This window comes from Humulus lupulus, chromosome 4 (assembly GCF_963169125.1).
Source record: "Humulus lupulus chromosome 4, drHumLupu1.1, whole genome shotgun sequence".
Taxonomy (NCBI): Eukaryota; Viridiplantae; Streptophyta; class Magnoliopsida; order Rosales; family Cannabaceae; genus Humulus; species Humulus lupulus.
This window is the reverse complement of record NC_084796.1, coordinates 218,859,155-218,931,243: the sequence shown is the minus strand read 5'-3', so window position 1 is coordinate 218,931,243 and position 72,089 is coordinate 218,859,155. Positions and strand designations below refer to the sequence as shown.

The following is a 72,089-nucleotide window of genomic DNA, read 5'->3' as shown; positions in this document are numbered from 1 at the left end:
TACTAATATACTACAAAAACACATAAAGAAATATATAAAATATTACAAAAATATATACAAATTTAAACGGGGCCCCGTCGGGGCAGGGAATGCTATCCCCATCCCCGCCCCATTCCCCATTTAGACGAGGATTCCCCGCCCCATTAGGGGCAGATCCCTGCGGGGCCCCGTCCCCATAGGGAAAATGTGCATCCCTAGCCATAATCACATGTGCTGCTATGCATTTACAATGCAATAAATGTCCATATATATAGCACTCAGCATGCCTCATCAATAACCATGCATTTTTTCTTAGGCATTAATATACAGTTATGTCATAATTGAAGTTGCACAATTTATTATTGAATTAATGCAATTTTTGAAATTGTGTGTTTGGAAATAAAAGAAATTGATTTTAATCAATTATTTCATTTAAGTGAGGTAGGGTTTTGATTAACAAATTTGATTGTTGTTCTCTATGTGTCCACCCACATCTTGAGGTGTAGAGAACGTCTTTCTAAAACGTCCCAAACTCAAATGTGTAATACACAATCTACACATTAATTGGTAATATTTGGGAGTTACAAAATTTGTAACTCCAAAATATTTCACAATTGGGCACACACATGTGCCCAATTTTGTAACTCACAATAATATGTTACAAGCTATGACAAATCAGATTTATGTGATAAATCACATTTTAGTCACATTATTTAATTTAACATTATATTATTTAAAATGATATGACATTCCCCCACTTAGATTAAATAATGACATTTTGTAACACTTATTTAATCAACCAAACATTATATTAAATTATTATATTTAAATGGGAATCCTTTCTGACAGTGAGAGAGATTTTTTATAACGAAAAAATTAGAATCGATAATAACGATTAATAAATAGTAAAATATGTTTATAAATTACAGTGAAATACAATTATATAGTTATGTACATTAATACAACCATCATTTTGTGATTCAACTATGCCTTACCATATAAAATGGGAGTAAAAATGGTGTTTATTGACTGGATTAGGGACAATTCGGGTGATTCAATATTTAATTATGTTTCTAAAGTGATCATTCACATTTTATTGTGTACTCATCCATAGGTGTACATCTATCAAACAAAAAAATCAGAAAAAAGGAAGAAAAAAGTTTAAATAATAAGCCATCAAAACTAGCTGTATTGCTGACTATTTATTGCTACTTCCTATACTGGTTCATTTCAAACTGTGAAGATTTCAGCTGTAGCCTACTGTCTAGGTTTCTTGAAAATTTTCAAATCAAAATCATGTAGTGTATATTCTTTAATTGACTGATTTAAGATATGGAAAAGAAAGAAGAGAGTTTTTGAAAGAGTGTATTGTCATTTATTGCAACATATCATTAGTAAGCAATATCAACTTGGAGCCGTGATTATCAACATGTCATATGTACAGCTAATATCGTAACACGTGGTCCACATCCTCCACAAGCCAGGACCCACGCAAAGCCACTTATTTGGCATATCACTATATTTGAACATTTAAACGACCAAATATAATGCATATAATTTTTTTTTCATTAAGAGAGCCAGTTTATATAATGCATATAAAATAAACTTGAGGTTATACCACCAATTGACATATGAACATGTTACCCTATTATTATACGTAAATGCTCCAAGTTTAATTTTATTATTACATTAACAAGGAGGATTAAAAGCGAATGACATTTTGGGAACAAAGTGAAGGCTAATGAAAAACTAGTACGCAGGACAGGTGAAGCATTAAAGACGGTTCATAACTCCATTCTTTCAGCGTTCAAGAGTTGTTATATAGAATCATAAAAACCAAACTAATAAACAACTTCAGTTTAAACACCTCCAGAAGCAACCATAGACATCTTGTTTGGTTTTTGGTTTTCAAGTCTAGAGTAATGGCGAGTAGTGAGGAGAATGACTCAAATAATGGAAAGAAAATGATGCAACTAGAAGTAGAGATACATTCTGGGACCAACTCGTCCCATGATTCTGTTGGTTTTTATTGATCAAATCAGAGATTATACGTAGCGGAACAACAATCAAATTGTTAGATTAATCCCATAAGATTTCTAAATCTACTTCTTCACATGCATATATATATATTGAATCAAGGACATGAATAGAAAAATTACCTCAGGTCCTTCCTTGCTGCTATCTTTTCGTATGGCTAAATCCTCGAGATCTCACACCAAGATCTTCCAAAATGTTCTCAGGCACACAAAGAACGAGTGTGGGCTCACTATACAAATAATAGGCAATAAACTATTTATCAGATGTTCTCAACACATGAGATCTGATAAAGTTTTGGACCTAGGTTTTGTTTGAAGAACGATGACTTTTGTTTATGTCACTGTTCTCTTTCTCTGAGAGAGATTTCTAGATATTTTTCTATCCCTTAAAAGTTACGTTCTGTCAAAAACTGATATCCTATATATTAAAATATTTGTTATTTTAAACAAATTCAAAATAACTGATTAGTTATCAGATTTTTGTTTAAATAATAATATTTTAATCATATTAAAATATCTCATTATTTATTTAATATTTAGATAACTAAAATTGTGGAATCAAGAGACTGAGTACACTCTCTTATGCGTGTAGCACAGTGCCTGTGCACTGTGCCACATGTGTACCACATGCCTGTGATGGCATGTGATTTTTCCCAATTTTTATTATTATTTAAATACCAAAAATCCCAAAAATTAATTAATTCAAAATTAATTATTTTTTTGTTAAATCAAATAATTAATTAATTACACATAATTAAGCAATAATTATGTTTGATACATAGAAAAATATTTTACTTATCACATAAGTCCTTTTTGCCCATTTTTGTATTTACCTTTGTTAGTGTTTGTTTGAGCCATTTCGGGGACCATGGACCTATAACATTAAACTCCAATAAATTGAAACTAAATAATTAAACTCTTTAATTATAATAGTTAATTTATTAATTCTGATATTACTCCACTATAAATTCAGAATTGCACTCTTTATGTTATAGATATACTTTTACAGAAATATTTTTCTTAAGTCGTCCATTGATATAACCATCTTACAATAGTTCAACCCTCTAATTAATTAGTTCATAAATTAGAATGGAAGAATTACCATTTAACCTTTCTAATTTGCTTCTTATTCCATAAGTACCATTAATTCACTAGTGAATAATTAATCTATAATCTGATTATAGATTTGAGCTCAAAATCATTCAGTTCCAGAATTAACCCTTAAGGGAATTAATATACGATCATTTAGGAAAGATTAGATTCCGTATTGTTGATACATGTTCCCAGCCATCCATGATATTAAATCTCCAAAACAAAAGTCATTAGCCTCATTCTTTGAAGAGACCTTAACGAATGAATCAAAAGATTTAATAAACATGAACAGGAGTTCATGAACATTCAGGATTTAGGTTGATCTATAAATGATCATCAGTTATGATATGAATTACAAGTCTTTATTATTAAATGATTTTTGGATAAAGACTTTAATTCATATCGGTCCATGTCATATATAATCATATTATATAAAGCACATTTACCGAGATGTCTTTCCACATCAATAATCTGAATCTAGATTATTTGTATCATTATGATACTCAGTAAACCGTACTTACAACTCCAATTAAAGAATTCCATAACTTTAATTTGTTGTTGTTGACTATTTTTATTCATTCATGTGATCTTAAGTCTCTCGTACTAATACAAGATCACACCCTCAATAATGAATATGGAATTTTTCTGATATTTACAAAATTATTCAAACAATAATTTAACAATCTAAATATGACAATAATAATAAACCATTATATTTATTTATTCACAGAAAAAACAAATGTCTTTACATGCTTTTAGGACACACTCCTAACAATCTCCCACTTGTACTTAAAGCAAGTGAGGCATTTGTCTCATTCCCATATTACGTACATGACCCTCGAATTGCTTTGCTGGAAGCATCTTCGTGAACGGGTCTACCAGGTTGTGTTCTGATGCAATTTTCAGAATGGTCACATCTCCTCTATGTACGATTTCTCTGACAAGTGGTATTTGCGCTCTATATGCTTTCCCCTCTTGTGGCTTCTTGGTTCTTTAGCATTGGCCACTACTCCACTGTTGTCACAGTAAAGAACAAGTGGTTTCTCCACTTCTGGAATTACTTCCAAATCTGTGTAGAACTTTTTCAGCCAAACTGCTTCCTTAGCTGCTTCACAAGCTGCTATGTATTCAGCTTCCATGGTTGAATCAGCTATACTGGATTGCTTAATGCTTCTCCAGACAACTGCTCCACCACCAAGAGTGAATACTGACCCAGAAGTAGACTTTCTACTATCCTTGTCAGATTGAAAATCTGAGTTAGTGTATCCAGTAGGTTTGAGGTCACTACCCGAATATACTAGCATATAGTCTCTCGTTCTCCTGAGATACTTGAGAATATGTTTCACCGCAATCCAGTGTTCCAAACCTGGATTTGATTGATAACGACAGACAATCCCTACTGCATAACATATGTCAGGTCTAGTACATAACATTGCATACATTAGGCTCCCTACAGCTGATGATAGGGATACTTTCTCATATCCTCTTGCTCTTGTGGTGTCTTTGGACACTGATCTTTGCAAAGAGTAATTCCATGTCTGGTTGGCAATTGACCCTTTTTGGAATTCTCCATAGAGAATCTTTCAAGCACTTTATCAATATAATTTGCTTGTGAAAGTGCTAGGAGCTTGTTCTTTCTATCTCTTAGAATTTTAATGCCTAGAACATAGCTCGCTTCTCCCAAATCTTTCATTTGGAATTTGTCAGCCAACCATTTCTTTACATTTGATAATGTCTCTACATCATTCCCAATGAGTAGGATATCATCAACGTAAAGAACTAAGAAAACCACAATTTTTCCTTTGATGTATTTATAAACACATGCTTCGTCAACATTTTGTTCGAAACCATATGTTTTAATAGTTTCATCAAATGTTAAGTTCCAAGATCTTGATGCTTGTTTCAATCCATATATGGATTTCAACAATTTGCATACCTTTTGATCTTGATCCTTCTTTATAAACCCTTCTGGTTGTTCCATATAAATGGTTTCATCAAGGTGGCCATTCAAAAAAGTTGTCTTGACGTCCATTTGCCATATCTCATAATTATAGATGACAGCTATGGATAAGAGTATGCGAATGGACTTAAGCATGGCCACAGGAGAAAATGTTTCTTCATAGTCCACACCCTCTCTTTGTGTGTAGCCTTTGGCCACAAGCCTTGCTTTATAGGTTTCTACCTTTCCATCTGCACCCCTTTTCTTCTTGTAGATCCATTTGCATCAAATGACATTAACATTGTCAGGTAGATCTACAAGTTCCCAGACTGAATTGGAATACATTGATTCCATTTCTTGATTCATGGAATCTTGCCACTTATCAACATCAGGGTCTTCCATTGCTTCTTTAAAAGTCAATGGATCGTCCTTTTCAGTATCTGATACAAGAACGTGTGCCTCATGTTCGTAACGAATAGGTTGTCTCACAATCCTCCCACTACGACGTTGCACTGGTTTTTCCTTTTCAGGAAATGTGGTTTCTTTGGTTGTTTTATCATTAACTGATGAAGAAAATGGAGATGAAATTTTATCTGTCATTAGTTCCTCTAAAACTACTTTGCTCCGAGGTTTAAAATCATTCATATAGTCGTGTTCTAAAAAGGTTGCATTTGTCGAAACAAATACCTTTTGATCACTTTGGCTATAGAAATATCCACCTCTTGTTTCTGGAGCATAGCCCACGAATATACACACTTCAGACCTAGAATCAAGTTTTCCAGATTTAGGTCTTAGCACATGAGCAGGACAACCCCAAATACGGAAATGTCGTAAACTAGGTTTATTTCCATTCCATAGTTCCAGAGGTGTCTTTTTCACAGCTTTGGACGGAACTACATTCAAAATGTAGTTAGACATTTGAAGTGCATATCCTCAAAACGATAAGGGAAGTGAAGAGTAGCTTAACATAGACCTGACCATGTCCAACAGAGTCCGGTTTCTTCTCTCTGAAACTCTGTTTTGTTGTGGCATTCCAGGTGCTGTGAGTTGGGATAGAATTCCATGCTCCAACAAGAAATCTTTGAATTCAGAATTCAAATATTTACCACCACGATCAGATCGGAGTGTTTTTAAAGATTTACCTAATTGCTTCTCAGCTAAAGCTTTGAAGTCTTTAAACCTATCAAAAGTTTCTGACTTCTTAAGCATTAGGTACACATGACCGTATCTAGAATAGTCGTCAGTAAATGTGACAAAATATTCATAACCACCTCGAGCTTGAATGTTAATTGGACCACATACATCACTATGCATTAGCTCTAGTGGTTCTTTGGCTCTAGTTCCCTTCGAAGTGAAAGGTCGTTTAGTCAATTTTCCTTCTAAACAGGATTCACAAACCGGTAGGGTTCCAACTGTTAGTTCCCTTAGAGGTCCATTTTTAGTTAACCGATTTATCCTATCTAAACTGATATGACCTAATCTTAAGTGCCATAGATACGTGTCATTTTCTTTAGAAACCTTTTGTCTTTTGTTACTTTGCGGAACAACTACTTTAAACAATTCATAATTATTGAGCGATTTTTCTATTGGATTAAGCATGTACAGTCCGTCCTTTTGTTTTGCATGACAAATATTGTTCCCATTCCTTGAAATAAAATCATATTATTATTAAAAGAAATGTTAAAATTTTGTTCATGTAACAAAGGTAAAGAAATAATGTTTCTAGTAATTTCAGGAATAAATGGCACATTATTCAAAACTAGAAAATTGTTCTTCAAAATTTAAACGGACTGTTCCACATGCTTTAGCTGAAACAAGCGCTCCACTTCCCACTCTCATAGTCATCTCTCCTTGCTCCAACTGCTTTGCGGACTCAAGCATCTGCAAACAAGAACAAACATGGTTAGTGGAACTAGAATCAACTATCCATGATAATTTATCTTGTTCCACCATACAAGCTTTGCGTACAAGTAAATCTGATTTACCTTTCTTTTTCTCTTTTAGCTCGGCGAGATACTTTGGACAGTTTCTCTTCCAATGACCATCGACATTACAATGGAAACACTTTCCTTTGGGTGCCTTTTGTTTGGGGTCATTGTTCTTTTTGTTCTCGGGCGCCTTGGATGACTTCTTTGCCTTTTTCGGATTGTCCTTTTTAGGTTTGCTGTCATTGTTATTGCCTTTTCTTTTCTTCTTTGAAGAAGATGGTTTTGCTTCAGCCTGACTTGAGATAATCTTATTCAAAGACTCAAAAGTTTGTAATTCATTCAGCAATTGTGTCATGTTAAAATCTAATTTGTTCATGACATAATTTGTTGTGAATGCAGAAAAGGCAGGAGTTAAAGACTCAAGTATAATGCTTACTTGTGTCATTTCATCCATGACTGCTCCATGCGTCTTAGCTTCATGAAGTACACTGATCATGTTCAAAACATGCTCACGCACAGATTGACCTTTCTTCATCTTAGCATTCATGTAGGTTCTAGTAGCCTCATGACGACTTTGATCAGATGGGCGCCCAAACATTTCCTTAAGAGATTCTAGTATCTCAAAAGCAGTTTCTATGGATTCATGCTTTGTTCGTAAGACATCACTCATGCTTACAAGCATATAGCACTTGGCTTTGTTATTGGATTGAATCCATGCATCAAATTTGTCCCGAACATGTTTCGGGGCATTGGCGCCAGGTTCTTCACGACATTCCTCATTTAGGACAAACTTGTGGTTTTCACTAACCAACAACAGATCATATTTGATTTCCATTTTATGAAGTTATCACCAGTTAATTTTTCTTGTGCAATCAAAGCAGTGATGGGATTTCCAGAGATAGACATATTCTGAATAAAATAAAAAATACAAATATATTATTATTATATTTAGAAAAATAAATATCAAAGTTTTCAGAAATTAAATGTGATGCATGAGCACAATTAAAACACATAAAATAAAGATTAATTTCCACAATAAAATTTTCTAACAATTAAAGTGCCGCCTTAGGGTCGATCAAATTAATTTTAGAGAACTTATAAGACATTCTTATCTTTATTGTTTAATACTTAAAATAACTCTTTATTTTCTCTTTTAAACATTAAAGTACCGTTTAGTTTGGTCAAATTATGATTATCCACTGCACGAGCTTAATCATGACTTTGTGAGTGTAACCCATTATTTCGGAGTTCATGACTTAACTTAGGACATGCCGCCTTAGGGTCGGTCAATCCTAAATTACATCATTAGTTCCTATCTATGTAAGAAATACAACCTTGCTATTGATATGTCCAGACACCTTCCTTAGGGGGACGAAAACAAAGCCGTCTTGAGGTGCTATTCATATCTCACGGTATTATATTAATAATGGAGACCATGGGTTATGTTTGAGATATCAACCCTCTCCCACTCACTATTTTGAAATAAGTGTTTTTAACCTAATTAATTCCAAATTAATTACAATTTATTTAAACTTTATGAACATAATTAAAATTGGAAAGAAAGCGAGTTTCTAGGTACATATCCAATTTTAAATTACCAATCATGTTCATCTAAACTTTACTAAAAAAAAATACTTTTTAAAATAAAGTTGGTTTAAAGAAATTAAGTCATAAAGACTTAAAATTTGGTGTGATATTTTACCAAGTTTTCAAAATAAAAGTAAGTAATTTACACGCAACTGATTTCTCAAAACAATTCATATAAACATATAGGACAATCTTAATAATCATGTTTCTACTAATGAGATGCATGATTATGACTATGTGGGTTTTCATGTATGGCATACAATGCATGAACATGTTATCAATCACATTAACCACATGAAAATAATTATTTAAATAAATAAACAATAAATGTTGAACCGAGTGCTTTTTGGTATTTCTAATTTTACGATCTCTTTATAAAATTGAAATAAATAAAATAAAACTGCCTTGATCTCCATCAGGCTTCTTTACTTTACTGTCGGTAGGATATGTAACATTGTTGGTCCAGAATAATAATAAGAAAATAATTTTCAAATTATTTTGATTAATTAAAACAAACTTTTAAATAATCATTATTTTTATTTTTTCTTTTAATTAAAACCATTTTTAATTAAAACTTAAATGAATTTAAATTAAAATATGTTATTTTGAAAAAATAAATTTTAAATAAGATATTAAAAATTTTTGTTAAGATAACAAAAATATCTCATAATTTAAATATCAAATTTCAAAAAATAGGATATTTAAACATTTTAAAATTTAAAAAAAATAACAGATTAATTTCAGAAAAAATAAAAAAAATTCTAGACCAGTTAGGCGGGGACACGTGGCGTCAAACGGGGCTGTGGGGGCTGCACTGTATGGAATCGTACGGATCCGTACGGACGTCCGTACGGCGTCCGTACGACGTCTCGACAGCGGCTCGGAGGTCGGCCTCGAAGGATCGGTGGCTGAAATTTGAATGTCGGGCTCCGTTCTGACTTTTGTGTGATCGGAATTACAATTTTATGGTATAAAAAACTAAATAAAATTACATAAATCCTATGCCCTTTAATGGCTTACACAATGATCTAATCATAAACAAATCCTAACTCAAAAACACCATACAATTAACGATTCAACATTCCCACGCATTCAATCACATTAATCCATTCATTCATTCATCAAAATAAATAAATGCATAAAATTAAACCCACACAGATTCAATACATATATATGTGAAGATGGCTCTGATACCATTTGTTGGTTTTTATTGATCAAATCAAAGATTATACGTAGCGGAACAACAATCAAATTGTTAGATTAATCCCATAAGATTTCTAAATCTACTTCTTCACATGCATATATATATATTGAATCAAGGACATGAATAGAAAAATTACCTCAGGTCCTTCCTTGCTGCTATCTTTTCGTATGGCTAAATCCTCGAGATCTCACACCAAGATCTTCCAAAATGTTCTCAGGCACACAAAGAACGAGTGTGGGCTCACTATACAAATAATAGGCAATAAACTATTTATCAGATGTTCTCAACACATGAGATCTGATAAAGTTTTGGACCTAGGTTTTGTTTGAAGAACGATGACTTTTGTTTATGTCACTGTTCTCTTTCTCTGAGAGAGATTTCTAGATATTTTTCTATCCCTTAAAAGTTACGTTCTGTCAAAAACTGATATCCTATATATTAAAATATTTGTTATTTTAAACAAATTCAAAATAACTGATTAGTTATCAGATTTTTGTTTAAATAATAATATTTTAATCATATTAAAATATCTCATTATTTATTTAATATTTAGATAACTAAAATTGTGGAATCAAGAGACTGAGTACACTCTCTTATGCAAGTAGCATAATGCCTGTGCACTGTGCCACATGTGTACCTCATGCATGTGATGGCATGTGATTTTTCCCAATTTTTATTATTATTTAAATACCAAAAATCCCAAAAATAAATTAATTCAAAATTAATTATATTTTTGTTAAATCAAATAATTAATTAATTACACATAATTAAGCAATAATTATGTTTGATACATAGAAAAATATTTTACTTATCACATAAGTCATTTTTGCCCATTTTTGTATTTACCTTTGTCAGTGTTTGTTTGAGCCATTTCGGGGACCATGGACCTATAACATTAAACTCCAATAAATTGAAACTAAATAATTAAACTCTTTAATTATAATAGTTAATTTATTAATTCTGATATTACTCCACTATAAATTCAGAATTACACTCTTTATGTTATAGATATACTTTTACAGAAATCTTTTTCTTAAGTCGTCCATTGATATAACCATCTTACAATAGTTCAACCCTCTAATTAATTAGTTCATAAATTAGAATGGAAGAATTACCATTTAACCTTTCTAATTTACTTCTTATTCCTTAAGTACCATTAATTCACTAGTGAATAATTAATCTATAATCTAATTATAGATTTGAGCTCAAAATCATTCAGTTCCATAATTAATCCTTAAGGGAACTAATATACGATCATTTAGGAAAGATTAGATTCCATATTGTTGATACATGTTCCCAGCCATCCATGATATTAAATCTCCAAAACAAAAGTCATTAGTCTCATTCTTTGAAGAGACATTAACGAATGAATCAAAAGATTTAATAAACATGAACAGGAGTTCATGAACACTCAGGATTTAGGTTGATCTATAAATGATCATCAGTTATGATATGAATTACAAGTTTTTATTATTAAATGGTTTTTGGATAAAGACTTTAATTCATATCGGTCCATGTCATATATAATCATATTATATAAAGCACATTTACCGAGATGTCTTTTCACATCAATAATCTGAATCTAGATTATTTGTATCATTATGATACTCAGTAAACTGTACTTACAACTCCAATTAAAGAATTCCATAACTTTAATTTGTTGTTGTTGACTATTTTTATTCATTCATGTGATCTTAATTCTCTCGTACTAATACAAGATCACACCCTCAATAATGAATATGAAATTTTTTTGATATTTACAAAATTATTCAAACAATAATTTAACAATCTAAATATGACAATAATAATAAACCATTGTGTTTATTTATTCACAGAAAAAACAAATGTCTTTACATGCTTTTAGGACACACTCCTAACAGATTCGGGCAACAACAAAATGAAAGTCTGCCTTGCGATTTAGGGTCCATACTCTCAACAACCAGACATGGATGCCATAGTCGAAACTAGTGAAAGGGTTCAGAATCTAGAGGAATATACAAGGAACACTGAAGAAGTCCTGGATGAGCTTCAGGAGGCCATCGCTGATCTCACCATCCGAATGTACAGCATTGATGCAGATGGAGTAAACAGAGCAGACGTAGAACAGATGGGTGAGGTGGCCGAGCTAATAGTGGTTGATCTTGTGAAACTCAATGCGCGTGTATTAGGCAACAAACTATGACTTGGTTGAAAGTAGGACTAACTTTTGAGTGGTTTATAATCAGTTAGGTGATCATACTCTCCATCCGTGGAATATATATTTACACTGTGTTTTAATGGAACAAATCTCTTAGTAGTAGATTTAATTTTGGGTAATGTTCATTTGTTTAGTAAATGTCTATTACATACTCATATGTCATGCATATTGTGAAAGTTATGGGAGTTATATTTGTCTATGTACTGTGTAATGAAAGAATGGTTTCTAATTTGGTCATGTGTACACAAAACCTTGCATTCCAAGAAACTAGGCGTAGCACATAATTAATCATGGAACAACCCAGTTAGGTTATTAAAAGGGCATTATTTATTGTTATCTCCAAAATATATGTGGAAGCATTAATGCTTTAAAAATATGGTGCTTTGATATATGCTATTGAATGGCCTTTTCAGGTTTCAGTTTGTACAACCATGTTGATTCGAAAACAATACATGTCATAAACATTTTATAGACTTTTCCCGTTCTTTTTTTTTTATAGGAAAATTAAACTCATTTATGAAATCTAGTGCAAAGGTGAGATCGGTATGTCATTTTTAAGCCGTTAAAGTAATACTAAAATATTCCAGGATTTTGCATTACTCAGTTAAGTTAATGAGTAACGGGGGTTAGTCCAAAATTTTATTTTGAAAAAAAAAACAACAAGAAAAAGTGAGGGGGAAGGATTTTGTAACAGTGCTTCTAGATTATTCAGTTTGGCAAATCAATAAAATTGTAGTTTCATACGTGTAGTTGTTGCGCCTATGTCAATCCATAAATCTAGCATTTGAATTGGAAGCCTAAGAAAAGGATGCTTGTCCAATAAGTTTGACTAACTCCCTACTTAGGCCTATAGCGTACAATGCGTATGAAAAGCCATGATTTAAGCTGACATGAACACCAAAACACACTATAGGCTCTCAGTAAAATTGTAGAGGTGTCTAGGGTAGGCAAGTACACGTAACAAGGTCCCTTGATTTATTAAATTTATTTTTTTTAGGTTAACACTACATAGAACCAAACACTGCGTTACCCAAACCCCCTGGTCTTGCTCCTCACCAAAGTAAAACATCATACAATACGAGTTAAGACAAAAGTAGAAATGTGAACTACTCTTGCAAATTTGATTCTCACTCAAAACATCCAACATGGCGATGTCATCTGATGAGTCCATAGACTCATGCAATAGGGAGTTCCAAAACATTGCAGAGCTTGAAGGACTATGTCGATCCCGGGTTAGAGTGCTGCCTAAATACCCTTTAAAATACATTAATGGGTTGATAGAAGAGCTTGATGAGGGTAACTATGAGATCTTCCATCTTAAAGTGGAAAACCGAAAAAGGGATGAAGAACTAGCCATTCTACACAAGGGTTATGGTGAGATTCAGAATGCCTTAAGAGAAGTTCAAAGACAAAGAGATGTTTTAGCATCTCATTTGACAGCCAAAGAGGAGCAATGTCAAGCCTTGTTCGAACGCTTCCAACAAGGACTGGGGGAGCTGAAGATGGAAGTTGTAAATAGCTACAGTGACTTCCTCGACCTCCGTATTGGACAACTTCTCCCGACTGCGGCGAAGGAGGAAGATTACAGTGGCGGGTGCGTTGACTAGAATTGTCTGTCTGGCTTCTTAATGTATGCTTTAATTTTATTTTTATTGGGTCCATTTATTGAGACTGTCTACTAATTTGCTTTTTAAGAAAATTTGTGATGTTTATTATCAACTTGTTAGGTTATTAATTTATGATTTTGTGTAATTTACTTATAGGAAGTTAAGTGTCTACTATTTTGGATGAGTATGCTTGTTGGGGATTTTACTCTTATTGTTCATTTTGGAAGAAAGTTGTAAGTTAGGATTTTTATCCTTCATCTCGAAAGGTTCCTGGCGTTGATCGTAATCAAAATATTATATAAAAGAATTTATACTCGTCATGTAGATATTAGGGAATGCTTCATTTAACAATCGTAGAATGCACTTGCTGAACATATGACATAAATAAATAGTAGTCTTAATAGTTTTCTTGTTTTGTTACAAAATCAAGTATCTACCAATTCTGTAAATTGATCATTCGTACAACAAAATAATTTTTTTAACCAACAAACATCTACCAATTCTGTATATAATTTCTCCTTGTAAGTTATAATTTAATCGATTGATCCAAGTACATATGACATGAAGTAATATCTTATATTACCGAATCTAAATATGCCTAATATTATTGCTTTTGAAAGAGTAATATGTTATTATTAATTTAATAATTTATTGGACTTGCCGTCTCTTCTAAGAAATTAGTATTTGTCTAAAGCATGGTTAATGTATAATGAAGGAAAATTTACTCTGATTGAAGTGGATTCAAACAAAGTATAGACTATTTCAACTTAAAAAATTAAAAAAAATCCATTTAATCCACCATATAGTACGTCGGTTCAAATATATCAATAAGGGATGTAACCTGCACATAAAATTGAATGTGGCTATTTATGGTGTGTTTTTATAACATCTTAAAAATTATAAGATTCCTTTAATTGAATCTCATTTGAATATAGAAGTTGCTGGTGTTAAGAATGATAAGAAGTTTTTTTAATCCAATATTTAACACATTTTTGATACTTGACCCCTACTGGGATACCTTCCCTAATACAAAATTTATTATTTGATCTTATTGGTAGTAACATTATATTTGGTCTTGTTACATAAGAGGATTCATTTATGTCTTAAAAAAATAATTTAAAAACCACATGTCATTTCAGCAATAATTGTAATTGGAAATACAACTGCTTGAGTGCTCCTATGAGAGGACTTGTTATGGTTTCCAAAGGCTCTGAATCGACAGTTGATGTAAAGAAGGCTTTTCACCTACACATACACTATCCTCTAGTTTTTCTATTAGTTGTACCTCCTTCCACATTTGTTTTCTCCACCCTGGTTTTGAAACCTCTAGTTTTAGTTTCTCAGAACAAATGGCTAAAAAAAAAGCACGAAGTATAAGGTTTGAGATAGCCGATTTGCGGGACCAAGTAACTGTTGGGATTCTGTAGACAGTTCTTCCTCATACTCTAGGGAATATGAACGACCCCTGAAAAATGAAACTGGTTCTGGGATGCTTCCGTCGAAGCGGTGTGGTCGAGGGAATAGGTCCTCGTCTGTGAAGATGGTTACCAACCCTGGTAAGAAGGTTAGGGTAGAAGTTTCAAGTGAATTCGAGGATTCCCAAGTTAAATATCAACATTTGGAGAATAAAAAGCGCAAGACGAATGAAACCCATGAGCATCGAAAGCAAAAGGGAGGTATGTTTAGTATGTATAAAGTCTGATCACTAATATATAATAAACTGTTTTACATATATAATTTCATTATAAATTTAGTAATTTTAAATAAATGATTAAGAAATGTGTTTGATAAATATCGTGTTCGCCAAGACCATCACCTCGACATTGACATATCTTATAAATTGATATCTTCCGACATTCTGTAAAAAAAAGTTTAATGCATTTACCATAGAGATTTTAGGAAGACCAAATTTCCTTGTAAAAAATTTACAAATACATTTTATACCCTGATAACATGATCTAATTGGTTCTTTGGACAGGCAAACCCTTGCAACACAGTGGGTCTTACTGTCCATATGGTTGCAACACTTTAAGTAATGCATCCTATTCCTATTCATCTGTACAACATTCAGAGCCGATGCTAATCATTGGGCGCCAACTGTTTCAACAATACACCATGTCAAGACTGGATGAAATTTCAGAAAAGCAAATGCACTTTAACGACAAACTCGGTGGCCTATGTGATCAGATGGCCACCTTCTTTGGCACTGCTACTCCAATTGACGGTGCTCCTCCCCAACGTCGTTCTACAAGAATCAACAAGGGTAATCCAAATTAATTTGATGTAGTTAGGACTAGTACTTTAAACAACATTGCCTAATGTTTTGTGAATCATGGTTTTTAAGGGTCATGGTGCTTGATTACTTTTGATGGTCTATGTTAGTGGAGAATGCACTCAACCTTGACATCTTTAATTGTATTTTGGCACGGAGGTGATGCCTTTTGCTTATGTTTTGTAAACAGGAACCTCAGTTAATCTACATCTTATAACTACCGAATGGTCCTACTTTATTGCAATGGAAATAACCTATATGTTACTCCTCTATGTGAACTTGCGAGAGACGACTGTCTGAAGAATTATTATTTAGGCGTGATGGTTATACTTTGTTCTATATTCATTATTTCAGTACTATCTTTGTTAACAAAGTCCTTAAATTCTAATCAGATAATTAAGAGATTGGCGGAAACTATATTTTAAATATATTCATATACTGATTTGTTAGTAAGAAAAAACATTTGCCTAATAAGGAATTCAAATTTTCAATGTTGCATCACAATAGTAGTATGATATAAAATCATGCTAATACATTATGCAGCTTAAAACAAAAAATAAGAAAACCTTTTATTTCCTTACATAATCCAGGCCTAAGTTTTTTAACTGTAAAAAATAACTATGAGGTAAATAATAACTACAAGTATAATATACCAAATTATTCTTTGTTAACCCTATCTATATGAGATTATGCAAAATTAATAGGTACACTATTAAAATTTCCATTTGAAAACTTAAAAAGTGGACTAAGCTTTATTATCATAACATCCTATTTCGGGCCATAAGTTTACTAGGATTTGGAACTACCATATTGTTTACTAGGATTGATTTACAACTAACCAATGAAAATATTTTTCTTTTGCAAATGTGTTAACTCTCAAATACTAACACTATTGTAGAATTCAATTGTATATTGAATGAGTAGCAAGGGTAGAAAAATTAACAACCACAATCTTTGCCTCCTAAATATTCTCCACCCCGGCATAACTTAGTCTTCTTTTCTTGTACTTATTTAACCTTTACCAATATCTGATTCGTTTTTTCTTAGTTGAAAATTTCTCACAAGGTGCCAGTGTGACGGGAGAGCGGCACTCCTGTCTGACACCACCAATGCGTCCTTCCTTCTTTAATTGTTCCTTATGATGTTGAGTGGCCTTTTTAAAAATAATTGATCTTCGGAGGTTATTATCTACATTCAACAACTCCAATGACACTTTCAGGCGTTTCGAATGTTGATTAAACTACGAAACACAATAAGAAAGAAAACAACATCATCATAAATTCATCTTCACCATGAACCACATTTATACAACAAGTTGAAATGGAAAACCGACCTCGTCACACATATTTATTCCTTCAGAAATATTTCTCATGTACTTTATCAAAAAAACACCACAATCACTCTTACTCATCAATTGGGGTAAAGTAGGACCAGGAACTACACCAAATATGGAAAAACTCCATCCGGGTGGAAAAAGATGAGCAATTTGAGATGAAAACACATCATCCAACACTCCTAACTATATATATAAAAAATATTAATATTCAAAACTCTAATAAATTTAATGAATGATTTAATATTTGAAAAAACATACCAGTTGACGGACTAAATCCTGCTTGTTGATATGTTGTGAAAAAATGTCAGAAGAATCCCATATTACAGCAAACTTTTTAATTAAATTAACTACAACTAAATCCAATGATTGTTCAACACGTCCATCACAGGAACAACTACCTAAACATTTACAAAAAATAACCATTAGCAACAATAGTACATATAGTTTTATTCAAAATAGTAACCAAACTATAACTAACTTATTCAAATCGAGTGAAAATATAATAGCAACATCATCTCAATTAAAATTCATCATCTATGTAACCCTATCCTACCTCTTCAATACGCAATAACAAGTCTTTACAAGATTTTTCTCCACCTTCGCACCAATCAACAGCCATTGAGCAAAAATAACTATGCATGTACTACAAATCATAAATATGGTTAGTGGAATTGGTAAAAACACATCCAACACACTAACAACAACACCCACCCACCCCCTCTCATCGCCAATCCAAAACACACGCACAAAATAAGACAAATAAAAAACTATTTACTTATACCTGTGCAGGAAAAAAACTAGGCAGAAACAAAACTCCCCCACATTTCTTTGACTGTATTTTTTTCATATTGATAAACAATAACATACCAGAATAAGCATCAATTATCTAAGACAAAAAAAAAAACAACAATCAGTAATTCAATTAATTTTCATATAAAAAATAGATAACACAATCAGAATAACTAATAACAGAGCAAACCTTTCGATCAATATGACAATCTGGTCTCAAACTTTGGAAATGTACCCTTTCCACAACACAATGTTGAGTCTTCACTAACAACTCTCTACCAAAAATAGTTATACGTCACAAACAGTATAAGAAAAATACACAACAAAATATAATGTTAACGAATAGATGTGTCCATATTTATACCACATACCTTCCTGTAAGCTCAGGATCAAACGTGTAATATGCCAATCTAAAATCTTCTTCACTCAAGCAACAACTTAATTCAAATGCACCAACCTTCAAACATCCACTACCATTATACAACGCAATCATGTTGCAAAAATTTGACTCCAATAAACTTGGCACAACATCTCTACTCTCCTTCACCCTATCAACTCTCTCCACTTTGTCACTTTGTTCATTTGCTTCATCACCCTCGAAATCAACTGCAACAAAATCAACATTGCTACTAGAGGCAAAGTTAAAACTCCTTAATTTGCATTTGTATTGGTCCCTAACACTTCCAATCTCAGACTCCAAAATCATAGGATCAAATTCCCTAATTTCACTACAATCAAAATAAGACTTACATACTTCTACATCTCCAAAGCAATAGTTTAGAATAGTACAATCATTTTTTTTTCCTTCCACTACAACCTTTCTACTGGGACCTTCTTTCATGCAAGGCCAGTAAACATAGTCTTCATTACGTTCCTTCAACATATTGGGCTCTAATTATAAGTAAAATTTCTCTATTCTTTCAATCTTGGAACAGACATGAGATAATCTGTAGACAACATTAGCTATATCGAATACACCTACCATCGCTATCAGCGTAATCTATACAAAAAATATTAAATTATTATTGAATTTGGTAAGTACAATAAACTAACAAAATTTTAAGAAACTAAACATTTTGTAAAAATTACTGACACACCCTTGAAGATCCTAATCCCCTATTTCTATCAATCCACTCTATCAATTTATTAGTTTCACACTCAGACCAGCACCAAATTGGACATAAGCTTCTGTTTACAAATGATTCATTACAACGCACATGATGAAGGTAGAATACCTACACATTGTGAAAACATAATAATTAAAATCATCTAAAATAAATTAAAATGTTGGCATACAAATTATAAAGGTTATCTACACAACAAATTTTTTACCTGCAGAAATTATATGCAACCACAAACATATTTTGAACTCTTTCTTTTCAATGTAGTCAAACCCATCATAAGATACTTAAAAGACATTGAAGCCCAATTAATTCTTCTAACACTAGCTAAGTCCTTTAGCGCTAATATTGGACCCTCATACTCTCGACTCACATAAATGGTAGTGTTAGGCATCAAGAAAACACTCATAACAAAAAGCAAAAACTGGTGGACAAACTCCATATCAGTTTTCTTGTTACATTTTAACTTCTCTTCCAAACAACTTATCAATATTCGCTCCCCAATACAATTATTAGATTTCGAATCCATTAGGTGTTCTCCACCATCAGAAATACCAATAATATATGAAAATAAATGGCTGGTCATTCCATACACTTTTCTATTAACTCTTAATCAACCATCGCCTACATTGAAACTATCCACCAACCACTGAATAAATTTTCGTTTCAAACTACATTTCCTTAAACCTGATAAGCAACCAAATCCAATTTCCTTAATTAAACTTTTCTGCTCACTGCTAAGCTGACTGATGACACACACAAGTCTAATCAGAGAGCATCGACTGCTGATAAACGGTGCCTCATTAACTTCAACACTTGATTATGTGGATGCTCAATATTCCACGCCCTTAAAAGATCAAAGACACGCGCTAAGGTCCCATAAAGGCCTAAGTGAGTGTTAGAGCCACCGCCTCGCTCGACCGCACCCAGGCTCGAGGCCGTGTCCATGCCGCCTCGTCCACATGAGGCCGTGTCCCTGCCGCCTCGTCCATGCGAGGCCATGCCCGAGGCCCAGCCGCAAGGCCGTGTCCCTGCCGCCTCACCCACACGAGGCCATGCTGCCTCGGTCGTGCGAGGCCCTCGTCATGGCCCAGCCGCGAGGCCGTGCCACCCTCTCGGCATCTCGTGAAGGCCTCTCCCAAAGAGCAACGCGTGTGAGACAACCTCGCCCCAATGGATCTCGTCCCAAGGCCCCGCGTGCATAATGACAGTGGTCGAGGTGGCCCACAAGAGACAAAAAAAGTATGAACAAGGTACCTCAAAAGGGGTACGTACATGCCTGTTAGGATCAGGGGACGGGCTTGACACCTGTGCCCGACAAGTAGTGGCGGTTGGGAATGGTATGAAGAATGGCTACACCACCACCACGTCTCTGACACCCGTACAAAGCGAGTGGTGGAGTCATGACCGGGTACAAAAGCTGAGGTGCTCCCATGGATTATGACTGTGTACCAGAGCCGACACCACTACACCTGATACCACTCCCCTGATAGTGTACTTGTGCACAGATTGGTCCCCTGGACCACAATGTATCAGGGGCCATTAGAGCCCACTATAAAATGGACTCCACTTCCATTTGGGAGGAGGTGGGAAAATTTACTGTAGCAAGTGCACCATAGTGAATGAAAAATTGATTTCACCATTGTTCTTCTGCAATTGTTCTTAGAGTTGATACTTAAATTTCTAAGGCTTTTCTATTGATAATCTTTATCTTGCAATTCTTTCCAACTTAACTTAGTTGACGAGTTCTCACCGTCAACAGTTTGGCGCCGTCTGTGGGAACTTAAGTTCCAAGCTACTGTTCTACCATTACTTCCAGCAAGAAGAAATGCCAAGACGTTCAAAGCGACTCAGGGAGCCATGAGAGGTGGAGGTCCATCTTAACGGAGTCCAGCTGAAGGCCTCCATGAAGGATCCCCCTCCACCCAGAGATGTGGAGCCCCCAAGGGACCCTGAGATTCACGAGGGTGATAAAGAGGCCTCGTCACCGGCCGTCCCGCCCAGAGGGAGTCCTCCAAGGGCACCACCGGGGAATGCCAACGAATTCCCGCTCCCTAAACCGCCACAAGTACCGAACTCCGGTCGGCAAGACCCGGGCCCCTCGACGCGTAGACATGATATGCATCCCCGGGTCCATTCCGTGAGCTCGAGTTCAAAATCTCGATTCTATGAAGAGGAAATACGTGAGCTCCACCGTAAGAACCAACGGTTGGAGACCACCCTGGAGAACATGCAAGAGGTGTTGAATGGTCTATTGCAGGGTAAGTCGAGCGTGGCTTTGCCCAAGAGAAAGGCCAGGAGGGGGTGGAGACCACTGTACCGGTAGATGATGGGAGGACCCGACACTCTACCAGTAACACCCCCGAGCGAAGCAACGCGAACATCCTGAACCACCGAAGCAGGCCCAGAAACCAGAACCAAGGACCAACGCTGCCCCTCGCAACGAGGATGAGGTCACCTCTAAGAGAGCACCCTCGGACTTACGGGAGGAGCTCAATAAAAAGAGGGCGGGTAAAGGGACCACACCCCCTATGGCGCCTTGAGAGGGCAAGGGAAAGGCGAATCTTAACCCGTCCGCTTTGAGGGACTCTCTAAGCAAGAGGAGGCAGGATCTGGACACAGAAATGAGAGGCCTGCGAAGCAAGATCGTTACCGCCTCTGGCAGTCAAGCTTTTGAGGAAGAGTTCGACCAAGAGTCACCGCCATCCGGCTCCCTGCCAACTTTAAGGAACCCAAAATGACCCCCTAAGAAGGAAGCACGGATCCAAAGTACCACCTGGACGCGTTTAACGACCTGATGAAACTGAGAGGAATTGGCAGTGGAGCCAGATGCCATTGCTTCGCCGTCACATTGAAAGGACCCGCATACAAATGGTTCAAAAGATTAAGACTGGGGTCCATCAGGTCCTGGCAGCAGTTTTCTGATGAATTCCTCCAACAACACCACGCCGTGCAGGACTACACGATGCCAGGCACCAGCCTGGCCAACATGAAGCAAGGAGAAAATGAGAGCTTGAAGAGCTACATTCACAGGTTCAATATGGAGGTCGCGAAAGTGGGGAGCCTAACCCGCCGAGAGTTAAAAATGGCCATTACAGCCGGAGTGCGCCCAGGAAGCAAGTTGTGGGACAACATGTTGAAGAGGGAGGTCACCGACTTAGATGACTTCTATGAGAGGGTGCAGAAGTACATTCGTGTGGAGGATGGCCACACAAACCTAAAGGCAGGAAAGGAGGAGCCCAACGTGAAGCCCCCAGCTAACGACGGGTCGAATGTAACAAAGAAGAAAAGGGCGTATGATGGGTCGAGAGATGATCAGCAGAGTAAGACCAAACGGGGGAATGATCATAGGCAAGCGGCTTACACTTACTATATGAACCTCACTGATACCAGGGAGCATATTTATATCACCAACAAAGATCGAGTTCCCTTCAAAAAGCCCCCACCAATGAGAAAGGACCGGTCCAAAAGGGATCCCAGTAGATACTGCCAGTACCACAAGGATATCGGTCACACCACGGCGGAGTGTATCCATTTGAAGGAAGAAATTGAGGAGCTCATCCGCAGGGGGCACCTAGGCCGTTATGTCAGGAGAGAAAGGCCAAAGCCGGAGGACGAGCCTGCGATACCCCAGACACAAGGGCGAGCCCCAGAAATACAGGGAGAGGTCCGAACCATTTTTGGAGGTCCAGGATTTGGGGGGGGGGGACTCTCGGAAGGGGCGAGATAGATATGCAAGAGAGGCCCGGTGAAGTCCACCACCCTGCGTCATGAGCTTGGAACAACGACCCCCTAAAAGCTTCAAGGGGGAAAATGACTCGATCACATTCACTGAGGAGGATGGGCGGGGGTGCATTTTCCCCACAACGATCCGCTGGTGTTGACAGTTCAGTTGGAAAATATGCGTGTGCATCGAGTCCTAGTGGACAATGGGAGCTCGGTGGACATCCTATATCGCCCTGCCCTAGAAAAGATGGGACTGAGCATTCGTCATCTAAAGCCCTGCCAATCTTCCCTATACGGATTCACGGGGAACTCGGTGCAACCACTAGGGATGATCGAATTGGCACTCACCATGGGGGAGCAACCCCGACAGACTACAGTCATGCCAAACTTTGTCGTAGTAGATTGCGCGTCGGCTTTCAATGAGGTATTGGGGAGACCATCCCTAAGAGAATTGAAAGCCATAACTTCTATATATCACCTGATTGTCAAGTTCCCAACTCCAGGAGGGGTCGCTAGTATGAAAGGAGAACAGAGAGAAGCAAGGGAGTGCTATAACACCTCACTCCACGCGCCTGTGAAATCGCGGGAACCAATGGCCATGGTGATACATGAGGCGTTGCGTGTGCCCGCAGGGAGCCCGCAGGAGTTAGACCCTCGAGTCGTGGAAGAATCAAGAGCGGAATCAGTGGAGGAAGTAGAGGAGGTTACAGTGATGGAAGAACAGTTGAGAAGACTGAAGATAGGGAGAAGCCTGCAAAATGACGTGAAGGAGGAGTTGATAAGGTTTTTGAAGGATAATCTAGACGTATTCGCATGGAGTCATGAGGATATGGTGGGTATAGATCCCAGTGTAATGTGCCACCATCTGAATATCTCCCCAGAAGTGAGGCCCGTTAGGCAGAAGAGGCGGGCGCTAGACCCAGAAAGGTACGCAGCCTTAAAGGAAGGGTCGACAAGCTGAAGGCCAATGGGTTTATCCGTGAGTATTTTTACCCTGTGTGGGTGTCGAATCCAATACTAGTCCCGAAACCAAATGGGAAATGGAGGACCTGCGTCGACTTCTCGAACCTGAATAAAGCTTGTCCTAAGGACAGCTTCCCGCTCCCAAGGATAGATCAGTTAGTAGATGCGATGGCAGGACATGAATTTTTGAGCTTCATGGACGCCTACTCGGGGTACAACCAGATTCCAATGAACCCAGCAGATGAAGAGCATACGTCATTCATTACGGATAAAGGGCTCTACTGTTACAAGGTGATGCCCTTCAGGTTGAAGAACGCAGGTGCCACCTATCAAAGGTTGGTCAATAAGATGTTCGCTAACCAGATAGGAAGGAACATGGAGGTGTATGTTGATGATATGTTTGTAAAGACCAAGAATGCAACAAAGCTCAACAAGGACCTTGGTGAGATGTTTGACACACTTAGGAAGTACCGAATGAAGTTGAATCCCGTCAAGTGCACCTTCGGTGTATCCTCAGGAAAATTCTTGGGCTTCATGGTCAACTCTAGAGGCATCGAGGCCAATCCTGATAAGATAAAGGCCTTGATAAAGATAAGCCTACCTAAGAACAAGAAGGAAGTGCAATGCTTAACGGGAAGTGTGGCGGCCCTTAATAGATTTATTTCAAGGTCAACCGATAAGTGCCTCCCCTTATTTAACATCCTCAAAGGGAGAAAAAAGTTTGCTTGGGATGAGGAATGTGAAGAGGCATTTATCAAGCTGAAGGAGCACTTGGGGAAGCCACCCCTGTTGGCGAAACCTGAGAAAGGCGAGAAGCTATACCTATACTTTGCAGTGTCTGAACATGCCATAAGCGCAGCCTTGGTTAAAGGGGAGAGGAAGCAGCAACAACCCATGTACTATATCAGCAAACGTTTGGTGGACGCGGAGAACCGGTACCCAGAGATTGAAAAGTTGGCCTATGCATTAGTTGTGGCCTCGAGGAAGTTGAGGCCCTACTTCCATGCACACGCAATTGAAGTTCTCACAGATAGTCCTTTAAGGCAGGTCTTGCATAAACCTAAGACCTCAGGGAGGCTGATGAAATGGTCGATCGAGTTGAGTCAATTCGATATCGTGTATACCCCAAGAGCTTCCATCAATGGACAGGTGCTGGCAGACTTTATAGTGGAGTTCACCCGTCAGCCGAATGGAGGAAGAAGTGAAGAAGGGGAGCAGCCTGTCATAGAGGAAGAACGAGGGGATCTTGAGGAATGTAGTCTGCATGTGGACGGGGAGTCCAATGAAGGATGATCTGGAGCAGATATCATGATGACAGGACCCGAGGGATACAAGATGTATTGTGTGATCTGGTTCGGGTTTGAGGCCTCCAATAACGAGGCGGAGTACGAGGCACTCTTGGCTGGCTTGCGTTTAGCCCAGGAGCTAAAAGTGACGCGCCTTCATATTTTTAGCGACTCTTAGTTGGTGGTATACCAAGTAAAGGGGGAATATCAGGCGAGGGGACCCAAGATGGCAACCTACTTCGAAAGGGTGAAAGGCTATCTGGGACGGTTAGTAGCATATAGCATAGAGCAGATCCCCAGAGAAAGGAATTCCCATGCTGATGCACTCGCGAAGCTGGCTTCCACAAAGGATGGGGATATCTTGGAGTCGATACCCGTGGAGTACTTACCCAAACCCAGCATCGTAAGCGCGGACGTACATATGGTTAGTGTCCCAAAGGAGTCGTGGGCGGAGCCGATTAAAAGATACTTAGAGGAAGGAACCTTGCCTGTGGACAAGAAAGAGGCCCGAAGGTTGGTGTATAAGGCAGCTAGATACACCTTGATAGATGGGGTTCTATACAAGAGAGGGTTCTCAATGCCACTTCTGCGATGTGTAGAGAAGGAGGAGGCATTAAAGGTGTTGCATGAGATACATGAAGGAGAGTGTGGTAACCACGAGAGTGGATCGTCAACGGCTAGGAAGGACATAAGACAAGGGTACTACTGGCCCTCAATGGAAAAAGATGCAAGCGACTTTGCCAAGAAATGCGACAAATGCCAGAAACACACTAACTACACTCGGAGGGCCCCAAATGAGTTGACTAGCCTGACCAGCCCCTGGCCCTTCGCTATCTGGAGGATAGACTTGATCGGTGCCCTTCCTGCGGGTAAGGGAGGGGCGAAGTACGCAGTAGTAGCTGTGGACTATTTCACCAAGTGGGTTGAAGCGGAGCCACTCGTGAAGATAACTGCCAAACACATCACCTCATTCGTCAAAAAAATTCATTGTCTGTAGATACGGAGTGCCCTACAAAATTATTTCTGACAACGGCACCCAGTTTGAGGGGGGAGCCTTTGAGGAATATTGTAAGGGAAGGGGGATAAAGAGAAGTTTTTCAGCAGTAATACACCCACAGGCCAATGGGCAAGTGGAGGCCATTAACAGAGTTCTTAAAAAGAACCTGAAAACCAAGTTAGAAAAGATGAAATGAGCCTGGGTGGAAGAGCTGCCGAATGTGCTATGGGCCTACAGAACCACCCCTCACACGACCACTGGAGAGTCCCCATTCTCCTTAGCATATGGGTGCGAGGCCGTCCTCCCAGTTGAGATGCAGGTGAGTTTCTTCAGGGTACATGCGTATGGAGACGAGGCCAACCGCGTAGCTCTGGCTGAGAGCTTGGACATGCTAGGAGAGAGAAGGGAAAAAGCACAAATAAGGGTGGCGGTATACCAACAACGCGCAGCAAGGTACTACAACTCGAGGGTACAAGAGAGAACTTTCAGAGTTGGCGACCTGGTGCTAAGGAAGGTACTCCCCAACACGCGAGACCCAGGGGCAGGAGTGCTTGGGGCGAACTGGGAGGGGCCCTACCTGGTTGCTTAGTGCATACCCCCAAACACTTATAAGCTGGCGCACATGGATGACACCATCATACCTCGAGCATGGAACGTGGAGCACCTTAGGAAGTACTACCAGTAAGGCGTCCACGCCTAGTGCTAAAAGGATAGGATTTCAAAAGTATTGCATGTTATCTTAGTATGGTAGAGAAGAATCAAAGAGGTTACTTAGATAACCTCCTGAGTAGGTGTAAGTTTTTTTTTTTATTTCCTATGAGAATCTTGTATGTATCGCTGTAGTCGGAATTCTATGAATGAAACTAGTTACACCTTCGCACCCCATTTTTTTTACTTTACGTGAGCATCAATCAAAGTGCCTGCTGAAGTAAACTTCACCAGAAACTTGGGGGGCAATAGTGGCCCGTGAAGATAAAGCACACAACAAAGGGGAGAATCTCAAGAAGGAACCTCCATCAGGAGGACCCAAAAGGGACCATGCCCGTGAAGATAAAGCACACAACAAAGGGGAGAATCCCAAGAAGGAACCTCCATCAGGAGGACCCAAAAGGGACCATGACCCTAAAACGGACCCTTTAACGGGGGATCCCAGAGGGACCCCCTATATCAGGGCCTTAAGCGAACTCCTTACAAGGCATCCCCTGGGATCACAAGGATTAGCTACCCTTGTGAACATCAAGGAGGCCATAGGGACTTACAAACAAAAATATGGTAATGACAATAATAAGTCTAGAGCGGCCACCAAGCCGTCTAGCCAAAAAGGGTCCTAAAAGAGACCCTTGCAAAAATAGTACTATGAATAACGACGAGAAGGATGCTTCTCGCAAAAAATAATAAGCGCGCGCAATAATATATAAAATGATAGATAGGACCCAAGGGGTCAAAATATCCTTATAAAAATAATCAAGAGGTACCAAAATAGGTCCCAGTGAACCCTTTCACATAGGCTCCAAAGGACCTCCAGCCTGGTAAATAAAAGAGGGGAACCAACCAAACCCCATCATACAGGCTCAAAAGGACCTCAAATGCAGTAGAATAAGAGATAAATAGCAACACATGTATATATACATTGAAAAAGAAAGTTTTGAAGACAGTACAAGATTTACAAAAGAAAAATAGTAAGAACGATAATATTACAACGACTCAAGCGAGCATACATCTACTACGGGCTGGCAGAGGTAATGAAATAGCAACCTCAAGGCCTCCTGCCCTGAGTGCTCCACCCAGCCGACCGGGTCACGGCATACTCGCCAAAGGAGGAGAAGTCAAAATTGGGGTCCTGCCTCCATACGCCATAGAGGGCGCGCTCTATAGACCTATGCTCGGTAGTCGCCCTCTCCTGCGACGCAGCAACCTCAGCTCTAGCAGCTTCAAGATCGATCTCTAGGGAGGAGACCCTCGCCTGTGCAACAGCCGCGGTAGCCTGGGCACTCTGGAGCTCGCTCTCTAGCTTGGTAACCGTGTCCTGCAGCTTCGAGGCCTTGGCAACCACTTTCTTCCTCTTTATTAACGAGTTAGCAAGTTTGGTCCGAACCCTTGTCAATTTATCCTTGGTTTCATTAAGATCTCTCTCAAGCTCCTGAGCCCGTGCTACAAGACGGTCCCTCTCGGTGCACGACGCGGAGAGATTGCCAGCCGAGTCGGCAAATCGCAGAGCCACAGTATAGGCCTGCACAAGAAAGTTAACAAAAGCAACAATAAGTGACAAAAACAAAAAATATATGCATGAACACCTATACATAATAGGGCCGACGAGAGGTGCGGGAACTCACCCAAGTCATGGTGCACCTTAGGGTTTCCCCAAGGTTCGACTGAGCAACATTCCCAAGACCGTTCTAGTCAGATACGGGGAGGCTCGAGGCAAGTTAGATGTATCACTGCCCGTAAGACGTCGCCATCCGAGTCACCTAGGGCTCCCCATCTGCACCAGGGGCACCTGGCTGGATGAGGACAGACAACCCGCTCGCCGAAACGAGAGGGGGCGCGATGAAAGTGGAAAACTGAGGATCTGGTAGATCAGAGGGAGGCTCCGAAAGGTCGGTGAAATAAGTCCCCGATGGTCCAGGGTCGAGAGGAGCCTGAGTGAAGGCGTCGTAACCCTCAGGGTCAGGGCAAACAAAACACCCCGGAATGGCCTGTTGGTCTTGATAATGAGGGGCTATGTCCGGATCAAAGGAGGCACATGGAGGGCATCCCCCAGGAGATGGAGGCAGCTGGTGAGATCCCCCGCGGTCAAGGGGGGCTTCCTCCGACTCTTCCTCATCCTCATCGTCATCTGGGCAAGGCTCGGCCAAGGCCCCCTTCACCTTCGTGGACCCAGAGATGGTCCACAACAAATTGGGGTCCGAGACAGGGGACAATTTATGGCGGTTCAGATTCTTCACGATGAATAGGCACACTGCCTTTTTCATAGCGGGGTCAGCACTGAGGAATGTTCTCATGTCTCTTGCTTTTGACCCGACAACTGTGGGTTCGGCGAATTGCTCTGCATAATACACGCCATGGTCGATATGAACGTAAGTCATGAAACAATAAGTTGTAAGAAAGTAAAAGAGAGAAAGTGATGCTCAGGGTACTTACTGAGAGTGGCCCGGAAGTCCTCGCGGACAGAGAGGGGGCCTTCCACGAAGAAAAAGTCCTACTTCCAGGACCCCGGGTTGGACACCGAGCCCTCTATCAGAGAGGCCTCGTTGTTGGCTTTTTGTAAATAGTAAAAGCCCTTGGACTTGGGAAGGGGCATGAGGTTGTAGAGGAAATGCACCTCTGTCGTCGTAGGAGCGCGTTTAAACATCTTCATAAATGCAACGAAAAGGCAGCTTAAAGTTAGCCAGCCATTGGGAGCCAGCTGAAGCGGGGCAAGGTCGAAGTAGTTAAGGACCGCAACAAAGAACGGGTGTAACGGGATGGTACCACCCGCCTTCAGGATGTGCTCACTGAGGGGCACAAAGCCGGGCCTAGGACTGTCAGCCCAGCATGTCTCCTGAGGAACATATAACACGTACTCTGGAGGGACGTGATAGTGATCCACGATGTCCCTCAGTTTGTTTTCGGACACACGCGACACCAGTTCGGTTGCCAGTAAAGGAGCATCGTCCGGTTCATTGGAAGCCACCTGTCGTCGTGCCCTCGGCATATCTGCAAAATCAAAAGAAAAATGTGAGGAAGAGACAGAACACTTGACCCTCCATTTTTTCTTCCTAGCAAGAGTCTTCCATTGAGGGAGCGACTGCGGAAGTGTTGAGCTAGGAAAAACCGAGACTAGGGGCTGAGGAGAAGCGGAGGCAGCCCCATGACAGTCATCAGGCGAGGATGGGCTGGAGGGCTCAGGCGGAAGGTGTCCCTCCATAAACTCCAACTCCCTCTGCAACTTTAAGAGGGTCACCCTAAGGCTCGCTACATGGTCACTAAGGTCTGGGGGGAAAGGTGCTCCATCTCCTCTCGACACCGATTCAATTTCGCTCTCCACCACCCAAATTTTATGCCTAAGTTCAGCCATGTACTCAAGATGGCGGATACGGGCTTGCCTTAAGGAGTCATAGTCCTGGTAAGGGTTTTCCTCAGGGGAATCTGAGTCTGAGGACAGGTCAATAAATTCAACCCCTGGAGGTATGTTGGACGGACCGTCACTGGCCATGAGACCTCGTCCCGAAAGCAAAAAGGAGTTCACGTATAAATGAGGGGATGGCTACAAAACACAAAGGAATAGGCTTAATACCTCTAGATGCAAACACCCTAAATGACCCACTACAGAGCATAAAAAAGAGGGGCATGCAATTGGGCAAACTCACTACGAGCTCAGGCCATGGTACCCCATCCCGAGTAATGCTAATTTGGACCCAATGAAAACCAGGGAAAAAGAGAATATACCTCAAGATGTAGAAATTAGAGGCTGTTGAGGCCAAAAAAGGAGGTCGAGGGCCAAAAGCACCAAATGGTTGAAAATATACGTCTGCAAAAATAGACAAAAGGATGTGTTAGCCTCCAAATAGACATACCAAGAAATTCACACATATGTAAAAAAAAAAAATGAAATGAGAAAATAAAATGAAGGAAACTATGGCAAAAGTGAGGTTGTGGGGGATTGAACCCCTTACCTCTTGAAAGGAATAAGGGTCTAGGAACCACTAAGCTAAGGAAGTAAGGTGTAAATAATAAGCCTTGCGTGAGGGCCTATTTATAAGAATCAAGGAGAATAGTCTACAAGAGCACCTAAAGGTCCTCTCCTAGACTGGGGGGCAAGTGTGGATGCTCAATATTCCACGCCCTTAAAAGATCAAAGACGCGCGCTAAGGTCCCATAAAGGCCTAAGTGAGTGTAAGAGCCACTGCCTCGCTCGACCGCACCCAGGCGCGAGGTCGTGTCCATGCCGCCTCGTCCACGCGAGGCCGTGTCCCTGCTGCCTCGTCCATGCGAGGCCACGCCCGGGGCCCAGCCGCGAGGCCGTGTCCCTGCCGCCTCGTCCACGCGAGGCCACGCCCGAGGCCCAGCTGCGAGGCTGTGTCCCTGCCGCCTCACCCACGCGAGGCCATGCTGCCTTGACCGTGCGAGGCCCTCGTGATGGCCCAGCCGCGAGGCCGTGCCACCCTCTCGGCATCTCGTGAAGGCCTCTCCCAAAGAGCTACGCGTGTGAGACAACCTCGCCCCAATGGATCTCATCCCAAGGCCCCGCGTGCATAATGACAGTGGTCGAGGTGGCCCACAAGAGAAAAAAAGAGTACGAACAAGGTAACTCAAAAGGGGTACGTACATGCCTGCTAGGATTAGGGGACGGGCCTGACACCTGTGCCCGACAAGTAGTAGCGGTTGGGAATGGTACGAAGAGTGGCTACACCACCACCACGTCTCTGGCACCCGTACAAAGCGAGTGGTGGAGTCATGACCGGGTACAAAAGCTGAGGTGCTCCCATGGATTATGACTGTGTACCAGAGCCGACACCACTACACCTGATGCCACTCCCCTGATAGTGTACTTGTGCACAGATTGGCCCCCTGTACCACAATGTATCAGGGGCCATTAGAGCCCACTATTAAATGGACTCCACTTCCATTTGGGAGGAAGTTGGAAAATTTACTGTAGCAAGTGCACCATAGTGAATGAAAAACTGATTTCACCATTGTTCTTCTGCAATTGTTCTTAGAGTTGATACTTAAATTTCTAAGGCTTTTCTATTGATAATCTTTATCTTGCAATTCTTTCCAACTTAACTTAGTTGACGAGTTCTCACCGTCAACAGATTCCATTATATAACTGCAACAAAGACTTAATTCATAAAAATCAAATCACCAAAAAAATTTAAGAACAAAGGAAGCAAAAAAATAAAATACTACAAATATGTTCATAATTAGTTGCCATGTCTAATTAAATATACAACAAAGCTTAGTGCCACACAATTTTAGGAATTCAAGATTTTGCAAATTTTATGTCCATTAAAAAGGGGAAATTTAGGCAACTTCATTAGTATTAAATTACTTGTATATGGTTTGCTTGTGTTCCACCTTTAAGAATTTTAGTTTTCAAAGAGAGAAATGAACAAGTAAACTGAAGTTGTCATAACAAGTTGCTTCCATATATATATATAAAGATATATGACTGCCTTCGACATAACCATTTCAGAGTTGCTTTTATTGCAAACAAAACAAGACCCAAAATTTTTATTACAAACAAACTCTATTGCATTTTATGGTACATGTCCACCGTCCAATCTTCCATTGATGCAACCAAAATATATAATAAATCTGCAGAAAAAAAAAACCGAAAAAAAACAAATCTCCAATAATAAACATAATTATACCTGTTCTTGATTACATAAGGCAGAATAGAGGGAAAGTTATTGGGTGATCACCTTCATTCCAACTTCAAAAGCTTTAGAATTTAACACATTTTGAAGATAAAAAGGAAAATAGGTATTCTGTTCGAACCATTACACGAAAACCTCTTAAAACCATTACCAACACTGAATGGACCATCAACAACAACACATAAGTGGGTAGGGAATAAATATAGGGTGTACTATACATAGGCCTATATATATATGCATAATGACAAAAACAAAAGGGAACATAAACCGGTAACCAGTTGCACCCCCTTTTTTACCCTTTCTTTTCTTTGACCAAATCTTAACTGCTGGATTCCAAAATTAAACATTTTCTAACATCCAAGGGCCAACAATGAACCGAGGTATGAAATCCCTCTAAAGCAACCGAGGAATTACATAATTGGCCTAATAAAAAAATGTGGTATTTCCATATTTTAGTTAGTTACTAATTGCGTTTTTCATACTTTAATTTTTTCTTTAATAAATTTTTTGATACAAATTAAAAAAAGTTTAATTTCTATACTTTTGCATATTAATGGTATAAAAACCATATTTTTTATAAATTCCAAAAAAAAAATTGTCATCTCTTTCAAGTTTTCACTATTGCAAATTTGGATTATTTAACAAAAAAAAAACTGAAAAGAAAGCGACATTTGCGCTTTTGTAATAAAATAAAACATCATGCATAGTAAAAAATAATGTTGTGTATTAATTTACTGCTGAGTTGATTTCTGTCTTAACAAAAAGGCAAGGAGAGCTTTTTTTTATTTTTTTTTACAATGATAAAACAACACAACGACGTCGTGCGAATGGGTGTGAAAAAAACTATAAAAAATTACAATAATAAATAAAAAATAGTAAAATAATTACGTAATGTTAAAATATATGTGTGAAAAAAAGAAAAAAGAAATAAAATGGAATGGAATGAGAAAAGAATAAGTATAAAAAATGAAGAAAAAAGAAGGAAAAAAACTTAGGAAAGAAAACTAAAAAAATATGAAAAAAAAACAAAACAAAAGAAATGATGAAGGAAAAAAAACATATGAATAAATAAAAATAAAAAAAGAAGAAGAAAAATAATGGAAAAATGGAAAGAAAAAATATATGAATGAAAAAATTGGTAAAAAAAGAAAAAAAGAAAAAAAATAGAAGGAGAAAATAATAAATACAAGACAATGTAGAATGAGAAAAATGAAAAAAAATAAAATAAAAGAAGAAAGAAATTTGAAAAAATACGAAAAAAAATATAAATGACAGAAAAAAATAGATAAACAAATAAAAATGGGAAGAAGAAAAAGAATGCTAGATAAAATTTGTATAAAAAAAAAAGAAAAAATAATTAAAAAATAAAAAAAAATAAAAAATTGAAAGAAATAAAATAAAATAAACTTGAAAATAAAAAAAAAAACATAATTCTATTCTATATAAAAGTGTGTAGATGACGGAAATTTTTGGTTTTAACGGTTTTTTATTTTTTTAATGTTAACTTTAACGGAATATTCTTATATCTAACGGTAGTTTGTAAATGCTTAAACTTAAATAAAATAAAATTAATAATTAAAAAATTAAAATAAGATATTTTTGAGATATTTTACAATGATAATTTTTAAAAAATAATAAATAATTAAATAAATTAAAATATGATATTTTTTAGATATTTTACAATGACAATTATTTTAAAATAATAAATAATTAAATAAATTAAAATATGATATTTTTGAGATATTTTACAATGATAATTATTTAAAAATAATAAAATTATTTTAAAAACTTAAATAAAATTTAATTAAACTTAAACTCATTTATTAGAATAATATCATATTAAATATATAATATAATCTACTGTCAATTAGTAACAAATTGATTTTTTTAAAAAACTAGCAAGAAACTTAAAATTAAAATACATGTATAATATTTAATGTTACATTAAACATATAATATATAATTGTCATTCCCAAATTCAAAAATTAGAACAAACATAAACTTAAAAAAAATCATTTAATTAAAATATGATATTTATTTGAAATTTATATGACATTAATATAAATTTAATAAAAATAATTAATAAATTCTATAAATAAAATTAAGCAAATGTGTATATTATACGTTGTTTGTATCTAGTATAATAATAAATGTGATATTTTCATATTTTAATTAGTTACTAATTGTATTCCTCATATTTTAATTTTTTCTTTAATAAATTTTTTGATACAAATTAGTAAAAAAGTTTAATTTATATACTTTTGCATATTAATAGTATAAAATCTATATTTTTTATAAATTCAAAAAAAAAAATTGTCATCTCTTTTAAGTTTTTACTGTTGTAAATTTGGATTATTTTAAAAAAAAAACTGAAAAGAAAGTGCGCTTTTGTAATAAAATAAAACATTATACGTAATAAAAATAATGTTGTGTATTAATTTACTGCAGACTAAATTTCTGTCTTAACAAAAAGGCAAGGAGAGATTTTTTATATATTTTTACAATGATAAAACAGCACAACAACGTAGTTTGTGGGGTTGGATTGGGTGAGTGCACTGGGCGTGAGAGGCAAAGGGGTACTGCTCGCCATTAGCAGGGAGGCATTTTGGTAAATATCAACTGACGCATTTAATTTCGAGTTTGGTAGTTTATTTACGGATTGTGCCATTTGCCCCTTCCTGTAAGAGTAATCCGATTACGACGCCCTTTACTCTCCTTTTGTTCACAGTTCAGTTCTTCTCTGCAATCAAATCCATATCCCAATCCAAATCTACACCCTCAAATGTTAAATCCCTACCAGAACCCTAGACTTTTCCAATCCGATCCACCGTTTTCTGCATTTGTTTTCCAAAGCATCCGATCCAATATCACTCCCATGGCGCTCATCTGATACAACTGGTGCTTTCTTTTCCCCTAATTGCAGTTTCAAAATCTCCTCCCCAATGATTTTTTGGTATGGTTTTTGTGAGTTTCTGGTTTTATTAATTTTGATACAGATTTGAAGGGTGAATTTTGCGAGGCTGTGGGGGGTTTTTGATTGAACAGGCATGAAGAGAGAGTTGGCTTATGTATTCGAAGCCAAGTCTGAACTCGGCGAATCGCTACTCGGTGGGACTCGGGCGTTATCTGCTTCTGTGACTCAGACTCCGACCGAGTCGCAGACGAGTTCTGGTGTGGAAGGTTCTGAGAATTTTAGCTGTAAGAGATTTAAAGGTTCTGTTGTGAATGGTGTGATTGTGTATACCCGAGCTAGGAAGTCTAGGAACAACAATGCGCGTGAATATGAGCATGTTGAGAGGCTTAAGCCAGCTCCTTGTGTTGATGAGTTTGTACAAGGTGAGTTGATTGAGGTTGTAGTGGAAGATGATATTCATGGTAGTTCGTCAATTCCTATGGTTAAGGAGGAGTCGCCGACGAGTGAGCTTCATTCCTTTCTGGCGGCCCCAGTTGCCTTGGAAGGTGGTGCTGTGGAGGTTCCAGTACTAATGGCTGAGAAGAATTTGCCACAAGAGGCATTACGGCGGTTTACCCGCTCGGCATTCAAACTGAAGGTCGAAACAGTAGAGGTAGAGACTTTAGTGAATGAACGCAAGGCTGTGGAAAATGAACTGATATCGAGTTTGAATGGGGAAGAGTCAACGCCTGGAGTTAGCACATCAGCTGGTCCGAAGAATAAGTTAGAATTGAAGATGTCGAAGAAGATTGCGCTTAACAAAAAGCCTACGACGGTTAAGGAACTTTTTGATACTGGTTTGGTTGATGGGGTCCCTGTGGTTTACATGGGTGGAAAGAAGGTTTATTTTTTATACCCAGTTCATTGTTTTTCATTTTCTACTTCAGAATAACTTAGTGGTATTATTATTTGTTTATTTCAGGCATCTGGTCTTAGGGGTACAATCAGCGATGGTGGGATATTGTGTTCATGTACCTTGTGCAAAGGATGCAGAGTAAGAATTAATTGTTAATCTAGTTTTTACTCGCATATTAAGTAGTTTTGCAAATGATTAAGGCGTTTTATCATTCGCTTCTCTCTTTTCGTATTTAATTTAGGTTATTCCGCCATCCCAATTTGAGATTCACGCCTGTAGGCAGTACAGACGAGCTGCACAGTATATCTGCCTCGAGAATGGGAGGAGCCTTCTCGATCTGTTGAAAGCATGCAGGGGCGCTCCTCTACATACATTAGAGGCAACGGTTCAGAGTTTTATAAGTTCTTCACCTGAAGAAAAGTACTTCACTTGTGAAAAATGCAGAGGTTAGTGTTATGCTTGCATTTTTTTTAGATGAATGGCAGTGTCCTGCATGCAAACATTGCAATCAGCACATATTAATTGTAATAAATGTTTTGCTGGCTGCTGTTTTTCTATGGTTTATAGTGTCTTACCCTCCCTCATGTGCTGCAAAAGACGAATCTCTCTGCAATTCGTGCAATGATTTAAAAAATCCACAATGCAGCAGCCCAACTGAGTCACTTGGTAAAAGAATAAGGTATGACATATTTTAAAGTTACCTAATTCAGCTTTAATTTAGAAACCATATGATGTAAATAATTACAAGGAACTTCTTGATTGCAAACCTATATTTCCTTGTATGTCTTGGAGCTTTTCGGGTTAGAATTTTCTTATATAAAACCAACACGTAAATGTGGCATTGTCTTGGGATATGGTTCAATGGTGTACATGAGCGTCAGCTCGACCCGTTTACTGTAACCAATCCAATATTATGTCAAGCACAAAAAAATTACGCAAAGCTTGGTTTTAATAGGATTTTGTGGCCGTATGGATGTTCAAGGATGTAATTTTAGTGCGTTCATTTCCTCTGTTTCCAGTCTGTAATTTGAATAACACTCTGTTTCCTTTTATAGTGAGCTTTGATTTTCCTTGTTTCAGATCTCCTGTGCCAGCTCCAGTTTTTGAGTCCCCCAAAACTGCTCCAGTATGTGTCTCTTCTCAAGATAGAAGAGATTGGAAGCTAACAAGAAAGTAGGTATCTCTCATGCCTTTTTGTTCTCTCTCTCTCTCTTTCGGTGCAACATCTTTTTATTTTTTTTACGCTTTTCTAAGTTATCCTTTGGAGCAGCATTTCTTTTATTATTAATTTATTTCGAAAAAATTAATTTTTGTAATGACCCTCGAAGTATGGTGGTCGTATTATACAATTCCTAATAATTAATATTTTTTTGTATTTATATGTATGTTTTTGGCTCTGTAAACAAAATAAACATAATTATCTCATGTATATTTTCTTTTGTGGCAAAATTATCTCATGTATATTAGTTAAATTACGCTTCACTTTCAATTATCTATAATAATAAAATTATCACGTGATCTTCAATTTATATACAATTGTCATAGGTAAATTTATGTACAATACTCACATCTTTAGTAATATTCTATATAATATAATAGTAATTATTATTTTTGTTTGGTAAAATTCAAATTAGTGTATCGTGTAAGGTGGCAAACAAACAATTGAAAAGAGAAAGTGTATTTTACAAAATAGTTAAATAGAAGAGTGAAATTGTTGATAGAAATCTGTCAAAATTGTTAATGTTATTATGTCATAGTCAAATTATACTATATTTTCACATTCAAAATAATATTTAAATTATTATTTAAAAAAAAATCAATCTCATCAATGCCACTATAGCCCTCTGAGTTGTGATGAATTTCATCTAATATGTAAAGGAAAGGTCAACAGTGTGACAATAACAATGTTCAGTGCAACGGACTATTTAAATTGAAAATCCAGGGGGGAAAAGTTAAGTGGCACAATATTTATAATTCATGGTCTATTGTTGCATTTTTTGAATGCTGAAAATAAATTATAATTACTCGCGATATTTGCTTGTGTAAACTATTCTGTCTGGTTTACATTTGATGTAAGATGCTGTCTGCCCGTTTGTTTCTTATTTGGTTCATATAAACTGCAGGTTATCAGCACCACTGTCAATGCCAAAAGCCTCTAAAAGTGCTTCTCCATTGCGTATGTCTCCGCCATATAAGCGTCGGTGGAAGATGACAGCAAAGTTGGTGTCTACTCTTTCTTGTTAGTTTATTTAGGTTTAGTGTAATGTAGTAAGACAGTTTTCATGTTTTCTATTAAATTAAATGAAGTCTTCATATTGTGGCAGGACCTTCTAAATTGGCCTGATAGAATTTTAATGGTAACAAAGGTTACATATCTTGTTTATATATTAATTTTTATCTGTGTTTAGGTCATCGAAATCTGTTTTACTTTCAAATTCAAAGTCCCCAAAAATTACTTCAGCCAGTGTTTCTTCACCCAAAAAAATTCATTGGAAGATCACCACGAAGTTAGTATTTTTTTTCTCTCAAGTGTTCATTCTTGTATTGGTGTAACTCATTTCTTACTGAAAAAATTACTTTGTATTTGTGATGAGTAAATTTTTTCTCTATCTTATTTGGGTGCATATCTTCCAAAGAGATCAACGGCTACATAAGTTGGTTTTCGAGAATGGTGGGCTGCCTGATGGAAGTGAAGTAGCTTATTATGCACGTGGACAGGTTGTTCAAGTTCTGATTTGATATGCATAAATGCTGTATGACATATTATGGAAAAATAAAGGGTGCATTTTGTGGACAGAAATTGCTTGTGGGTTATAAGAAGGGCTTTGGAATTTTTTGTCGATGCTGCAACTCTGTGGTATCTTTCTACATCTCTGAAGTTCATAGTTCTCAAAATCTTTTATTTCAGATTCTGATGGTGCATTTATCAATTGTGCAGGTCAGTCCTTCACAGTTTGAAGCTCATGCAGGTTGGGCTTCACGAAGAAAACCGTAAGTTTATTCCCCCATCTTCGATTTATCATATATGTCTGTTATCTTTTGGTCTGTTTGATTACATGTAGAAATATTTTTCAAAATTTAAGGCGATCATTTAGTGCAAAAGGAAGTATTCAGAACAATTCTTGACACAGATTGAACTTATAACAAAACATGAAAATAATTTATAAATATATTTTTAAAATATAGCAGCTAGATGAGCTCAAATTTGATTTGATTTATCATTCAATTTTTGTCTTCTGGCAGTTATGCATATATTTACACATCTAATGGCGTGTCTCTCCACGAATTGGCGGTATCCTTGTCCAGAGGCCGCAAATATTCAGCCAAGGACAATGATGACTTGTGCATCATTTGTGCAGATGGTGGGAATCTTTTACTTTGTGATGGATGCCCAAGGGCTTTCCACAAAGGTAAATTTCTGTATCTTTGTGATTATGAAAGTAGTATTTTGCTTTTTTGGCGTTTTAGTTTTTCTTTTTGCTGAACTTATTAATTGCTTTCATAATCTGAATAGTTAAGGATTGTAGAAAGTCAGTACTTTAATTCCTTTTTTTTTTTATGAAAAACATAGTAGAAAAAAAAAAGAAAAAGAAGGGAGAGAACAAAATACTGTAGGTGAAAAATCTATCCAACTATTGTTTAAATATATGTTCAGGGTAATGTAACCTAGGTCGTATATATCATCTTGGAAAGGCAATTTTACTTCTTAGAATTAATTATACTACTAATAATTTTTATAATTTGGTTTTGACGAGTGAAGTCATTGTCATGTGCAGAATGTGCTTCTCTACCGGCTATACCTCGTGGTGACTGGTATTGCCAATATTGCCAGAATATGTTTGAAAGAGAGAAATTTGTAGCACATAATGAAAATGCTCTTGCGGCTGGGAGGGTCTCTGGAATTGATCCTATAGAAGAGATAACCCAAAGATGCATTCGTATAGTTAAAAACATAGAAGCCGAACTAAGTGGATGCGTATTATGCAGGTATTTTTTCTGCAGGACTGATTTTTTTCTTTATTTTATTTTTATATCTATTTTCTTGTGTAGTTCTTTGAAACATTTAAACATTGTTTTCCACTCTAATTTATTTATTTTGTCTGCAGAGGCTATGATTTTAGCAAATCAGGATTTGGTCCACGTACTATTATACTCTGCGATCAGGTATTTTCTTTGATTTTATTTAATTTATCTTGCAGATTGAACTTTATATTTTAATACGTGATGCTATTCTTGCATATGTATGAATAAATTGTGCCCTTAATTTTACTTTTATATTTCAGTGTGAGAAGGAATATCACGTTGGTTGTTTGAAGAAACATAAAATGGCAAATCTAAAGGTAAGATTATGAATAATTGTTCATGTACTTTTGTTTTGCTGAACTAATTGTATGAATATGAACTGCAGTTTCTTTCTGTGGTGCACTGCTATGCAATTCTTTTACTTTTCTGTTATTAGGTGTTAATTGCTGGTAGTGGTTCAACAGGAATTACCCAAGGGGAAGTGGTTTTGTTGCATGGATTGCAGCAGGATACATTTGACTCTGCAGAAGTTACTAGTTACTGGACCTGAGAAGCTCCCTGACTCTATTTTGGATGCTATGAAGAAGAAGCATGTAGAGAAAGGTTTGGATGTTACAAGTGGATTTGATGTGAGATGGAGACTTATTAGTGGGAAAATTGCTTCTTCTGAATCTAGAGTATTACTTTCGAAGGCTGTTTCTATATTCCATGTAAGTAGTGTACTCATTATTATTATTGGACTCAGGTTTATGATTATCCTAAAATACTTATATTTCTGGAATTGGGTTTTGTTCTTTTCTTCTCTCTTTTTTTTTTGGGCACTAAAACTTGAGAAATATAGTATGTCCTTTGTTTGCAAGGGATAGGAAGTTTATTTTTGCTCTGCTGTTGTATGCTAAGGCTTACTTTTTATAATTAGTCTGTACGGGGAAGGAGGATCTCATTGCTTGGAACAATAAAAGTTGAAATCATAGGAATATTTGGTTGACATTTGATCTCATTTCAATTTTCAGGAATGCTTTGATCCTATAATTGATTTCCAATCTGGACGTGACCTTATTCCAGCTATGGTCTATGGGTTAGCTAAAGATCTTTTTCCTTGTCTCATGACTTTCGTGCCGAGTTCTGGCACCTTTTCATGCTTTCTAAAATTTATGTGTCTCTCAGGAGGAATGTTAGAGGCCAAGAATTTGGAGGGATGTATTGTGCAATACTAATGGTCAAGTAAGCCAGTCTGCTGTCTCAAATATTGAACGTCTGGCCACTGTTTTATTTTAACAATCTCATTTTTGTACTTTTGCAGCTCAACTGTTGTATCAGCTGGAATGCTTCGAGTTTTTGGACGAGAAATTGCTGAACTCCCTTTAGTTGCTACTAGTAATAGTAACCACGGCAAGGTAATATTTTTGATTTAGCTAACTATATATATATATATATATATATGGGAATTCTCCTGTAGTGGCTTCGCTTTAAGTCCTACCGGTGGAGTTATCAGTATTCTCGATCCTTGAACAGTTTTCAGTGCGATTTTTTTTATAACTGTGTATATTGTAGCTATTTAAAGTATTCTGCAAATTTTAAGAAAATTCCGAATAATTTACCGTATCGAAAATTAAGTTTAAACATGTTGCACGCGTGGCTAATTTTTTTTATGTTCGTGGAAAACAATATGTTTGAACTTAGTTTTCACTACCGTAAACTATTCAGAATTTTTTGAAAATTTGCAAGATGCTCTAAATAGATACAATATACATAGTCATAAAAAAAAATCGCCTCGAAAACTGTTCACGAATCGAGAACACTGAAAGTCCCACCAGTAGGGCTTAAAGTGAAGCCTTATAGAAGAATTGTCCTATATATATATATATATTATATTTTCATGATTATTATTTCTAGGGAATATACTATTTTAGTAATTTGTTGTTTACCATTCTAGTACTTTCTATATTGTAAATCATTTCAAAATTAATTTCAATAATTTTAGTAAACATTTTTTATTGATAACATTTTATAAATATGTTTTAAATCTAAAATGAATTTAAAAAATATTTATAAATTATTTGTCAAAAATAATATATACCAAAATAAGTGAAAATGTACAATTTTGAACTTATTTATAATATACCAAGTATTAAAATGGTACTAAGTAAACAATATGGTATTAAATTGGTTCTATGACAAGCAACAAAGTATTAAAATGATATAATTCTTTTTTTTATTAGGGTTAATTGCAGATAAACTACCCAAATTTCATAATTTGTTACACTTGAATACTCAAACTTTTTTTTGGCGACAAAACTACCTAGACAGTCAAAATAGTACACTGGTACTACCCACCCCTAACGGTTTTAAGTTTCTATTGGGGTTAATTGTGGCTAAACTACTCAAATTTCATGGTTTATTACATTTAAATACCCAATTTTTTTTACGGTTAAACTACACAAACAGTTAAAAATTTAATATAAATTAATTTTAAATTATGAAAAATAAATAAAATTATATAAAAGTAATCTAAATTAATTCTAAAATTAAAAAATAGTTTTATTTGATAAAAAAATCTCTTTAATAAAAAAATTTAAAGTAAAAATAATAGCTAAAAAACTTTTAATAAAAAAATGATGAAATAATTTTTTTTTTCTATTTTAATTTTTTTTAGCTATTGATTATTTATTTATTTTAATAAAAAAATTATTAAATAAAACTATGTTTAATTTTAGAATTAATCTAAGTTATTTGTTTATATTTAAAATCAATTTATATTAATTTTTAACTATTTAGGTAGTTTTGCAGTAATTTTTTTGGTATTTAAGTGTAACAAATCATGTAACAAACTATGAAGTTTGGATAGTTTAGCCGCAATTAATCCAGCGAAAACTTGACACCGGTAGGGGTGGGTAGTAATGGCTTACTGTTTTTATTGTTTGGGTAATTTTGCCGCAAAAAAAAATTGAGTATTTAAGTGTAATAAGCCATAAAATTTGGATAGTTTAGCACAATTAAACCTTTTTATTATTAATATTTATTGGGCAATTGGCGGAGGGTTGATTCTGGCAGGGCCTTTTAGTATATTAGACAGCCAGGTTGCGGTAGTTCAGTCATATGCTATATCTGTTCCACCAATGAGCAAACGTGACCTCAGATACATCCTTTTATAAGAGTTCCATTAAACCACTTTCAATGCTTTGTACTTAAACATCGTTCAATATTGTCATCTTTTTAGAGTGATTGAAATTAAAGCCACTTTGGGATAAGTTATGAATGATATATATATATATATATATATATCATTTTTTGAAATTACCGAACCATGGTATTGATTTCACATAACTCAATTTGCCTACTTTTACAGGGCTACTTCCAATTATTGTTCTCGTGTATTGAAAAGCTGCTAGCATTCTTGAATGTTAGAAGCCTTGTACTCCCTGCTGCCGAAGAAGCAGAATCCATATGGACCGATAAATTTGGTTTTACAAAGATTAGACCAGACCAGGTTCATTTCTACGACGTATTCAAACATGTGCCCATCATGGGCTCGAGCCACATTTTTACTAGCCTGACATCGTCTTTTTGTTTGCCTTGTGCTGCAGCTCATCAACTATAGAAAGACTTGCTATCAAATGGTGACCTTCAAAGGGACATCCATGCTACAAAAGAGAGTTCCAGAGTGTCGGGTTGTCCAGACCTCGTCATAACATCGGTAAATGGAACAGTTTCTATGGCAAGCTTACTAATTTTTCCAGTTCATCCATGTAAAAAAGAAAAGGAAAAAAAAAAGGATTTGTGAATTGGGATGTCAAGCCTCGTTGTGCATATAAACACCATTTGTCAGAAGTTTGCGCCAGTTTGGCTTACGTATAATTTATTAATCCGCATTAGAAGTTCTAATTCCACATGCTTTCAAAAGCCCCATGCAGCAGGTTTTTTGCATTAGACCCGTTCAAGGTTTTAGAAGAGTAGTGTGTACCAATATGAGAAATGCTTATTGTAGACGCTTGTTGCGAGTTTATGTGCAATTTCTAGGGAGATTTAGGAGCTTGGTCGGACAAGTATTTAATTCACATCTACTTGATTTTGTTATTTTTAAATCTGAAAATTTAGGGAAATTACGAAATAAAAATTTAAACGCATTGTGCGATTGGTTTATTTTTATTTTTAATACATATGTGCTCGAATTCAGTAAGTTATCACGTCACGTCCCAATGGTATTGTTTTTTTTGCCCTATATAGATATAGATACTAGTGAATGTATTATGTATGTAATTAATTATATTTATGTTTTCACATAATTTTTTGTTTGTTTGATTTAGTATAAAGATGGCTTTTATGTATGCCAAATTGCTTTTCCACAATCGTTACAAAAATGTGCTGGAGTTCTCAATTTAGTTGTTTTAGGCCTTGAATTCTCGCAACAAAACCAACTTTTCAATTTGGGCTCATAATCCTGATATTATGGTTTTATTTATGTATGGGGCAAGGTGCAAAATAATTTTTAATGGTGTGGGAAAGTAAGTAAATGTTTATATTTTTAATTTTGTAGTAAAATAGCCTAATCTTCTCTTTAATATCAGACATTACCAAATATACTCTTTAACAAATTATTATTTTATTCTAAATATTTTAATATTTTAATATTATGGTATATGTATATTAGTTTTGTTTAATTAGTTTTTATTTTCAAGTTATTTTGATTTTTTTTCGTTTTTTATGGGTTGTTGAATGATATCATACCACAAAATATATATACTGAGTTGAAAAATAATATACTATCGAAATTTACAAAATTATTACTAAAAAATATATATATTATGCTAACAAAGTTATATACTATCATTAAAATGTATATAACATGATACAAAATTATATACTACCACTATGTATAATAAAATAGAAACTAAATATCACAAAAAAAAAAAATTATATGTACCATACCACAAAAAATATATACACTATTGGAAATTAATATACTAACAACTTATAAAAAACTTAAAAAATTAATATAGCTTTAAAATAAAAATTAATTAAACAAAACTAATATACATATATCACTATATTAAAGTCATACAGTCCTAAATAAATAAATAAATTATAAAAAATAGCAATTTAGGTAATCACTAATGTAAAATGATCATTTCTCTACAATTTTATAAATAAGGACATTAGCTTCTTGATGCTTTTATTTTGGGCTATTTTCTATAATTTCTCTTTATGTATTTATTTTCTAAAAAAAACTTTTAACTGAGATTACTAAATTTTCAATTATTTGCTTATTACGCTTTTAATATATTTTGAAATAAGAAATAATTCTTATTATAACAAATAGCAGAAAATAGGGCTGAAAATGATAGTGGTGGAAAGATAGGACGGTGCCATGAAGTCAAAGCAAGTTCATAAGGCGATCTCGTGCTAAATTTTAGGTCAGAAGACGACTTATACATTTTCTTCTCCATGGCTATGATCACATTCAAGTACCATGGTTCCACCGGCCAATACTGCAAGAAAAATTGAAAGATTACAATTTGAAGACTTTACCAAAATACCCAAATGAGAAAAGACACTCAACAAATTTAATTCAGTGCTTTTTATCATGTCCATAATCCTTTTGCTCCTTTTGTTTATGTTAGCTTTGCTTGCTTAACTTCCAAACTTCATTACTGCCAATCTGTCTTCAACATTACTTTCTAAAACAGTCACTTTTATCAGTCTACACGCACATTTCATTATAAAAAAAAATACAAAAAAAAAAGAAGAAGACCCATACAATGTATTTCTTACCTCCCACGCCAATCATCACTGAACTCTTTCCCTACATGATAAAACCCTTGAAACCTCACTCCAGATCTTACAATCTCAAACCCCATCTTCTTAACTCAAAATTTCTTATTACAAAACCCACACATCAGTATCCTAGAGCTAGCTTTAGCCATGTTCAAAACAAAAATAACCATCTTACTCTGGCTTTCTGCCTTTGTTTTTGCTCTCCTTTCCATGATCATTTCTCTCCACAAAATCCCTCTTTTCCCAACTATCACTACCACTACCACTTCTAACATTAATCCTGGGAACAGTTTTGAGCATTCTATTTACGAAAGAATTTTCAAGCAAAGTGGCACTGAGAACTTGTTTTCTCACCTAACAAGCATGGTGTCCACTACTCATCATCATCACCACCACCACCATACGAGAGAGGCTAAATGTGACCAGAACAAGTGGGCATCAAGTCTAATATATAAGTACAATGCAGCCCTCGTTTTGACTGTTGGCTTGAATGGCTGCGCCAATTTCAGCAGCGTCCAAAAGGCAGTTGATGCTGTCCCTGAGAGGAGTATTTCTAGGACCCTCGTCATAATTGATTCCGGCACCTACAGGTTAGAAAAAATGTTGCACTTAGTGTAACTATAATATTGTCCTAAGACTTCTTTTTCACGTGCCATTACGCCACTGTCGTTTTCTCAACAACTTACATGTCTGATGTCGTTTCTTCCGACGGCTGGAATGATTGGAGGGACCCCTCTAGAGATCAGTATATATGCATCTCCTTAATTTTTTTATAATTAAATAATTTCCATTCTTAATTGTCGTATAATTGTTCTAATTATTATTAATATATTAGGTCAGTGTTTTTTGGAGAGTACCAGTGCGAGGGACCTGGGGCAAACTACACATACAGAGCCTCCTACGCGAAGCAGCTCCAGCAAGCCGAAGCAAATTCCTTCATGGACATTTCATATATCAACGGAAATGACTGGCTTTTAGATCATCCAAATATTATTTCATCTCCACATGAGGGTTATCATAGGAATTACAATGAATTTTATTCATACTAATTACCTTGATTAAATATATAGCTGCTGTTATCTTATACACATTTTTAATATTTACTAGTGCATTGCAATTAGTTTGATCAAATTTTTATTATTGTTATATAAATTTTAAATAAATAAATAATATTATATATAAAAAAATAACATCAACATATTAAAAGAAAAATTAATAACTAAAATATTGTTTATGACCTTTTTAAATAAATAATAATATGATAATAATTTTTTAGATCACAAACTACCTCATTTAAGATACAAAACATTTATGATCTTATTCAAATCATATGACATCAATAATTGGAGAATAAACTTGCTTATTCTTGATAAAAAAAAAATGTTATTTTAATTTCTTATGTAGTTATACAGTTATATTAGTGCACACACGACATTTACATATAATGTGTTTATAATAATTGTTGTTATTTAATATGAATATATATATATTTATATACGTTAGATTAAGAGTAATAAAAAAAATAACATGTTTTTTTTTTAAATATAAATGATAAATTTTTTAATAAAAATTAAGACTATGTATTATATGTTATTATATTTTACAATAATTGAATTATATTAATATAGTTATTAAATATCTAGTTTTGTATTAAATTATTATAATAATAATATTTTATTTTATATTAATATGTTTACTAAATATGTATTCTACTAAAATTTTATAGATATTTATTTTTAATTGATTTTAAAAATATATTCCATTATACTAACAAATAAAAACGTTAAACCAAGAATTACTATTAAATGCATATTTTTTTTGGGATTTTATTTTTACGGATATTGTAAAGTTATAATTGAAAAATACGGTTAATAGAAACTTTCTTCAATTATACGACTTAATGTAAAATTTTAAATATTCTTTTGCAAAAATACAGCTTGCTTTAAAAACTAGTCTGAAGATTATTGTGGAGCTATCTTCTCCTCTAACTCCAATGACAAACATTGCTAGAGCATTGTAAAGCAACTAGAAATTGATGTCCAATAATGATGATGGTGACAGCCATTGCCAGAGCTCTCCTCCTCGTTTAGAAAATATAGATTTGAGCAAAGGATGTAGTCATTAAAGTTGGAAACCTAATGATGTGAAATGACATCATCATCATCATCATCACTTGCTTCTTCATTGTAATATAAATCAAAGTTTGAGTGATCTTCCGATAAAGACAACAAAATAGTTATAGCTAGTAGTGTTTTGTTGTATAGCAGAAGCTCTTCAATAATAGGTGTCATTATTATTATTATTTTCTATTCTACCAAAAGTTTTAAATAGAGCTGAATATATAAGTGAACATTATCAAGTACATGCGGTCACAACTGATAGATTTAAAACCCTCATTTCTTTGATGTAAGTTTAGTTAATTTCTGCTTGAAACTCCATTTAGAACAATACCAAAACTAGTATGGTCAGGTCAGTCAAGAGGTTGTGACAATTTCCTTTGGGGTTGTTTTTGTTTTTGTATCAAAATAAAAATACAAATAAATGAATCAACAAATAAAAATACAGAAAATTCATGGTCTGAGAATAATTTTGTACAGTGAAAAAAAGAAAACCATCATGATCATTGTGAGATAGAATATTTAAAAGGAAAGAAGAAGAAGAATAAGAAAAAGTCTTACTAGCTTTGGTATAGCTACCTATATCTATATGGAAAATGAACCAAATAATACAATTTGATTCAACGTAGATGAAAATAGAGCCAAAGTTAAAGTGTAATGTATATGAATAATATGTTACATTTCATGTGGCTTTCCTCTATTAATGGCTAGTTCACATGTACTCGATATGGGGTTGCATTGGATTGCATTTGAAAAACATGATGGTTGCATTTGAAAATTGCACAACAGTTGCATTGGATTATATTTTGCAATCTGCAAAAGGGTTCTTTAAAGTTGTTTTAAATTGTAGTGAGTTGCTTTAGGTTGTATTGGACTTTCATTTCAGGTTGCATTAATTGCATAAGGATAGAATTTCAAAATGAGTTTTTTAAAGTTGTTTTCAGGTTACATAGGGGTTGTAGTGGATTGCACGAGTTGCATAAGAATGAAGTTAGAGTATTATCATTTTAAAGTTGCTTTAGGTTGCATAGAGTTGCATTAAGTTTTTATTTGAGATTGCGGTGGATTACTTGAATTGCATAAAAAAGAAATTAGCATGAGTTTTTTAAGTTGTCATGGTTTGCATTAAGTTGCATATGAGTTTTCATGGGTTCTTTTAAGTTACCTTGAATTGCATTGGGTTGCATGGGCTAGCATTTAAGGTTGCAATGGGTTGTTTAATTTTCTAAAATTGTATTTGGGTTGCTTTAGGTTGCATTTAAAATTGCATTGAGTTGCATGAATTTGCATTAGGTTGCATTGTTTTGCATGTGTTATTTTAGCTTGCATGAGTTGCAGTAGGCTGTTTTAGGTTGCGTTGGGCTTGCATTTGAGGTTGTTTTGGATTGCATGAGTTGCATAAAGATAAATTTGCAAATGACTTTTTAAAGTTACTTTATGTTGCATTAGGTTGCATGAGGTTTTTATTGGGCTTGCATTTGGTTGCATAAGCTTTCATTTGAGGTTGTAGTGGGTTATTTGGAGTTGCATGAGCTTGCGTTTGAGGTTGCACTGGATTGCATGAGTTGCATAATGATGATTAAGTTGCGTAATGATGTTGCTTAAGTTGATTTCATTACATTTGAGGTTGCATGTTGTAATTTGCATTTGAAATTGTATTATGTTGCATAATGATGTTGCAATATTTGCTTAATTAAACTAAAATTTGCAAATGGGTCCTTAAAATTTGTTTTATTGGGTTGCATTAGGCTTGCATTTGATGTTGCATAAGTTGCATTAGAATGAAATTCCCCAATGAGTTTTTAAGTTATCATGGTTGCATTGAGTTGTAAGGGCTTTGATTTGAGGTTGTTTTAGATTTATTGAGCTTGCATATGAGGTTGCAGTGGGTGGGTTGCATGAGGTACAACATGTGTTGCTGTAATGTTTGCAACCTTTGGAACATCAGGAACAACCTCTTTGGCAATATCTTCGACCACTTTGGCACATCATTATGTTGTAACATCTGCAACCTTAATTTGGAAATGAAGTTTTTTAAGTTGTGTTATTTGCATAGCAAATTGTTTAAAATATGTTTTCTTTTCAAGAAAAAAATTACTTTAGTTGCATTGGGTTGCAAGAGGTAGTATTGGTCTTGTATTTAACACATGAATTTGGGTTGCACTAGATAAATAGTTTAAGTTAAAAGGAACCAAAACAAAAAAAAAACTAATCAATCATATACTCAATTATCAATCTCATAATTTCCTTTACCCTAGATCATCTACATAATATGAGTATATTAAATAATAAGCAAGCCTAAATCTACGACATTCAACATCAAAATCAGTTCTCGGAATCTCCTTCTCGCCAATGAAATACTGAGCAAATGAGAACATGTATACCGCACTATTTCTGCACAAAAAAATAAAATAAAATAATAATAAATAAAAAACATAAGTCAAATTAATCCGAAAAACAACATACCCTAAAAGTATCCCTAAAACCAATAATAATATACATTAAATCATGATTTATGATCCAAGAAGCAAAACATACAGAGTACAAAACTTACATGTACAAGTACTTTTTAAAAAAAATCTAATGACTATCAGGTCTTCTTGTAGAGTTCCTACACATGACTACTTTGAGCTTAAGATTGTGCAATTATGCATACCAAGATGCCCACTAATACTACTATGAACTCTATATCACAGAGCACCAAAACTCATTTACAAAGTTAACAATTGATACAAACCAAAAGGTGGCAGCAAAATAAGAAAAAATAAATGCAAGTGTAAAAAATAACTATGGGTACTCTAGTCATAGTCATGATTTTTTTTGCCAAATTTGTTTCTTACGATGGTGTCTTCATACTATAAGTTGCTGACTAACAAAAAAAAGGGAATTACGCTTCTCCAACGTGTCAAACAAGTACAAAAAAGAAATAGTCCTACTTCCAAACTAAGGCCAATCGCTAAAAGGTGGCAAATTAATCAAAGCTATGGACTAATCTAAACTAATGTTGCATAATAATCTTTTTGACATTATTTAAAGTTGTTTTTGGAAAATTGTCTATCCCATAACTGATGAGAATCCACATGTTTTTTCTAGTAAGCATTACCATTGTGATATTTCATATGTATTTAGTTGGTATCATTTGTATCAACTAAACAATCATTCTAAATACACACACCACATATACGACATTGGTCATTGTGTCAATCTAAATAAACCTGTATCATTTCCCTTCTTATAATCGTAATCCTATAAATGTTATGCAACAATATATGTATTTGTATATATATATTCAATGTTCCCTGTCATCTAGCTAATTAAGCCAAAATACTACCAACCCTTTTCTTCTTTTCAATGGACAGGTTAAAGATCAACTTAAATGTCCCATCTGACTCCCAAATCCCATGTTCAAATTAAACCCCAAAACTAAACCTGAATTTTTTTATGATAGTGAGGATCGTAGCTTTATTATGCCTCCAATAAAATCAATTGTGTAGAGAAATAGAGTACCAACAGATGAGTTGCTAATATTAAGGACTCAAATCAACAAGTTAAGGCTTTGGTTGAGGATCATAAAAAAATACATTGCAAAAACAAATTGTGCCCAAAAGAACTCAAACACATAATCCTATCCATTGAGACAATTCAACGAACATCTAGTGGTCCACAATAGCAAACAAATTGGAATACTAGAACCATAAATTCATGAAGAGTGTAATATTTCTTGGAGAGTAAAGTAAAGCCATGGGCATGAAAACAACTCACAAAAATAGAAGCCATAAAGAGCAGCTCGAAGAGTAACTCAGGGACACCAAAGCCATGAGGAGACGCACTACTTGGGATGATACATTCTCAAAATTTGACGGATCATGGTGGTGGTTGCCGAAGAGAAAAGAAGAAATAGAGGGTTGAAATCTATGTGGTTGCAACCTTGCCGATGAAACGGTTTGAAAAGTCAGCAGAGGGGTCATGGTGAAGAGAGAAAGAGGGGGGTCATGGTGGTGGTTGTGCTCTGTGTAGTTGCAAGCTTGCCCAACAAATGTGAAAAAGGAGAGAAGAGAGAACGATGAAGTGTTTAAAACCAAAGAAAATTGAGCATGAAAAACTACAGAAACAAAGGAAAAGGGTTTAGACCGTAAAAATGAAAATAAATATTCTATTTTAATGTAAAAGTAAGAAAAATCATAATATAAAAATGGAACAAAATAAAAATAACCGTAAAAGTATAATTTTTTTTAATTATCGTATATGTTATACCCAGATTTCGAGCCATGATAAATGTGACCTCGAAAGCTGGATTCGCAGCGAATGAACTCGTAAAGTCTGAAGTATGTTCCAAGACTAGACATCGAGCCTGCAAAGCTGAGATGACTTCGAATATGGTGGCCTCGAAATCCACACGATCTCGAAGGGTAGCTCCCGAGATGCATCTGTCCTCAGGGATGACCTCGGATCATGGGTTCCGAGCCTGACGCGCGTACGATCTCGAAAGCCATGTGACCTCGGGAGATGTTATTAGCTCGAAAGTTGATGTGAGACCTGGGAGAATAAGGCCTTGGTGATATATGATAATAACCTTGAATATCTTAAAGTGTTGTCTATAAGAGACGTGGTCTACATTTATTACTGTAAATCCCCTAAAATCATGGGATATTATTTGATTAGTTATACGCCCCCTGGTCTTCAGGGGACGTTTCCTTTTATATCGGATTACAGGCATTTAAGGCCATTTGATTTATTTGCACAAAAAGAGTAACTACCCAAAATATGTGGGATAGTATTCTGCAATCTTCTCTATAAATAGAGAGGTCATGCACCATTGTAAGGGACCGAATCTCTGAATCTTGAGAGAAATCTCTGAAGAATTCATACTTGAAGAATTTTCAGAGATCATCTTGAGTTTAATAACAAAGACTCGTGGACTAGGCAGATTTAACTGCTGAACCACGTAAAAATTGTGTTTTGTATTATCATATTTATATTGGCCATCACTGTTTGTTGTTTACATGCTCTTCTTTCACGGTTGACGAAAAACGGCGTCAACAGTTTGGTGCTTTCATTGAGAGCCTTAAGCATTCATCCCTGAGTAAGTCATGGCCACTAATAATCAGGACGTTACTGAAGAAAATTACCCAAGACATCCTGGGAAACAACCAATGGAAAACCCGGATGTTGAAGAAAGAAGTGGATCTTCTGATTCCCGGGGACCACCTGCTCCACCAAGGGATGAGGATATGTATTACAATCCTGAGCGGTATGTTCCCATTGTGGAACTTGAAAACCGACAATTGAAGCAGCAATTGGCAGAGGCCAACAAACGGAATGAGGAGTTGGCAAGGATAGCCGCAGAGGCGCAGGTGGCTCAGCCCCCGCCTCCGCGCGAAAACCAAGTTCCTCCTCCAAAGGACGTACACGTTCCTCCCCGTAGACCCCGTGGGCGCCCACGAAAAGATGCTGCCACAAGGAGGCCAACTCAACCTCCGGCACTAGCAGAGCCATCCGCTCCCCCTAGGCCTCAGAGAAATACTCGGGCAAGGGCCCCGGCTAACCTGCCTGTGGAAGTTCCTGCGGGAACTGAGAACAACCGAATCCCTGCAGAGGCTCGGACTCAAATACCTGGGAGCGCACCAAATGCGACCGACCCATCTCGGGAAAATTCTGGACCGTCTAGGCCGCGACATGGATGGCAGCCACCGTCACCCATACGGTTCCCTCCATCACCTATAAGATATCATTCACCCCCCGCAGGAATGCTCAACCAATTCGAGATCAGGGCGAAAGGCGTGCGGGAGGAAGACAAGGAAATGGGGAGGCTTTCCAGGAGCGGAGAGGCGCCCCATCTAAAAAAAGTCAAACATCTCGGTCTTGTACGGCGGAGACGAGGCGACATGGAAAGAATCCATCACGAAATAACCATGCGACGAGTTTTACCAGTGATGATTATGGAGATACCAGGTCGGTCAGCAAGCATGACCGAGGTCGTAAGAATACTGGAAACCGCAGAAATCGTCCCGACCTACGAGAGCACCTGAATCAAAGTCGAGGTAATGGTGACCCAATAAATCCAGACCTGAGGGATCGCTTGAATAGGCGTAGAGATCCCTTGCGGAGGTGCGAGCCTGGAATTATGATCGATGACAACCGATTCCAGACAGTACCCCTTGCGGACCCAGTCCAAGAAAGAATCGATCAGCTTGAAAAGGCCTTTAGGCTTTTGAAAAATGAGCAAGAGAATGATCGATATGAAGACTCTGACGAGGAGCTCGAACCGTTTGCTCCCCATATTTCCAATACTCCATTTCCTCAAGGGTTTCGGATCCCTCACGTCCCAACGTTCGAAGGAAAGACCGACCCGTATAGTCATCTGAGCACGTTCAACACCATAATGAGAGCCAGTAACGTGGGTTACGAGCTCAGATGCATGTTATTTCCAGCATCATTAACAGGACCTGCCAAAAGCTGGTTCGAAAAATATAAGAGACACTCGATAACTTCTTGGGGGTAGTTGTCTAAAGACTTTAAGAAGAAGTTCAGAGCGATGATGGGGGTCAGACCAGAGGAATCAACCTTAACTAACGTTCGACAACAACCGGGCGAAACACTAAAAAGTTACCTAACAAGGTTTAATCTGGAAGTCGCCCGAGCTCGGAACGTAGATGACAGTGGGCACCTAATGGCTGTCCAAGCCGGCGTAATGCCGGGGAGTGCCCTTTGGGACGACATGCAAAGAAAACCATTGAGGTCCATAACCGAGTTTAACAGACGAGCGCAGAGGTTTGTCAATGTAGAGGAAGCGAGGTCGACACTTAATGTGACTTCCCAGCTCGAAACTACAATGATAAACGTCAACTCTGCCTCAACCTCGGCGGACCTAGCAGCTCCAAATCCTGTCGCGGAAAACCCCTCCAAGAGGAAAAAGAACGAAGGGAGTAACCCTGAAGCCGAGGGAGGAAAGAAAAAGAAAGGGGAGAGATATTTCTCCGTGTATAGAGTATACACCGAGCTCAATGAGTCTCGGGAGAACATATACGTGGCTAATGAAAACCAGGTCCCCTTTAGGCGTCCGGACCCGATGAGAAATCAAAAATCCAAGAAGGACTCCAGTAAGTATTGCCGATTTCACAAAGACACCGGGCATACAACTGATGAATGTCGACAACTGAAGGACGAGATTGAAGGATTGATCTTGAGAGGTTACTTCCGACAATATGTCAAAAACCAGAGTACTAGTCAGGCGGCCGCGAGCCAGATAGTAGCCGCGCCTCCGATGGCACAAAACAATAATTCCCGAGCTCGGGAAGAAGATAGGCCCCCACCGATAGATGGAGAGGATGTAATAACCATCTCGGGAGGGCCTCATCCCGCAGGAGTAGGCAGGAATGCCCAAAAGAGATACGTTAACGAGCTGAAAACTGGGGATGCGTCTCCTTATGAACCCGAACCTAGGGCTCCAAAAAGCTAGAGGATTGAAACACAACCAATAACCTCACTGAGGAAGACGCGTCCCATGTCTAGTTTCCTCACCATGATCCACTGGTCATCACTCTCTAGCTGGCCAATAAAAGGGTCCACCGAGTTCTCATAGACAATGGGAGCTCAGTCAACATTCTTTATAAAGCAACCCTCGAAAAGATGGGACTCTCCCTTCGCGACCTGAAAGCATGTGCAACTACTTTATACGGATTTTCAGGAGAAGGGACCGCCTGCATGGGATCCATCGAGCTCCCCATGACCTTGGGAGACTACCCAGTCTCGGCAACCAAGATGATGGAGTTCGTGGTAGTAGACTTACCATCAGCCTACAATGTGCTGCTCGGGAGACCCGCCCTGGTCGGGCTGGGGGCAGTTTCATCAGTAAGGCATCTGGCCCTTAAGTTCCCGACCTCCAGCGGAGTCGGAACATTGAAGGGAGATCAATTAGCAGGGAGGGAATGCTACAGCATCTCCTTGAGAGGAAAGAAACAGACGAGCGCACAAGCACTTGCCATCATTCAAAACAAAGACGAAACGGTCTTAGAGATTGACGAAGAGATTGATCCAAGGATTGAGGAGAAAGTTGACCTCGAACCTTTAGAGGAGCTCGAAGAAATTCAGCTCGAGGAAGCCGATCCCTCGAAAAAGGTGAAGGTCGGAAAACACCTCCAAGATGAGACAAAATAGCAATTAATTTGCTTTTTGAAGAAAAACCAGGATGTCTTCGCGTGGTCGCACTCGGACATGGTGGGAATAAGTCCAAGTATAGCAAGCCACGCACTGAATATAGAAAAAAGCTTCCCCCCGAAGCAACAAAAGCGAAGACAGCTGAACGAAGATAGAAAGAAAGCACTAAAGGAGGAGGTTGACAGGTTAAAGGCAAGCCGATTCATTAGGGATGCCTTTTACCCTGACTGGGTAGCCAATCCGGTGTTGGTCCCAAAGCCCAATGGGACGTGGCGAACCTGTATTGACTACTCAGATCTCAACAAAGCTTGCCCAAAAGACTGTTTTTCGTTGCCAAGGATTGACCAGCTCGTGGATGCCACGGCGGGGCATGGTCTGATGTCCTTCATGGATGCCTATTCTGGATATAACCAGATTCCCATGCATGCCCCCGACCAAGAACATACGAGCTTCATCACGGATAATGGGCTATACTGCTATAATGTCATGCCATTCGGGCTCAAGAATGCTGGGGCCACATATCAGCGGCTCGTGAACATGATGTTTTCATAAAAAATAGGAAACAACATGGAAGTTTATGTCGATGACATGCTTGTCAAATCTCAACTCAACAAGAACCATGTTGATGACCTCGAAGAGTGCTTCGGCATACTCCGGAAATACAACATGAAGCTAAATCCTCAGAAGTGCACTTTTGGGGTGTCTTCAGGAAAATTCCTAGGCTTTATTGTGAACTCTCGTGGAATCGAGGCTAACCCTGACAAGATCAAGGCCCTGATTGACATGCCCTCACCTCGAAGGCACAAAGATGTCCAAAGTTTGACTGGCAGGATGGCAGCCCTAAGCAGATTCATCTCGAAATCTACGGATCGTGGTCTTCCATTTTTCAACTTATTGAGAGGAGGTAAGAAATTTGAATGGACGGAGGAATGCGAGCTGGCCTTTCAGGAGCTCAAAAAGCACCTTGCGGAACCACCCATCCTGTCAAAACCTGAAATGGGAGAAATACTATACCTATACCTTTCAACCACCGAACACGCAATAAGCGCAGTGCTCGTTCGAGAAGAAGAGAAGGTGCAAAGACCCGTTTACTACATCAGTAAAAGATTAATGGGGGCAGAGTCAAGATACCCATTGATGGAGAAGCTCGCACTCAGTTTAATTCATTCGTCTCGTAAACTCCGCCCCTACTTTCAGGCGCATCCCATCCATGTGCTGACTGACCAACCACTTATGCAAGTCTTGTCTAAACCAGAAGCTTCAGGTCGACTTCTTAAATGGGCTGTTGAGCTCGGACAGTTCGAGATCACCTACCACCCGAGAACGACCATTAAGGCACAGACGTTGGCGGACTTTATAGTGGAATGTACTGGCATAGCCGACGACGAGGTAATAACCCCGGCCCACGAGTTGTGGAAACTTTACGTCGACGGCTCATCAAATGAAAATGGAGCGGGGGCAGGGGTCATTTTGGTTACCCCCGCAGGGAGCAGATTTCATTCTGCCTTAAGATTTGGTTTCAAAGCGTCGAATAGTGAGGCTGAATACGAGGCTTTACTCGCAGGACTTCGTATAGCAAAGGAGCTCAAAGCTAGAGCTATACATTGCTACAGTGATTCCCAGCTTGTGGTAAATCAAATCTTGGGAGAATACCAGGCTCGCGACACGAGAATGGTAGCTTATTTGGAAAAGGCAAAATCCGCATTGGAATGTTTCGAATTTTATACCATCGAACAGGTTCCCCGCGAGTGGAACTCAAATGCAGATGCCTTAGCTCGGCTCGCCACATCCGCTGAAAATGAAGAACTGAACATTGTGCCCATAGAACACCTATCGTCACCTAGCATTAATGATCCAGAGGAGGAAGATGTGTGTATGATCGAAACAGAACCTACCTGGATGACCCCAATAGTTGAATATCTCGAGAACGGAGTCCTTCCAAGAGACCCGAACCAGGCTCGAAAGTTGATGTATCAACTTCCCCGTTACACCATTTTGGACGGAAAGCTATACAGAAGGGGATATTCCATGCCGTTACTTCGGTGCATAACCCCGCCCGAAGCTAAGAAGATCATTGAAGAAATTCATGAAGGGTTCTGCGGAGATCACACCGAGGGGCATAGCCTATCCAAGAAGATCATACGCCAAGGATATTTCTGGCCAACTATTAAAACGGATTCTTTCGAGTACGTGAAGAAATGCGAAAAATGCCAGAGATTCGCCACGATTCCTCGAGCTCCACCATCCAAGCTGACCATGTTGACTTCCCCATGGCCTTTCGCGGTATGGGGCATCGACCTCATAGGCTCTCTCCCGACTGGCAAAGGCGGAGTAAAATATGCTGTAGTCACCGTGGATTACTTCACGAAGTGGACGGAGGCTGAACCATTGGCAACTATAACTTCAAAAAAGATCCTTGATTTTGTAGTAAAAAGCATCGTGTGCCGATATGGGGTGCCGAGGAAGATCGTATCCGACAACGGAACCCAGTTCGATTGCGACTTGTTCACCAACTTTTGTGAAAAGAACGGCATAATAAAGAGTTTTTCATCAGTAGCTCATCCTCAAGTGAATGGCCAGGTCGAGGCTGTGAACAAAACTCTCAAAAGTTCTCTGAAGAAAAAGTTGGAGGAGGCGAAGGGACGGTGGCCCGAAGAATTGCCCCAAGTCCTATGGGGATATAGGACCACATCTCGAACATTAACAGGACATACCTCGTTCTCTCTAGCATATGGTTGCGAGGCAATGTTGCCCATCGAGGTTGAAATCCCAACGATCCGAACTCAGATTTACGATCAAAGTTCAAACCACACTCAGCTCCAGGAGACCTTAGACTTGATTGAAGAAAAACGAGAAGAGGCTTAGTTAAGAAACGCCGCCTACCAGTAGCGAACTACCGGGTATTTCAACAAGAGGGTTCGAGATCGAAAGTTCGGAATGGGAGATCTGGTGTTGAGACACGTATTTTTGGCAACGCGAGATCCGGCAGCTGGAGTGCTCGGGCCGAATTGGGAAGAACCGTACCAGATAGAGTCAGTCATTCGGCCCGGTGTGTACAAACTTGCGAGATTGGACGGGAGCTTGGTACCGCGAGCATGGAATGGCGAACACCTTAGACCTTACTATCAGTAGTGTAGGAAGTGTGTTGCTTGTAACCATGATTGATTATCTGTAGTAGTTTGTTTGCTTTTGAATTCCATCAAATAAAGATCTATTTCGTTCAATATGTTATCTCTTTTTATTTTTGCAATCTCTCTTAATTTAATAACCTATGGTCACACTCATAGGATATTAAGGGGGCATCATTGGTATATATACCATTGATTTAAAAAATAAAAAATAAAAATAAAAACATAAAAGTATTTGGATATAACCAGATACGCGAGCTTAGATAGTTTGGACATAACCAAATTATCAAAAACATAAAAGTATTTGGACATAACCAGATACGCGAGCTTAGATAGTTTGGACAACCAAATTATCAAAAGATAATAACGTTTGGATTTAACTAGATGTGCAAACTTAATAGGTTTGGAACAAACCAGCTAAAACTAATCGACAAGTTGGAATTTAAACCTACTTCGAAATAAGTCGAGATCGAGGCTGGAATATCTTAAAGAAAAATAGTTTCGAACTCATAACCTCGGGGAGATAACCGAGGATGAGGAAAAGTAACTAAGCAAAAAGATATAACTAAACCAGTCACGTTACATACCATGTGAGAACTTTCAGATTCATGGTTAAAGTAATATCCGACCTTGATAAATAACGAGATCGGAAGCAGATAATTTGAGCAAACGATGCATGAATGCATCGAGTCTCGAGCCTAAATCCACACTATGTTTGTATGAATAAATAAACATAAATGATTCATCAATATAAAATATGCAAAATATTTCGAGCCAAGAAATGTAAAGCATATGTAAGTTTATAAAAAAAAAAAAATTGTATCAGCCCTACGGGCATAAATAAAAATAGTTACAAACAATAGAGGGACGCAGCCCCGAGGTAAAAATCAAGAAGGAGCAATTCCCTTGTCTTTTCCGGCGTCAACGACACTAGACCCTCCAGGAGGAAGAGCATGACTATCCTTCTGAGCAGCCTCTCGAGCAGCTTCACTCGCCTCAAGACGGGCACTCCACCGCTCTACATACTTGGCCTCGAGAGGACCCAGGAAGCTGGTATCGAGGTTGGCATTGTCAACATCTTTCTCCTCTTCGAGCTTAGCGTTAGCCTTCTCTAGCTCGGCAAGACGAGTCTTCGCCTGTTCAAGCTCAGCTTTCGTCTTATCCAGCTCCGCAAGATGGGTCTTCACTTTCTCAAGTTCGGTCTTCGAGTCCTTGAGTTCATCAACCATCTTAAGCTGGAGATCCCTCGACTCTTGGGCCAGAGACATACTCGTGTGCACCTCGTTGGTCAGCTTATAATTAAGTTGTGCTGAAACGACAAGGGCCTGAAATACAAAGAACGAATTAGATCGCGAGCTGAGACACAAATAGTTAAAGGAGAGTTGCGAAGGCTACCACGGCAGTGAGTTCAATACTCTTATCATAAAGAGTATTACAGTCCGAGGCCTTGTGCACAAGGTCCTAATGGTCGGCGCCGAAGCCTGAAAAACTCTGACCCACTCGAGAGAGGACGTCCGAGCTAAGCACAACCCCTTGGGTCCCAGCGGCGCCGTCAAGCACGAACTCCTCAATATGAGGTCGGGCCGTCGGCAGTTGAACCTTGGAGACAGGAGGTTTCTTCGGGGGCCAGCCGACTGTTATTTGAGTGTCGGTCGGAGGAAGCGAGACGGGCGCGGTTGAACCAGACGCATCAACCTGGACAATCGGCTCCTCGGTTGTGCTCGCAGTAGCCTGAGCCGTTGGGGTCTTCTTGAGGCGTCTGGGGACCTTGGATGGTCGGTCGGACCTCCGCGAGGCTCTCGGGCGTTTACTCTTCTGAGCTCCAGCTCCCTCATCACTAAAAAGCACAACGTCGAGATCGGGATCCATGGCACCTGCACAGTTCCAATCGAAGTTAGACATAATGATAATAAGCTTGGAAAATAAAAAATAAAAAACCAAGTAAAGAAAGACCTAACTGGAAATCTCCCCCGAACTAGAGCTCGGGGACCATGAAATTCCCCCATCTTCAGAAGAGGCGGGGGGGAGTACCTTCCCTATAGGTGGACGTCAACCTCGAAAGGTCCCTATAGTCGTTTGTCCCATATTGGACAGCTATCCTGTCCCACACTTCATTCAGACTATACATGGAGTCATACTTCCCGAGCCAACTATCAAACCTATGAACTCGGTCGTCTACCCAAGTCCAAATATAGAAGTGGTCCCTATCGTCTGGGCACAAGACTAACCTATCGGGTTTATATTTTAGTAAGGTAGGGGACCACATTCTCGAGCTAAGGATGACTTTACCTTCTTCATCTGAGTCTGAGCTCGAGGCTTCATAATTAGCCTCATTCCCCGATGGCGGACTCCTTCTGCAGACTGGAGGTGGGGGCCTCACCTCTCTCCTCGGAGGGAGGATGCCTGTGGGAAAAGGCACCTGCTCCCAATGTTCATACTTTTTATTGGACCAGTCAAAGGTGGACTGGCCCTCTCCCAAAAGTTCGCAATCTCGGAGTTTATCCTCATGTAAAAGGCCTCGTCAGGAGTAGGACGTTGAAAATTGGCTGGAAAGCAAGACACATTTTAACTAAGTACGGATCTTACAGCTAAAATCCCGAGCATAGAGATAAAAAAAAAAGGTTGGAATACTTACGAATCCGCCTGAAATGAGTAGCATCGAGACGGAGACAAGCCGTCTGTCCAGAAGAAGGCTTTCTTAAAATCAGGTGGGTGAATGGGAAGGTCCTCAAATACCTTTTTTTCTTTGGGATAGCTCGAAAGGTAATAAAATCCATCTCCTCCCCGAGCTCGGGAGGGATTGCTTTTCAGACAAAAGAGATATAAAATCTCTTGCGGTGAAGGCCCCGTCCACTTCAGCTCGTGGTATAGCGACCTCAGGGCAGACAGAACCCTGTAAGAATTGGTGTTGAGCTGGAACGGAGCCAACCCAACAAAATCCGTGAAGTCCTTGAAAAAAGGCTTCAAAGGCAACAGCGCCCCTGCCTTCATGTGTTCCTGGCTCCATGCCGCGTATCTCAGCCTGTTGTCACGGTCCCCGGGGGCGTAACAGCTTCGTTCGTGAGCGGCTGGAGCTCGACACTTCAAGGAACTTGACAACCTGAGGCCATGGAGGGCCAGAATTTCAGTTATCTGACTTGTCGAGGTAACCGAGCTCCAATAGTTCTCGGCCTCGAAGATTTCTCTCCTCGGTTACGAGGTAGAAGGCTCCCCCATAAGTGAAAATTGGAGCTCTCCCGGGCTGTACGCAACAGTCACTGTCAGTTTAGGGTCGAGTGGGATCGACCTGGGCCCTAAATTGGATTCTGGGTAAATAGCCTCTCGAAGGGTCCTCCTCTTCTTCTCTATGACCTCGTCAATTTGGTGGCGGTAATGAGTTCGAATGTCCTCCCGTTCGCGGGCGAGATCGTACTCGCGAATTCGACGTTGATTTCGAGCAAACAGCGATTCCGGGCTCGGGGTTTTGGGCGAATAAGGGATTGCCAGCAACGACCCCCACCGTCTTTCCAGATTCTGTGACATCTAGCGAGAAAGAAAAAATGGTGAGGGTCATGCATGCAAAATTACGAGCTTGACAAGACAAGCTCGGAGTTTAGGAACAAAACAAGCTCGATACTAAGACCCTTATTAAAGAGTTAGAACATGCGTTCCACGAGAAAGGGAGGAGAGTGGACAATTTTTTTTGAAAATCCCGAAAATCAGGGGAAAAAGAGTGGCGGATGACCAGAAAAGGTAACCTTGGGTATCGTTCATTTGTCAAGGCCAAGGTTTTATACCCGATATCTTGGTGTACAAGAAACGTCTTTTAAAATTTTAAAACCCAGAAAACAAAGATTGGACACTTACACAATAATGGCGATTGCAGAGAAATTGCTGACTGAAGGAGAGGCTGCAAATATGAGCTCACAGATTCGAACAAACCGGAGGTCCTTTGTTTTTTCGGCTGAGAGAACATGCACAAGAAAGAAGTTCTCTAGGATGGCCTCTGGTTTCGTCCCTTCCTTTTTTGTTTCTGATGCGTGTAAAATAAGAGGAAGAAGAAGACCTTGAATATATGAAGGGAGAAAAGTGAAAAAAAGGATTAATCTGGGCCATTGGCCAGAATCCTCATGAAATCCAACGGTCAGGGGTTGATGACATGATGGTACCAAAAAGGTGGCAGACGAATGATCGTGGGCAGGTTTCCAAGGTACTCAAGTACCATAAATGAGCAATATCCAACTGATGCGTGTCCATTCTCAAGTGTGTGACGGTACGGTTCTCGAAGAAAGTAGTTCAAAAGTTTCCTTCTCTTAGGATTCGAACAAATACTTTTGAGGGGGCAAGATGTTATACCCAGATTTCGAGCCATGATAAATGTGACCTCGAAAGCTGGATTCGCAGCGAATGAACTCGTAAAGTCTGAAGTATGTTCCAAGACTAGACATCGAGCCTGCAAAGCTGAGATGACTTCGAATATGGTGGCCTCGAAATCCACACGATCTCGAAGGGTAGCTCCCGAGATGCATCTGTCCTCAGGGATGACCTCGGATCATGGGTTCCGAGCCTGACGCGCGTACGATCTCGAAAGCCATGTGACCTCGGGAGATGTTATTAGCTCGAAAGTTGATGTGAGACCTGGAAGAATAAGGCCTTGGTGATATATGATAATAACCTTGAATATCTTAAAGTGTTGTCTATAAGAGACGTGGTCTACATTTATTACTGTAAATCCCCTAAAATCATGGGATATTATTTGATTAGTTATACGCCCCCTGGTCTTCAGGGGACGTTTCCTTTTATATCGGATTACAGGCATTTAAGGACATTTGATTTATTTGCACAAAAAGAGTAACTACCCAAAATATGTGGGATAGTATTCTGCAATCTTCTCTATAAATAGAGAGGTCATGCGCCATTGTAAGGGACCGAATCCCTGAATCTTGAGAGAAATCTCTGAAGAATTCATACTTGAAGAATTTTCAGAGATCATCTTGAGTTTAATAAAAAAGACTCGTGGACTAGGCAGATTTAACTGCTGAACCACGTAAAAATTGTGTTTTGTATTATCATATTTATATTGGCCATCACTGTTTGTTGTTTACGTGCTCTTCTTTCACGGTTGAGGAAAAATGGCGTCAACAGTATATAGTGGAAATTCCCTATTTTTTTTATACTTGGTGCAAGCAGCGTGCAATGCACGCTTGCTTAGTTTCATTTAAAAAAAAATTTAATTATTTTTATTAAGTTTTTATGATTGTCACATAAATTTTAAATAAATAAATAATATTATATATCAAAGAATGACATAAACATATTAAAAGAAAAATTAAACCGAAACATTGTTTATGATTTTTTTTAAAAAATAATACCATAACCTTGGCGACGATTTGGCACTAGATATCCAGAGGTGTGAAAAGAGCGGCTGTGAGAAGCAGAAAAACCATAAAAAAACGACGATTGTTTGTGAAGGTTTCCATAGAAAGACCCCTTAGTTCTGGAAAACGGATCACAATTACAGGTACCTGGAAGCATACCGATGGAATAAACGAAATATGAACAGTTAACATAATATGGTCATAGATCTTAGGTTGTAACTTGATCATGAGCGAATTTTTTGATGTTGCACCCATGAAGTATGGAAAGTGACAAACATTGGGAACTACTCGGGGAGGAGTTAGGAACAGGAACAAGGAGAAGCGAGAACCACTTAAATAAAGGAATCGATTGTATTTCTTGAGCAGATAGGACACAACACCATCAACAGACATACTTGCGAAGAAAGCACCTACCATGGGGGAACTGCCTCGATCCTCATCTCGTTCACTCACTGAAGCCTAGCTCTACTTTCTTTCTTATACCAGGAACGAAGTAGCTTTGTGAGTATGCCTTTCCTTTCGCTTATCCCTTCGCACGTGAATCTTGATATCTCTGATCACATACTACCCTATTTAAGGTACAAAACATTCATGTTTATTCAAATCACACTCAATGATCAGTGAAGAAAATTCTTTATTCTTGGTAGAAGATAAATGTTATTCTAATTTCTTATTTAGTTACACAGTTATACTATTTGTACACACACGAAACTTATATATAATGTATTTATTATGTATTATACATTATTATAATAATAATATTTTATAAGATGTGAATTTATATTAATATAATTATTAAATATCTAATTTTACATTAAATATTATTATAATAATATTTTATAATATTTGAATTTATATCTAGTCTAATATTAAATATTATTATAATAATGATATTATATAACATTTGAATTTATATTAATATAATTAATAAATATCTAATGATATTTTATAATATTTATATTAATATAATTAATAAATATTTATTTTAATTGGTTTTAAAAGTATATCCCGTTAAATATTTAGAATATTCAATTAAAGTTAACAAAAGAAACTGTTAAAACCAATAATTCTTGTTATCTACACACTTTTTATATAGAAGAGATATATAGATATAAACATTTCCACATGATATGTAATCAATCATCGTTATCACATTATCGACCCGTACTTTAAAAAAATTAGGCTAGTTATTAATATAAATAAAATCCATATTTATCACAATCTCAATATCCTTTGAAAACAATTGGGTTAATCCACTCAATACCAATCGATTAATATAAAAAAATAAAAGTAAATAATTTTAGAAATATACATAATAAAAAATATATTATATATTAATTTTATTAAGTGTAGGTGTGTTACAAAACTATTCATTAGTAATAAAAGGAGAGACACAATAAAAAGAAATAAATGGTAAAAATATATATAATAATAAAAAATATAAGTACGCATATTCCTAATTAATTATATTTAGTAGTATTTCTTACTATAATTATTTCTTAATGACACTTCTATTTAAAAAGTATTTAAAATAATATATGATCTAAAAATATTCATTGTATTCTTTACTATATATACATCACAATATTACTAAAAGAAAAGACGAATTTTATATGGGTGACAAATTATGTTTTTAATGGGTAATCAAAAGTGGCTTTAAAGGGGATAAATGAGCAGGCAAATGGTCTGATGTTGATTTAGGAACCCTAATTTTGAAGGTACAAACAAGTTGGTTGTTTCCTTGGAAGAAAAGGCTGAACTGGTTTATGGAGCAGATGAGGACGATGAAAGAGTTTTGACCCATGGGAGGCGAACAGAGATGGTTAGTTAGTGTTCGGCAAAGGATGGACCGATGGAGAGGAAAAGTGGTCTGGTTAGTGAAGGTAGAAGAAGTATTTGTGGTTGGGGGGGGGGGGGGGGGGTTGCGGTGTATTACTGGACTGGAATTACAAAATCTTCTAGTCACACAAGTTAATCAATCATGAAACCCAACTGATAGCTGAAAATTGCTCTCAACTTTTGAGTAATTGCTGTTAGTGTCTGGCAGAAGAATGACAATGGTGTGGTTAGTGAAGAAAGAAGTTTCATAATTTGGGGTTAGTGAAGCAGAAGAAGCTTGTTTGGGGTGTCCCTATTCTTCATTTTTCCCTATCGAGCTTGGTTCCTGTTACGCGATAATGAATTTCTCACTTCATAATCTTCGTTTCTGTTTTAAAAGGCTACCACTGTGGTTTGATAAGCTGCTTATCTGATTTTATATGTACGATTTTAGTATTTGGTTCCACAATGGTGATAGTGGTTGAAATAATTTGAACTTGTACTAGAGTAAACGTTAGTGTTTCTATTTCATTCCATATTGGAAGGCAATTTGTAAGTAGGGTGGGGTAAATATTTTCCATTGCCTCTTCTGCATTTGATTTCACATTGTTTTAGACGTAACAAACATTGCTGACAGTAGAGTATTATTAATGAATTCTGTTTAATTATTTCGTTGAATTTTGTAGAAATAAAACCCAGTATTTGTACTTTGTTGTTGCAAATGATCTTTTGAAGATAATGAAATGAGGAATTTATTTTGTGTAGTGAAGAATTTTATAGCGTTTATTGTAAAAAAGTACTGAAAATTTCTTATAAGTGTGATTTTTGTTTTGTTTTTATTTTTGAAATGTATGTTTATATAGGATGAGGTAACTAGTTACAAGTATGTGGATTTTATAAATTAACTTTGAACACTAATATATTTATTTCAGAATCATTGATTTGAATTTTTATTTATTTATGATAATACGTATTTGATTGTAGTTATAAGGATGGAAGCGAACATATTAAATTGCTTGACAAAGAAGGTGCAAAGATTAAAGCAGGACTGCAAGGAAATGGATGAGAGAGTGAGGTCACAAGAGATGAAGCTGAACATGGTTGTGAAAGCAATTAATTGGAGTGACGAGGAGTAGAGAGCATCAACTAAGGAACTAATGGGAATAATGCTGAGAGCCCTTGGTTACGTGAGAGGTGTTGTATCTAAATCTCCAGGCACTTGTTTGGAGAAGGACGCGGAGATTGAAAGGTTGAGTGTACCAGAGGATTTGGTAGAGGGAGATAAAGGGAAACATCTACGTAGGAGATGAGTAAATATTGTGGTAGAGGGATATGAAGGGGAACATGTCATTATGAGAGTAGGAGATGTTGTGGTAGAGGGAGATAAAGGGAAACATTTCAGTACGAGAAAATCAGATCTTGGAGTGGACGAAGATAAAGGGGAACATGCTAGTAAGTGTGATAATGATTTGCGAGTTCGCTATAGTATCAATATGAACAATGTTTGCAGCGAGGAGGAGATAAAGTGGTCGCATGCATATCATAATTTGTGAAACTCTGCAGCCCTCTGCGACAATAGTTCTAGATTTGTAAGAGTTGGAAGCATTGTAGGACAGGTTCTACCCCGTTGGGCAGTAACTCTTAATTTGGTGAAACTTTGGACAATCTAGATTTTCAGGAGAATGTTTGGTTAAAGCTACCGTCATAGTTGCACTTAATTTGAATATGTCTGAATAATTAGGAATGAAAATTGTATAACACTTTCTTGTTATCCATCTGTACTTGTAACTTGACATGTGTTTATCCTCATGTATGTAATTGGGGAACAATGTGATTATTCGTGGAGCGGAAAGCGAAGGCCATAGATGTAGTCCTAAAATTATTGGCAATTGTATGGTGAAGGTTTGTGATAGCCCTCTACAATTGTATTTATTAGTAAGTTTATGATGTTTTTATTTATTAAAATTTATGTCGGTCATATTTAATTATTTTAAATGTGTGATATGGTAAGGGTACTCTTCATATTGGCTCTAGCGTTGCAAGAAGTGTAAGAAAGAAACTTATTTCTCATGTGAACATAGGAAGGGACATGCGAAACATTGGTTCTTTTATAGTTTCGGTTCCTTTGATCGACCGTGACATCGTTTCGTTATTTAGTTATTTATATTTGACTCCGCCCGTGGTGATAGGTAATGCTTCATAGATGTTTGTGAAGCAAGATATATTATATTTTATGAATATTTAATGTTATTGACAGAATTGAATATTTGAAGTTCTTGAGTTTTCCTATGGTGATGTTAGTGAACCCGTGGTAGAGACAAAATTTAATTATTTGGAACGACATATGTTTAGATGTTTGGGTCCTTCACAATTACTAAAGGATGAGGTGAGATATTTGTTTAAATATTTTCCATTTATCATAGACTTGAATATATAAATTAGACTTTTCTTTAATTTGTTGTTTTACTTATTGTTGAAACACCCACTATTGCGATATATGTATTGAATGTGTTCTCTGAGTTTTTAACAGTGAAAGAGTGTCGTAAAGAATTATGAACAACATGGTTCTTGATAACTCGAATGACCATAAGTATATGTAAATCGTTTGGGAAGATATATATTGTTTAATAATCCTTTGGTATAAGTAATGGAAATGTTTTTATTCTGTAGTTCAAATATATGGGTAGTAAGAGGCAACACCTTGGTCAAGGGACCAATGTTATGTGGTCATTTTTTATGGGTGATTTCGCTATTGTGAAAGAGGTACTTGTATCTATATTTATTTATTAAAATTGTTTTGTTGTTTTTTTAACCGTTGTTTGAGATAAGTTGTTGTATGTGTTAAATGGATAATGTTTTTACCTTGATAGATTTTTATTCATGTGAATGATGAGCTGAGATGTCACTGGTTCTTGTTGATATTTAAGACTAATAGTACGATTGCTAGTTGTATAGTTCAAATATGAAACTCTTTTCTTGAGTGAAATAAGGCACTTGGGGAGCACCTTGTTGATGAAATGGTAGGTATTTGTTCACACTTAATTATTTTAAAGTTGTGACAAAAGTTTTATTGGAGGGGTTGATTAGTCATTTTTTTTGCTTTGCAATAGGCTGGTGTGTTTGGATATTGAACTTTGCAATGATATTCACAAAATTTATGGTGCGCAATGGTGTTTCAAGAAGTTTAAAAAAAGTGATAATGATTGAGTCACCACAGCAACCAAACGAGTTTGACTGTGGTATATTTGTCATTGACTTAATGGAATGTTGCAGATTTGATTATCTTTCGAATGGCAAAGTTTGGGCAGCATAATTAATTTATATATATATATATAAACATATATTTGACAGTAGAAATTGAGATTGTTGTTAGTTTTCATTGTATTTGTTCGAGTTTGTGTGAGTTTTTTTTATCTTAAATTTTATGGTATTTTTTGTGTTAATATCTTTTCCAGTTTGATAATTAGAATGAGCGGGTTTAGATTGCATCAAGTATATTTAACTCGAACCAAACTACGATGATAGATGAAGTGAACTAAGGCGTTAGGGAGGACATTGTAAATGATTTCGTGATTGATTAGGCATAATACTGAATGAATATTTCATAACAGTGTTAGTTTTTCTATTGTGGTGGATGAAGAGTGGTGAGGTGGATGCATTTTATATTTGTTGTTTATTTTGTACCAATTATACGGTAGATACTTGTAACCATATTTTGGTTGTATACACGTAAGCCGCATATGTTAGACTTGTAAATTTATTGAAGCTAATTGCATGTGCTATGGAGTTTATTAGGTTTATTCACCATAATTAATTAAAATATGCGTGTTGAATAATTTTGAGGATCTTATAGTGAACATTGATAATCTAGAAGATGCTCTTGAAAGGCATAATAAGGTTTCTTAGAATATAATTCATTTGTGAGGACATGGTGTGGAAGACGACTTTCCTTGTTCTAATATATGTAGTGTACACTGATGTTCCTATAATTTACACCCCGATATATTTAAATTAATTTTAATTGAAATTGGTGATAGTTAATTTGTTATAATTTTGCACCCCAATGTTTGTCATGAACTCCTTCGCAACTTGTGGTATAAATGAATATACATCTATCTGAGCAAAACACATTTGTAATGTTAACCAATTCATCTATTGTATTAGCTCCTTTTTTTTATAGAATTTCTTTAACCGAAAAGAGTGAGGACCACCCAAACATTAATGGTTGCAATGAATTACAATGTCAATTTTTTTAATAAAGCAACCTTTTTTTTTGTTTGTTTTGGTAACAATTGTTTTTTATTAACTTATGAATTTTGAAGTTAACATATTTTGCACAATTACTGAGGACATATAATTATTTCAAAAAACAACCCAGAAGGTGGAAATTTTGAAACTAAACTAGTTTGGTAAATATTCTGTTGTATGGTTGGACAAAGTTATACTCTTTTGACCTTTTCCAGGGACCGTTTTCATTGCAATTTTTAAGTTCAATTAATGATTTTTTTCTTTCAAGTTTCAAATTTTATAATGGTGGTGCTTTCAAGCATTTTTTTAAATCATATTTAGTTTTCCTAATTGTAAATGACCAATGAATATGTGTTTGTGTAAATAATAACTATAGGATATAGAGTTGTTTTGCTGTTGTGATAATTTTGAACTATGCAAGTGCACGCAATCGTAACAAGTTATAAGTAATAAGTTAGTAAGTAAAGTATCGTTCCCACAATGACTGTTATTAATTACCAAAACTTAATTTTTAATTCTAATTGATTGACAATTAATATATTCTGAATTTAATAAACTGAACACTAAAACAATAAAATAGAATAAATGATAGCTCAAATTAACTATTAATTCAAAGGATTGAGGATAATGGTTATTAACTTCATCAACTATCCACCTATGTTTCTCTAATACGAATTTAAGAACTCCTATTTCTATTGTGATAACGAATTATAATTATAAATTATATTCTTATTAGTACTTATAATTCTCTACAATAAGCAATCTTCTACATCTCTGTGGTAAACTAACATATTGCAAGCATTAAATGCATAATCCCTAAGCTACACAGATCATACAGGTACTCTCGTCTAATATATATCTACGATTATTTAACTGTAGCATAATTATCCTTCACTTCTCAAACCTTAGGTAAAAATCATCTAAATCATGCAGTTAGTGGCCATTAATCACAAGTATTAAGCACAAGACAAATAATTCACAATATTAATATAAAAATTATAAAAACTTCGTTAAATACTCATAAGGTTTCAAGAGAATCCAATAACACCCTAAATGAAAAATTAGTTCATCCTGAACATAATAAAATCCATAAAACAAAATATCAACATCACTAATCTAGAAAGTAAAAGAAAATAACGAAATTGAATGATAGACTAGTTGATCTCTAAGCCTTTGCCTCCTCAGTGTGCTCTTTGACTCTCCTCCTTAGGGTTTTTTTTTTTAAATCTTCATAAGGAT

The 72,089-nt window shown here is 37.1% G+C and overlaps 2 protein-coding genes across 2 annotated transcripts; both read left to right on the top strand.

Moving 5' to 3' along the window:
* The first annotated feature begins 35,018 nt into the window (after nucleotides 1–35,018).
* Nucleotides 35,019–44,393, top strand: LOC133831216 (uncharacterized). Its single transcript, XM_062261423.1, has 21 exons — nucleotides 35,019–35,316; nucleotides 35,415–36,212; nucleotides 36,294–36,365; nucleotides 36,469–36,673; nucleotides 36,795–36,906; nucleotides 37,308–37,400; nucleotides 38,351–38,446; nucleotides 38,636–38,734; nucleotides 38,864–38,945; nucleotides 39,025–39,084; nucleotides 39,166–39,218; nucleotides 39,471–39,637; nucleotides 40,004–40,214; nucleotides 40,334–40,391; nucleotides 40,511–40,567; nucleotides 40,715–40,960; nucleotides 41,264–41,328; nucleotides 41,418–41,474; nucleotides 41,554–41,647; nucleotides 43,600–43,740; nucleotides 43,838–44,393. Exons 2-21 carry the CDS (start codon nucleotides 35,466–35,468, stop codon nucleotides 43,940–43,942), a joined length of 2,820 nt encoding a protein of 939 aa, XP_062117407.1. The 5' UTR covers nucleotides 35,019–35,316; nucleotides 35,415–35,465; the 3' UTR covers nucleotides 43,943–44,393.
* A 1,183-nt stretch (nucleotides 44,394–45,576) lies between these two features.
* On the top strand, nucleotides 45,577–47,151 carry LOC133829412 (probable pectinesterase 15). Its single transcript, XM_062259164.1, has 2 exons — nucleotides 45,577–46,615; nucleotides 46,861–47,151. The coding sequence occupies exons 1-2, from the start codon at nucleotides 46,173–46,175 to the stop codon at nucleotides 47,072–47,074; spliced, it is 657 nt and encodes a 218-aa protein (XP_062115148.1). The 5' UTR covers nucleotides 45,577–46,172; the 3' UTR covers nucleotides 47,075–47,151.
* The last annotated feature ends 24,938 nt before the right edge of the window (nucleotides 47,152–72,089 follow it).

Bases quoted from the DNA above. Each gene is read 5' to 3' on its own strand.
- LOC133831216 (XM_062261423.1), top strand. From the start codon at position 35,466: ATGAAGAGAGAGTTGGCTTATGTATTCGAAGCCAAGTCTGAACTCGGC. The intron at 38,946-39,024 runs GTTGTTCAAGTT...TTTTGTGGACAG, and splicing joins CTTATTATGCACGTGGACAG to AAATTGCTTGTGGGTTATAA. The intron at 40,961-41,263 runs GTAAGTAGTGTA...TTCAATTTTCAG, and splicing joins AGGCTGTTTCTATATTCCAT to GAATGCTTTGATCCTATAAT.
- LOC133829412 (XM_062259164.1), top strand. From the start codon at position 46,173: ATGTTCAAAACAAAAATAACCATCTTACTCTGGCTTTCTGCCTTTGTT. The intron at 46,616-46,860 runs GTTAGAAAAAAT...TTAATATATTAG, and splicing joins ATTGATTCCGGCACCTACAG to GTCAGTGTTTTTTGGAGAGT.